General features: G+C 39.5%; 1 protein-coding gene and 1 pseudogene across 1 annotated transcript; one reads left to right on the top strand and one right to left on the bottom strand.

Annotated features, from left to right (window-relative positions):
- The first annotated feature begins 25545 nt into the window (after positions 1 to 25545).
- Positions 25546 to 26428, top strand: DPPA5 (developmental pluripotency associated 5). Its single transcript, XM_058566148.1, is given in 4 exon segments — positions 25546 to 25662; positions 25727 to 25901; positions 26371 to 26403; positions 26406 to 26428. Coding segments are annotated over 4 exon segments (348 nt in total).
- A 22930-nt stretch (positions 26429 to 49358) lies between these two features.
- On the bottom strand, positions 49359 to 49613 carry LOC131420295 (small ribosomal subunit protein eS27-like; annotated as a pseudogene).
- Positions 49614 to 72089: the final 22476 nt, after the last annotated feature.

Here is a 72089-nt window from a genome sequence, read left to right as displayed (position 1 = left end):
ACATGATCTGAACAGACATTTTTCCAAAGAAGATATACAGATGGCCAATAGACTCATGAAAAAAATGTTCAGCATCACTATTTAATAGGGAAATGCAAATCAAAACTACAATGAGATACCACTTAATGTGTGTCAGATGGATATTATTAAAAAGATAAGAAATAACAAGTGTTGGAGAGGATGTGGAGAAAAGGGAACACTTGGACACTGCTGGTGGGAATGTAAACTGGTGCAGCCATTATGAAAAACAGTATGGAGATTCTGCAAAAAATTAAAAATAGAACTACCATATGATCCAGCTATTCCACTTCAAGGTATTTATCCAAAGAACACAAAAACACTAATCTCAAAAGATAGATGCGCTAAGTTTCTTTTTTTAAAAATAATACTTTATATTCATAAAGAATTTTACATAATGTCATTACACTTAAATGCTTTTTTGTGTGTGTGTGTGTGAGGAAGATCAGCCCTGAGCTAACATCCATGCTAATCCTCCTCTTTTTGCTGAGGAAGACCGGCTCTGTGCTAACATCTATTGCCAATCCTCCTCCTTTATTTTTTCACCCCGCAAAGCCCCAGTAGATAGTGGTATGTCATAGTTGCACATCCGTCTAGTTGCTGTATGTGGGACATGGCCTCAGCATGGCTAGAGACGCAGTGCATCAGTGCGCGCCCGGGATCCAAACCCGGGCCGCCAGTAGCGGAGCGCGCGCACTTAACCGCTAAGCCACAGGGTCAGCCCCTACGCTTAAATGCTTTTATTTGAAGTTCAACCTCCCTTCTTTTCTTGCTTCTCTCCAACCTCGAACCAAGGATGTTTACTCTAGCTTACCATTTTCTTCTTTCCCAAAATCATCTCAGACATGTCTGTGTGCGTGTCTGTGTGCGTGTGTGTGTGTGTAGATATTTTTGTCTAAGTTTCAGAATATTCAAAGACTCCTAAATGTTCCAGTGGCTTGATACCTGCCACTCAGTAATCTTTCTTGTAAAGGAGGGACTCTGATGTTCTGGTCATGTGGGTACTACTTGGAGGGGGAAAAAAAATTGAGTCTTAGTTCTACTCTGATGTAGCCTCAATTGAAACTTTGAGTCTGCAGTGACTTTGAGTCTTAAATTTTTCAAGTTCACTCCACCTAGGTTTTCTTTGCCTCTTCTAAAAATAGTTAATAGCCTATTGTAAATTCACCTTTGTACCTTTATTTTGCTTATTATAAATGCTTATTTAAAATTGTAGTGATCATCTATTAGTGGTGACCAAAGAGTCTATGATAGACATACCACTCCGCTGGTCTTTAAAGTGACATTTCCTTGATTTTTTTTTTTTTTGAGGAAGATTGGCCCTGAGCTAACATCTGTTGCTGATATTCCTCTTTTTTTCTTTTTTCTCCCCAAAGCCCCAGTACATTGTTGTGCATCATAGTTGTAGAGTTGTAGTTCTTCTATATGGGACACAGCATGGCTTGATGATAGGTGAGTAGGTCCACACCCAGGATCTGAACCAGCGAACCCTGGGCCACTGAAGCCTGGGCCACTGAAGCAGAACACACAAATCTAACCGCTGCACTACCTAGCCAGCACCCCCTCCCTTGAATTTTTAAAGTGAAAGTTTTTATAACCCTAAGATTAATGTGTGCTATTGCTTTTTAATCCTAGCACCCTGCTCTTAACAGTTTGCTTCCTTCTTCCAGTGATGGCACAGGCATTCCAGCCACTAGGAAAACGTGAGAGAGGCGCTAATTATCACTACATTGGCAATCATACTACAACATGTAAATAGATCAAATTAACACGTTGTACATCTTAAATTTACACAATGTTATATATCAAATATATTTCAATTAAGAAAAAGTGACAAAGAGGGCTCAACTGCCACCAGTGCCAGGGCCCCGATGCTGCAGTTACTAAGGGAAGAGCTACCAGTGCTGCTTATGTCTCACTCGTATCCAACCTCACTGAAGGTCCGAGACCGGGACAAGACTTGAGGACGACAGCAGGGTAGTCCTGGCTCTTTCTCCCAGTTTCCCCCTGGTCGCCATCTGTTGCTGCTTGCAGCACCACAGTACGCCCAGCAGTGAGGCTGGGTGGGAACCAAGTGTTCACGTCCACCTCACCTTGAGTAGAAACATTGCAGGCTTGGAGCAGTTTCCCAATGAGGATGAAATTGATGGGCCAGAGAGCTCTCACCTGGTGGATCCAGATGTGCGCGGTTAAAAAGCACAAGGGAAGCACCTGCCCCTGGCGGGAAAATGGTGGCCTTGGATCAGCTAGAAATCCAAGAGATCTCACCTCCCTCTGGGGAGAAATCAGCCTAGAGTAGATATTGGCTGCTAACGGAATACCTCTCCCTCCCCTTCTACCAGCCAATTAACAAGGAAATTCGATTCTTTAAGGAAATTCAATTCTTTATTAGAACTCTTTATATTTGTGTTTGCAGACATTTAACATGGAGCGGGGGACCAAGAACAGCTCACACCGTTCTTTCCCCCGGTTCTGCAGCAGGAGCCCACCTGGGAGAACAGGACTCCAGATAGCGGCTTCCACTTGAACTTTGCCTCTCTCCCGCCCCCGGACTCGAAATGCCTTCATCAGCGAGTAACCTGGCCCTGGGTGGCCTCGTGGCGGTGGGGGCGAGGCAGGGGGGACACTGGGTCACCACCTCCTAACAGCCTCCTGGGCAGGGCCCTTCTTTGAGCCTGGAAGAAGAAGGTGAGGAGATACTCTTTCCCCATACTCTTTCCACAAATGGAGTCATCCATACGGGCTGCGGGGGTGGGGAACCGGAATCTGAGAGCACCAGGTCAATTTGGCCTTCTAGATCCCTTGCAAAAAGGAAACCCTCTCTTCAGCGGACTAAGGATGAGACCGCTGCCCAGGCACAGGCAGGTAGCATTGGGATCCCTCCCAAGGAACCAGGGCCTGCTCCGGGGCACCCCCTCACTCTTCCGCGCCCCGGACTTTGTGCCTGGAGTTGGCGGTAATAGCCAAGTTCATGATCATCTTGGATACATCCTTCTGGTAATCAGGCCGACCAAATATCAGGATCTCAGCCTTGCCTTCCGGGTCCCACTGATTAACTTGAAGCAGGGTCTGCGACACACACTGAAGTGCAGGATGTGCTCTCCGCCGGGGCATGTGCAGGACACAAAGAGGCCTCCAGGGGTGCGGCTTGGGAGGAGAAGGCGGCGGGAAGAGGTGGGGGGGAGGGGCCTGGGCTGGAGCCAGGGCCACAGGACAGCTTGCCCAGGTACGTGGCCAGCCTGGGGGATGGGTAGGAAGGAGGCCACACTGGCTGCCCTCCTCGGGCCCACTCACCAAAGATCGCTTCCGCCAGCCAGGCCTCGAGTTGAACTGTTTTCGGACTCTTTAGGTACTGGGAGTGGAACCAGTAGGGCCGCTTGGTGAGGTTCCTGGGCACCTTGAATAGCGTCCCTTCTCGCCCCTCCAGCTTCACGAGCGTCGGAAACCACTTGAGAGTGGACGAGCTGCGGCGGGCCTCGCAGGGAGCCGGGGGGGGGGGGGGGGGGGGGGGGGGGGTGAACAGCTGCAAACGCAAAGACCGCCGTTGGAACCGGCTGCGGCAGCAGCGTCCTGGCCTGGCCCGTATTTCAAGGGCTTTAGGCAAGCCCCTCCCCATCCGCGCCCTTCCCATTGGATTCCAGGCCTCTCCTCGCAAACCGGACAGCCTAGACTTCTTCCTCAGATCGCGCAGGTGCACTGGGGCGAGCACTTGGGAAGCTCTCCCAGCACCCTTGCGTTTGGACCCGCCCTTTTCCCAGCACGCTGGGAAGGAGGAGCAGACCTCCTGACTTGAGGCTGCCATCTGGGAAGCTGGGGCAGCCTTAAGTATTGACTCAGGGAGGTAGGGAAGATCCAACATTAGGACAATATCTTTCAGAGGAGTGAACTGATATTTGCAAAGACTAAGGTGCTTTTCAGACAGTTCTAATGGGACCAGTTTGACATTTCTGAGGGCTTGGAATAACATTTTTTTCCTCCCCAAACCCCACTGTATGGTTGTATAGCCTAGTTGTAAGTTCCAGTTCTTCTGTGTGAGTTGCCACCACAGCATGGCAACTGACAGATGAGTGTTGTGGCTCGCCCACCTGGAAATGAACTCAGGCAGCTTAAGCAATAGGAGCTCAGAACTTTAACCACTAGGCCATCAGGGCTGGCTGTGGAATAACTTCTTAATGGAAAATCTAAATACATAGAAAGAGCAAAAATTGGGGCACATTTGTAGTTGGACTGGTGGAAGCTAGAATTTTGGTGATGTGGGAGAAGAGGGAGAATCGCCCTCTGCCCTTTCCCTTAAGGTTCTTCTGGCTGGCCAAATAATTAACAAGACAGGTTAGCAGGAGAAAGTAATACCAAGTTTAATAACATGTATACATGGGAGAAACCAGGGACACTGCGTTTCTCAACACAATAGCAGAAATTCTCGTCTTAAATACCATCTTCATCTAAAGACAAAGGAAGATCTTGGGGGGTTGGGGGTGTCAGTTACAGGAGATTACTACTAAAGCACTGTAAACAAGGGTAAGGTTATTATGCAGATTTAAGACCTCATCTTCCACACTGATAAGTTTCTAGAAATGAGGTCATCCCCCCTCTTCCCAAGACAGAGAGGGAGATACCTTTACAAATGGAGATTTCCCTTATAAATGTAAATGTTTGTCTGGCAACTCCTTGCAGGGCCATCCAGAGAATGTGGCCAGAGAGACAGAATTTCTGATAAGGTGGGCTTGTTGGTGCCTTTCCTATTGTAACATCTATTTTACGTTATATTACAGCCATCAGATGGAAGATCTGTCCCAGGAAGGAGCCACTATGTCAAATTCTTTAGGCAGTTAGTGAGGGAGGTCAAATGTCCGTCAGAGAATACAATCAAGGTAAAGAGATATATTCCAGGCTGGCCAAATCTTGATCTCCCATAGTGATCAACACGATGTAGTTTATACAGAAGTTGAAATATAATGATGTACACCTGAAATTTATATAATATAAATCGATGTTACCTCAGTTTCAAAAAAATCAGAAACCAAAAAGGAAAAAGAAAAAACTCAAGGAGTGGGGCTGGCCCAGTGGTGCAGCAGTTAAGCACGTGGTGCTCCGCTTAGGTGGCCTGGGATTCACAGGTTCGGATCCTGGACATGCACAGCCACATGGCTTGTCAAGCCATGCTGTGGTGGTATCCCATATGAAGTAGAAGAAGATGGGCATGGATGTTAGCCCAGGGCCAGTCTTCCTCAGCAAGAAAGAGGAGGATTGGCATCGGATGTTAGCTCAGGGCTGATCTTTCTCACACAAAAAATATATAAAAAGGAAAAAGAAAACCTCAAAGAGTAAAAAAGATATTCAGGGCCTAAAGTAAGTTCTCCACTTGCTCCTGAACCCTGACCGCTAAGTTCCCTCCCCAGAGGTCACCACATTTCCAGCTTCTTCCTTAACCTGTCAGAGACAGTTGAGCACACCCAATAGCAGATCTGTGTGCTCTGGACACCAGAGGGGGAATCCTTTGAAACATTTTGATGCCTTAATTCCCTAAATCACATGATTATATTTCCACTTCTTGATTTTTCTATCTAGGTTAGAACATTACCTATTAACTGCTACTCAGGAAGATGAAGCTATATAGCTCTCACATCAGTAGTTGGGGTGTTGTGCTCAGACTCAGCATCAAGAGAACCCCAGAATTCAGTCAGACTCCTCCTTGTGTCCTCCATGGGAGCTCTAGGCCAGAGAAATTTGCAGATGTCTGAGAGGGTCAAAAGTCTTGAGATCTAAGCAGAATATGAATTAAGAGCCAAAGAAGGGCAAAATCCATTCAAAGGGTCTCAAGATGGAGTTACAAGCTTCTGTGGGTAGGCAGAACAATTAGGTGAGTGTATTACTGAAACCCAAAGATCTGGACTCATGACTGCCCCCTCTGGAGGTTATGGAGTCATTAATATAGCAACTATAAATTGAAATTTGAGGTCCCATCAGTATCACCAACAAGAATTCAATCCAAGAAGCATCCCCATGAAACTCTCTAGTTGGAACTCTGTTTCTTATACCAAAATGATATAGGATGATATTATTATTCCTACTTGGCATAAGAGGATACCTGTAGTTCTGTGCATGTTATTGTCATCTATGTGTGTGTGTAGATGTCTTTTACTTCCTTGAAGCTTCAGAATTGGGTATAGAAAAATTTAAGAGAATTAAAGCCATAGTATTAGTAATTGTGTTTAAAAAGAATCTGTCACTTCCATAAAATCCTAGATTATGCAAACTAATCTATGTGATAGAGAGCAGAGACTGATTGCCTGGGGGTGGGGATGGAGGGAGGAAGGGATTGGAAAGAGGCATTAGGAAAATCTTGGGGATGCTGGAAATGTGCATTATCTTGATTACAGTGATGGTTTTGCTGGATGTGTTTATATATCAAAACTGCTCAAATTGTACACATTTTAATATAAGCAGTTTATTTTACTTTAATTATTCTTCAAAGTGGTTAAAAAAGAAAGGAATACCATATACACGGTATTTCATGTTCCTGCAATATTTTAGATAATTTAACATGTTAGAGAGACAGTTTTGTAACTCCAATTTAAAATATATGATTAAGTAATGGATTTAGATGTGTAGCTTTAAGATGAAATCTTAGTTTATATTCAGTATTGGATCGCTGAAGACAACTTCAAGTTCAACACATTAGTAAGTTTCATTTATTTGATTTATAGGAATTGTTTAGTAATTGAGAAGTTCTTATTTGTTATTTGAGACTATTAAAGTACTTTTCAATGCTCTTTGCCATATATGAAGATGTTTAATTAAATTTGTCACTGGGACCTTGTGTCATTCAGAGGTCATTAAACGTAATTGTTAAAACTTTCTAGGTTTATGAATGGGATAGTAAGGTTTGAAAGTAAAACTTGAAAGCTAAGGAAGGAATAAAAGTTTGGTTTTTATATTTTTAGGAAATAAAATAGTAATTTTCAAAGAAGCCGCTAAACATTATTTTGGGTGCACAGAAATCACTCCCAGGGCTCCAAAAAGAAAAAATACACAAACATCTTTCACCCTCCTCCCCCAGCTTACGTACTGATGGTGCTCAGGGCAAGCTGCCCCAGGAAGCACCACTCTGGTATGCAGATTATTTCGAGCTGAAGACAATAAGGACTCAGAGAACTCAGGAAAAATATTTGAGTTTCCCCTCCCAAACTGCCTAAAGAATTTAAAACAAAAGATGTGTTTTAGGAAGGAGTTATTATCATGACTGCTATAAAAGATAATTTAGGATAGAGGTTACAATAAAAAAGGCACCAACAAGCCCATCTTATCGGGAGTTCTGTCTCTCTGGCCACATTATTTGGATGGCCCTGTGAGGAGTTGTCAGACAATCATTTACAAGGGAAGTCTCCATTTGTAAAGGTATCTCCCTCTCTGTATTGGGAAAAGGGGGGTGAGCTCATTTCTAGTAACTTATCAATGTGGAAGGTGAGGCCTTGGGGCTGCATAATAAACCTTACTCTTGTTTACTGTGCTTTAGTGGTAATCTCCTGTAACTGACTCCCCCCACCCCCAAAATCCTCCTTTGTCATTGGCTGAAAATAATATTTAAGACGAAAATTTCTGCTATTGTGTTGAGAAACGCAGTGTCCCTGCTTTCTCCCATGTATACATGTTATTAAACTTGGTATTATTTTCTCCTGCTAACCTGTCTTGTTGATTATTTGGCCAGCCAGAAGAACCTTAAGGGAAAGGGCGGAGGGAGATTCTCCCTCTTCCCCTGACAGTACACTCATCAGACCTGGTATCCTCCCAATTCAGTAATATAATTTTGTTAGATCAGTATTCAAGTTAATACTATCATGACCTTCTAAACAATATTCATAACTGCATATAGTTTACCATGGTTTCTTGCACGAAGTTTTGTTTTTCTTGATGTTATTACTTTTTTATTTAAATGCTTCTTTTTCCTTTTGAAATGCTTTTTTTTTCCAGATATTCCTCCTTTATCTCCAAACTCGCCCCAACTGAGTTTCTCCTGAGTACTTTTGAGCACAGCAGGCACTTCATCATTGCATCTTGACAGCATTGCTCCTGCAGTCTTCCCTGCTCCACTCTAAGCTGGTTGCTCTCAAGCCCATCATTCCTGGACCCCCTATGGATTACTACAGCCTTTTCTGGTGTCAGACCCTGGGCTTTCTGGACCCCATGACTTCCTTTCTTTCTTGTTTTGTTTAGATTTTATAGTAGTAGCAATAGCATTCAGGCAAATATTTTTAAATTGATACATAATCAACTTCAAGATGATCCTTGTGTTTCCTACTGTAATGTACCTTTTCCACTTTGTTTCTGATTAGCTTCCAGATCAGGTTCTCAAGGTCCCAGATGGCAGCTTGCTCGGGACTCCAGGGGTGAGAAGCTGTGACCTAGGACGAGGGGAGTGGTGGAGAGATGGCCTTCTTCAGGACCCAGTCCAGGAGGGCTGGGCCATATCTGCCTCATACTTGCTGTGGTCAGGGAAGCAGGAAGAGCAGCTCAGCACCCTCCTCCCCTCCCAACTCCTACCCCAACGCACACACCCACCACAAAGGACCCAACGGGGGCCATGACTAGGTGAGGCCTCGGGACAGGATCACCACCTTCTCTCCCAATCACTTACTCTCATCTAGGTGACTGCAGCAGCCTCCTATCTGCCCTCGTCCCGCTTCAGTCTCTTCTCAGACACACGGGCCAGAATAATTCCATTAAAGGTAAATTAACTCATGCCACTAAAACTCTGAATGGCTTCCTATTTCTCTCTGAGTAAAAGCTGAAAGTTTTACAGTGGGACCCTCCCCTTCTTTTATCTGTCCCATATCTTCTTGGTTTCCTCCTCACCTCTCTCTAATCTCAGTGGCCTTGTTATCGAACCAAGTGTGCTCGCCTCCTGGTGAGTTAAATAAGACTACACCAGTGGAAGTTTTCTCACAAATAAAGTGTATTTGCAGCAAATAGGAGGCCATGAGGAGTCATTTCCAAAGTCATGGCATCCTAACAAAGGAAAGCAGGAACTTTTATTTGGTTGGGGAATGAACATTCAAAAGGGAGATGTGAGTATTCGCTTGCACAGGCTCAGTTGGAGAACTTGCTTCCACATAATGAGGCCTAAGCTCCTCCTGGAGAGATCTTTGCATTAAAAATAAGGCAAAGGTCATGGGCGTAGCTCTTGTGGTGAGGCTTGGTCAGTTTCAGGATGGCTGGTGGTTACATCTCCTCAACACACAAAAGGAAAAGAAACAACTTGGAAGAACAGTTAATTGCTTCCAAACCCACCTTTGAATTTCTCCAGACACCTAGTTGGTGATCGCCTCACTGCTGTTCCTTAGACAATTCCCGTATGCTTTAGATTCAAGGCCTTTGCACTTGCTGTTCCCTCTTCCTTCATGACTCTGTACCTGGATCCCCTTCCAGTCCCCAGGCCACAACTGATCTCTGAATTATTACCTGATGCTCAGTGGGACCTTCCATGGGCTCCCAATTTAAAGTCACAGTTTCATCCTCCTTCCTTGCTTTCATTTTCTCCAAATTACATCCTTATGTAATCAACTATGTTGATTTAACTCATTGATCTTCCTTATGTGTCTGTTTCCACTATCAACACCATTACCACCCCTAAACTATGAGCACAGGAATTTTTAACTTTGGAAAGTAATGTGTTCTCTTTATTGTAATTCTGATGAGGTCAACGTGATGGGAGACAACAGAGAGGTATTTAAACTCTGTAGCTATTAGCACCCCAAATCAGAAAGTGTGTTAGCTTGCCCACAGGGCACTTCTCTATGACTGTGACTGTTTGGGGGCTTGAGATAGAAGCAAGGAGTCTGACCTGAGCACCCAATGGTTGTCATAAAATTCAAGTTGTATTTTTTTTTTTCAATTTTTTATCGATGTCATAATGTCACCGACTAGGTGCCTTCCGAGAAACTCAAAGGTGAGTTTGGAAGCAATTAACTGTTTTTCCAAGTTGTTTCTTTTCCTTTTGTGTGTTAAGGAGATGTAACCACCAGCCATCCTGAAACTGACCAAGCCTCACCACAAGAGCTACGCCCATGACCTTTGCCTTATTTTTAATGCAAAGATCTCTCCAGGAGGAGCTTAGGTCTCATTATGTGGAAGCATGTTCTCCAACTGAGCCCAGTGCAAGCGAATACTCACCTCTCCCTTTTGTTTATTTTGTATGTGTGTGTGTGTGTGTGTGTGTGTGTGTGTGTGTGTGAGGAAGCTCAGCCCTGAGCTAAAATCCACACCAATCCTCCTCTTTTTGCTGAGGAAGACCGGCCCTGAGCTAACATCTATTGCCAATCCTCCTCCTTTTTTTTCCTTTTTTCTCCCCAAAGCCCCAGTAGATAGTTGTATGTCATAGTTGCACATCCTTCTATTTGCTGTATGTGGGACACTGCCTCAACATGGCCGGACAAGTGGTGCGATGGTGCGTGCCCGAGATCCAAACCCAGGCCGCCTCTCCCTTTTGAATATTCATTCCCCAACCAAATAAAAGTTCATGCTTTCCTTTGTTCCGGAATGCCACGATTTTGGAAATGATTCCTCATGGCCTCCTATTTGCTGCAAATACACTTTACTTTGTGAGACAAATTCCACTACTGTAGAGTCTTATTTAACTCACCAGGAGGTGAACCCACTTGTTTTGGTATCAATAATAGTTTATGACATGGTGAAATTTTAGTTGTACATTATTGTTTACGAGTCACAGTATAAATTCATCCCTTTCCCCCTTAATTTTCACCCTCCAACCCCCTTGCCCCTGGTAACCACCAAACAGTTCTCTCTGTCCACCTGTTAGTTTATCTTCCACTTATGAGTGAAACCATGCAGTGTTTGTCTTTCTCTCTCTGGCTTATTTCACTTAACATAATATCCTCCAGGTCCATCCATGTTGTTGGAAATGGGACAATTTTGTCTTTTATTATGGCTGAGTAGTATTCCATTGTATATATATACCACATCATCTTTATCCAATCATCAGTCAAGGGACACTTGGGTTGCTTCCATTTCTTGGCTATAGTGACTAATGCTACAATGAGCATTGGAGTGCATAAGCCTCTTTGGATTGTTGATTTCAGGTTCGTTGGATAGATATCCAGTAGTGGGATAGGAGGGTCGTATGGTATTTCTATTTTTAATTTTTTGAGGAATCTCCATACTATTTTCCATAGAGGCTGCGCTAGTTTGCATTCCCATCAGCAATGAATTAGGATTCCCATTTCTCTGCAACCTCTCCAACAGTTGTTGTTTTTTGTCTTGGTGATTATAGCCATTCCAACGGGTGTAAGGTGATATCTTAGTATAGTTTTGATTTGCGTTTCCCTGATTGATGATGTTGAATGTCCTTTCACGTGCCTATGGGCCATATGTATATCTTCCTTGGAAAGGTGTCTGTTCCTATCCTCTGCCCATTTTTTTTATCAGGTCTTTTTTTGTTGTTCAGTTGTGTGAGTTCTTTATATATTATGGAGATTAACCCCTTGTTGGATATATGATTTGAAAATATTTTCTCCCAACTGGTGGGTTGTCTTTTCATTTTGATCCTGGTTTCATTTGCCTTGTAGAAGCTCTTTAATCTGATGAAGTCCCACTTGTTTATTTTTTCTTTCATTTCCCTTTTCTGAGTAGACATGGAATTCGAAAAGATCCCTTTATGACCAATGACAAATAGTGTACTGCCTATATTTTCTTCCAGGAGTTTTATAGTTTCAGGTCTCACCTTCAGGTCTCTGATACATTTTGTGTTAATTTTTGTGTATGGCAAAATAACATGGTCTACTTTGATTCTTTTGCAAGTGGCTATCCAGTTTTCCCAGCACTATTTATTGAAGAGACTTTCTTTTCTCTCCTTTCTCAAGGATTAGCTGTCCATAGATGTGTGGTTTTATTTCTAGGCTTTCGGTTCTGTTCCATTGATTTATGTGTCTGTTTTTGTGCCAGTACCATGCTGTTTTGATTACTATAGCTTTGTAGTATGTTGTGAAGTCAGGGATTGTGAAGCCTGCAGCTTTGTTCTTTTTCCTCAGGATTGCTTTAGCTATTCGGGGCCTTTTGTTGCCCCATATGAGTCTTAGTATTCTTTGTTCTATTTCAGTGAAGAATGTCATTGGGATTCTGATTGGGATTGTGTTGAATCTGTAGATTGCTTTAGGTAGTGTGGACATTTTAACTATGTTTATTCTTCCAAACCATGTGCATGGGATGTTTTTCCATTTCTTTATGTCTCCATTGATTTCTTTCAATAATGTCTTATAATTTTCATTGTATAGGTCTTTGACCTCCTTGGTTAAATTTATTCCTAGATATTTTATTCTTTTTGTTGCACTTGTAGATGGGATTGTCTTTTTGAGTTCTCTCTCTGTTAGTTCGTTATTAGCATATAGAAACGCAACTGATTTTTGTAAGTTGATTTTGTACCCTGCAACTTTCCTGTAGTTGTTGATTATTTCTAATAGTTTTCCAATGGATTATTTAGGGTTTTCCATATACAGAATCATGTCATCTGCAAACAGCAAGAGTTTCATTTCTTCGTTGCCTGTTTGGATTCCTTTTATTCCTTTTTCTGGCCTAATTGCTCTGGCTAGAACTTCCAGTACTATGTTGAATAACAGTGGTGAGTTCGGGCAACCTTGTCTTGTTCCTGTTCTCAGAGGAATGGCTTTCAGTTGTTTTCTGTTGAGTATGACGTTGGCTGTGGGTTTGTCATATATGGCCTCTATTATGTTGAGGTACTTTCCTTCTATACCCATTTTGTTGAAAGTTATCATAAATGGATGTTGGATCTCATCAAATGCTTGCTCTGCATCTGTTGAGATGATCGTGTGCTTTTTATTCCTCATTTTGTTAATGCGGTGTATCTCATTGATTTGCAGATGTTGAACCATCCCTGCATCCCTAGTATAAATCCCACTTGATCATGGTGTATGATCTTTTTAATGTATTGCTGTATTTGGTTTGCCAATATTTTGTTGAGGATTTTTGCATCTATGTTCATCAGCAATATTGGCCTATAGTTTTCCTTATTTGTATTATCCTTGTCTGGCTTTGGTATCAGGGCGATATTGGCCTTGTAGAATGTGTTAGAAAGTGTTCCATTTTCCTCTATTTTTTGGAATAGTTTGAGAAGGATAGGTATTAAATCTTCTTTGAATGTTTGGTAAAATTATCCAGAGAAGCCATTTGGTCCTGGGCTTTTGTTTTTGGGGAGGTTTTTGATTACGTTTCAATCTCTTTACTTGTGATTGGTCTATACAGATTCTCTATTTCTTCTCGGTTCAGTTTTGGGAGGCTGTGTGAGTCTAAGAATTTATCCATTTCTTCTAGATTGTCCAATTTGTTGGCATATAGTTTTGCATAGTATTCTCTTGTAATCCTTTGTATTTCTGTGGTATCCGTTGTAATTTCTCCTCTTTCATTTCTAATTTTATTGATTTCAGCCTTCTCTGTTTTTCTTAGTGGGTCTGGGTAAGGGTCTGTCAATTTTGTTGATCTTCTCAAAGAACTAGCTCTTTGTTTCATTTATCTTTTCTATAGTTTTTTTTGTTTGTTTGTTTGTTTCAATTTCATTTATTTCTGCTCTAATTATTACTATTTCCCTCCTTCTGCTGACTTTAGGCTTAGTTTGTTCTTCTTTCTCTAATTCTGTTAGGTGTAGTTTAAGGTTGCTTATTTGGGATTTTTCTTGTTTGTTAAGGTGGGCCTGTATTGCTATGAGTTTCCCTCTCAGGGCCACTTGTGCTGCATCCCACATGAGTTGGTATGGTGTATTTTCATTTTCATTTGTCTCCGGATATGTTTTGATTTCTCCTTTAATTTAATCAATGACCCATTGATTGGTTAGTAGCATATTGTTTAGTCTCCACATCTTTGTCATTTTCCCAGTTTTTTTCATGTGATTGATTTCTAGTTTCATAGCATTATGGTCAGAAAAGATGCTTGTTATGATTTCAATCTTAAATTTATGAAGGCTTCCATGTGCACTTGAGAAGAATGTGTAATCTGCTATGTTTGGATGGAGTGCTCTATATGTATCTATTAATTTAATCTCATCTAGTTTTTCATTTAAGTCTACTATTTCCATATTAACTTTATGTCTGGATGATCTATCCATTGATGTAAGTGGGGTGTTAAGACCCCCTACTATTATTGTGTTGTTGTTAATATCTCCTTTTAGGTTTCTTAATAGTTGCTTTATGTACCTTGGTGCTCCTGTGTTGGATGTATATATATTCATTAGTGATATATCTTCTTGGTGGTGTGTCCCTTTTATCATTATATATTGCCCCTCTTTGTCTCTCATTACCTATTTTATCTTGAGGTCTACTTTGTCTGATGTAAGTATGGCAACATCTTCTTTCTTTTGTTTGCCATTAGCTTGGAGTGTTGTCTTCCATCCCTTCACTCTGAGCCTGTGTTTGTATTTAGAGCTGAGATGTGTTTCCTGGAGGCAGCATATTGTTGGGTCTTGTTTTTTAATCCATCCTGCCACTTTGTGTTTTTTGATTGGAGAATTCAGTCTATTTACATTTAGGGTGATTATTGATATAGGAAGGCTTAAAGTTGCTATTTTATCACTCATTTTCCACTTTTTTTGCATTCCCTTGTTTCTTGTCCCATATGTTTTGGACTATCCGTTCAGTTTGGTAGTTCTGTATGGTGATTCTCTTAGTTTTCTCTTTATTTATCGTGTGTGAATCTCTTCTGTTTAGTGGTTACCATGAGGTTTGTATAAAAATCTCGTGCATGAAATATACCATTTCCTGATGGCCTCTTATTACCTTAGACTAAGTCGACTCAATCCCCACCCTCTTCCCCTACTAAGTTATTGTTGTCACAACTTATTCAATCTTGTGTTGTGAGTTTGTGTTTAAAGTGATGGGGTTATATTTATTTTTGGTGTTTTTCCTTCCCTTAATATTTGATTTTATAATTAAGTGTTTGCTGACCCAGTCTGATAGAGAGCTGTAATTTTTCTGGTTTTGTCCACCTATTTTTCTCCTTGCTCAAAGCTTTGTATCCCCTTTCTCTTTTTTTCTCTTTTTTTTCAGGCGTAAGGGCCTTCTTGAGCATTTGTTGTAGTGGGGGTCTTGTGGCAATGAACTCTCATAGCTTTTGTTTATCTGGGAAAGTTATTATTTCTCCATCATATCTGGAGGACATTTTCACTGGATAGAGTATTCTTGGCCAAAAGTTTTTGTCTTTCAGGATTTTGAATATATCATTCTGCTCTCTCCTAGCCTATAAAGTTTCTGTCAAGAAATCAGCTGAGAGCCTGATAGGAAATCCTTTGTAAGTTATTTTTCTTTTGTCTAGCTGCCCTTAATATTTTTTCTTTGTCACTGACTTTTGCCAGCTTTACTATTATATGCCTTGGAGAGGGTCTTTTCATGTTGATATATTTAGGAGTTCTATTGACTTGATTCACTGCTATTTCCAGCTCCTGCCCCAAGTTTGGAACATTTTTAGCTATTATTTCTTTGAACAAGCTCTCTGCTCCTTTTTCCCTCTCTTCTCCCTCTGGAGTACCTATAATACTTATGTTGCATTTCCTAATTGAGTTGGATATATCTCGGAGAATTTCTTCCTTTCTTTTTAATCTTAGTTCTCTCTCCTCCTCTATCTGCAGCCTTTCTACATTTCTATCCTCCATATTGTAATTCTTTCCTCCATATTGTCAGCTCTGTTCTTTAGGGATTCCAGATTTTTATTTATCTCCTCCATTGTGTTTTTCATATCCAATATTTCTGATTGGTTTTTCTTTATATTTTCAATCTCTTTTGTGAAGAAATTTCTGATTCCATTGAATTGTCTATCTGTATTTTCTTGTAATTCATTGAACTTTTTTATAATAGCTGTTTTGAATTCTCTGTCATTTAGGTTATAGATTTCTGTGCCTTCCAGATTGATTTCTGGGTGCTTGTCATTTTCCTTCTGTTCTGGAGATTTAATATATTTTTGCATAATGCCTGACGGTGTTGGCTTATTTTTACTCATACTGAAAATTTCTGGTCATGGCTTCCACCTTCTGCCACTGGATTGGGGTCAAGAGCTATGTGTTCTGAGTCAACTATGATCTGTAGGGGCTCTGGCTGATCAACTGAGTTGAAGTACTGCTGAGCTGAAGTATGGCCAGGCTGAAGCAGCTGGGGCTGGAGCATGGCTGGGCCAGAGTGGTGGCAGCCGGAATGGCAGGGGCCATCACAGTGGTGTGGGCTGGAGTGGCAGGGGCTGGAGCAGTGGGGGCCAGTGCATGGCCTGGCCATAATGGCAGGGCCCAGAGCATCAAGGGTTGGAGTGATGGGAGCCAGTGCATGGCCAGGCCAGGGCAGCAGGAGGAATTTTTTTTTACTTCTGCGTCCCCTGCACCAAAACCATGCTTGAAACATAGAATGGGCTCCATAAATATTTATTGAATGAAAGAATGGGCAAAGTGTAGAGTACACTCACTCAGTGTGGCATCCACAAGCCATGTATGCAAGTAAAATGGTGCCTTGGCCAACTATTGAAGGGGAGAAACATTTCACCTCTTTGGTTTGCAAATGTCCATGACCTTTAAGCCAGTGGGGAAATCAGGTTTCCTTGAAATTAAATCCAGCCCTGCCCAATCCCAGACCCTCAATTTGCTGTTATTGTCTGACTCATCTCAGCATGGATCATACATCTCCAATTGATTCAAACAAAATTTCAAGAAAACACAAAACTTTCCCTTAGTTCTTCACAATCATACTCTACACAGAACTGTGAAGAGGCGTTTTTTGTGTATGTGTGAGGAAGATCAGCCCTGAGCTAACATCCATGCTAATCCTCCTCTTTTTGCTGAGGAAGACCCGCTCTGAGCTAACATCTATTGCCAATGCTCCTCCTTTTTTTTCCTCAAAGCCCCAGTAGATAGTTGTATGTCATAGCTGCACATCCTTCTAGTTGTTGTATGTGGGATGCGGCCTCAGCATGGCCGGAGAAGCAGTGCGTTGGTGCGTGCCCGGGATCCAAACCCGGGCCGCCAGTAGCAGAGTACTCGCACTTAGCCGCTAAGCCATGGGGCCAGCCCTGAAGAGGCATTTTTAACTCAATAATATATTCTGTGTATTTTTTGTTTTTAAATATATTTAACTCTGCCTCATTCTTTTAAAGATTGCCTATCCATATATCCATTAAAGAATACTTGCATGTGCTCTAAATTTTCACTATTTTAATGATTCTGAGAACACTGCAGAACACATGTACCTGGACCTTTTTCAAGTAACAAAGATTCCTAGAGACAGAATTGTGTGTACAATGGGATCCACCTTTATTATGCTGTGCTGGATTCTGTAAAGTGAACAAACATTCTGTTGTAGTTGTAGAACACTATTTAATATGATACTTAACACGATGCTATATATAATGTAAATGTCAAAAACTGTACATGATTCATCTATGTGTATGTTTATAAAAATTCTGGAATAAATCAAACTTAGCTATTAGATTATTTCTGATGGTAAAACTACAATAGGAATAGGAAATAGAGTTTTTCTCTTTCACTCTACCTCAATTTAGCATTGTTTTAACTTACTTCCATCAAGCTGTTATCAATTTTAATATTTTTAAAACTAGTTTTAAAAGAGGCATGGCAAAATAAACAGAATCATAGTTTTTTAAAAATCCATTTGTGTATAAGTAAAAAGTCAAGTTCCTGTCCTGCCACTTATTACCCTAAGATAGTCATGGATAAGAATTTTAGTTGACTTCTCCCACACATGCTCTGCTCATTTATAATCATACATGCTTACCTCTGGGTATACTTGCATGTACACAAATGGCAACTGAACTTGGGCCCAGGAACCAGATCTGGAAGGGAGACGGGTTTGTGAATAATTTCAGAGGTGGAACTGACAACACTTGGGACTGATGTCTAGAATAGATAAAAGAGACTTGTTGGAAATGTTTTGAATGAGTGCTAAAAGTGTAGGTTTTAGAAAACAAAATAGGAGAAGGAGCCTTAGGGGTGATAAGGAGGTAATGAGTCCACTTTGGGACATGTAGAGTTTTAAAAGCCTCAAGGATGTGAAGATGGAAAAGTGTAATGGGCTATTGGTGAAGCACTCGTGATTTTGGAAATGTAGGTTTGGGAAATGTAATGTGGGTAGGTAGTTTAACTCAGAATTGTGGACAAAACTACCTAAAGAAAATGGCAGAGGGTAATAAAGGGAAAGGGGTGAAGGATGGACTCAGGAGAACCAACATTTAAGGTACAGACAGAGAAGGGAAGAAGGACAGAGAATGGGAGGCAAGGAAAATCATAAAGTCAGGGGAGTAAAGAAGAAGCAGAAGAAAATAAGTGCAAATGTACAAGCAGGATAAGAAATGTAAAAAAGAGTGTTGGATTAGATACTTAGGAGGTTATAAGAAATCATCTACAGCAATACTGTCCAACTGAAATGTAATGCAAGACACATGATTTCAAATTTTCTCATATCCACAGTAGAAATAAACATGTGAAATAAATTTTAATAATATATTTTATTTAGCTTAACAAAGCCAAAATATTGTCATTTTAACATGTAATCAATGTAAATTATTAACGAGATATTTTACTTTATTGTGGTATTAAAGTCATCAAAATATTATGTGTATTTTATACTTACAGCACATCTCAATTCAGATTAGATACATTTCAAGTCCTTAATATCCACTCATGACTAATGGCTACTATATTGTACAGGGCAGGTCTAGAAAGTGAATTCTCTTGAAATGTAGAGACAGGTGTCATAGAATAAAGTGTTTAGGAATAAGTGAAGTGGACAGAAGTAGGAATATGAGTTTCTTTTCCAAGGAGTTGGAGTGACAGGAAGGATGGAGATTGGGCTGCAGCTGGAATGGGAGATGAGGAGTTGAAAGCTGATATTTCAGGATGAAACATCTTTCCTGGCTGAAGTAAGAAGTCATGAGAGAAGGAAAGATTATTGAAGCATCATTCTGAAGAAGGAGCAGAAGGCAATGGTGTCATCTCTGGTATAGGTTTTGGCTTTGGATGAAGCAAAAACTAATGTTCTTTTCAGGAGGTAGAAGAGACCAGCAGGAGGAAGGAAGTTGAGGAAATGCCTATGTATTTTTCAGGTCTCAGATTTCACCTCACTACGGATGTCTCCAAAGATACCCTTTGTAATGGTTAGTTTTATGTGTCAACTTGGCTAGTCTATAGTATCCAGTTAATCAAATACTAATGCAATGGTTGCAGTTGGGGGTATTTTGTAGATGTAATTAACATCTACAGTCTACTGACTTTAAGTAAATGAGTTTATCCTCAATAAGGTGGATGAGCATCATCCAATCAGTTGGAGGGTCTTAAGAGGAAAACAGGTTTCCCTGGAGAAGAAGGAATTCTGTCACATCCACTCCTGCCCTAGCATTTCAACCATTTGTAAGTGTACAGTTCAGTGGCATTAAATGCATTCACAATGTTCTGTAACCATCACCACTCAAAACTTTTTTACCAGCCTTCCCCACAAATTTCAGACTTGCCAGCTACAAAATCTCATAAGCCAATTCCTTGAAATAAATTTCTTTATATGTATATGTATAGGTATGTGTGTATGTATATGTGTGTGTATGTGTGTTTGTGTGCTTCTGGTTCTGTTTCTCTAGAGAACCCTGACTGATACACTCCTTGACTAGACTGATGACCTTCTTTTGTTCTCCTACAACACCTCATGCTTACTCCATCCTAGTACTTGTGACACCATATTGCAATTGCGTGTTTTGTTTTTCTTTCTCTCTTGAGGACAGAGATTGTCTTTCAGGAGTGTACCCAGCATCTAGCAAAATGCCTATCATATTGTAGGCAACTTCTGACTTTTTGATGAGTGAATGAATGGTTTAAATTTCTTTTATAAGGGAGGTGGTTTTTAGGCTGAGAGTGAAGCCACTGGCATGAGCTGAGGATAATTTAGAGGAAGCTAGGGCTTTTTTCCTTACAAAGGACCCAGTCCTGTCAAAGCCTTGAATTCTCCTGAGAGAATCTTTTTTTTTAATGGGAAATACATGGTTTCATGTTGGTCTGTGGAAACTGGAGGATGGTAATGGAGTTCATTACAATCATCAGTGGTTGTTCTGGAGGAAAAAAAACAGCAATGATCAGGCATTTCCAGATAACACCTGGTACAGTGGAAAGAAGAAGAAGGGTTCTGAGTGAGACAAACTTAAGGCTCCGAGTTTTAAAACTCATTATAAAGCAATAGTCATTTCTATAATGGCCCATATTTAGAATACCAGACAGCTGAATTTTGTAGTTCTGTTGATAAAAAACTAGAAATTCTAAGCTATGGGAAAAATCAGAGAACTTAGAAAAAGTTCACTTATATGCAAGAATCTTCCCATAAGTGATAAAGTAAACAGCATTAAACAATCAGCAAGTTAGATAATATTTAATAAATGGAATGAGGTGGTAACTAATGATGAAAAATAAAATTTACATTGACTTCCATTTTAAAGCATAAGTCAAACATTCTTGATCAATTCAAATAAATATAAGAAGATTGGTGAAAGTTATACAGCCTTTATTGAGTCCCTGATCTTGTCCAAGGATGCACAGTTTGGGAAAGGTGATAGAAATAGGATATAAAAGTCCATCAGATGTGTAATCCTATATCAAGAACACACAGCAGGTGCTATAAAAGTGACTAACGGGTAAGAGTAATTTTGGTTAGTTATATATCTTACTCAAACCCAATTTTCAGGAATTCTTTTCTTAAGAGTATTTTTTTATTACATCTTTTCTTCTATTTTAGATCTTCCTACTCCTGCTTTGGTATGTCCTCTCATGGTCTAGATTCAAAAACACCAAAGTCCACTGTAAAGAAAGATTTATCATCATCCATACATCCCACTTTATTTATTTTTTTATTTTATTTTTTTAATTGAGGTCACATTGGTTTATAACATTATATACATTTCAGGTGTACATCGTTATACTTCAACTTCTGTATAGACTGCATCATGTTCACCACCAAGAGTCTAGTTTCCACCTGTCACCATATATATGTGCCCCTTTACCCCCTTTTGCCCTCCCCCCACCCCTTTCCCTCTGGTCACCACCAATCTGTTCTCCATATCTATGGCATACATCCCACTTTAAACAAGACAAGTTGCATGGAGCTGTAGCGTAATTATCAACATAGATGCATCTGGCTCCAGGGTCCACATACTATGTTATAGGCCTGAAAAGTAACTGATTACAATTAGTTCTTTTAGGAAAGTGACATCAGCATCAGGTGGAGTGAGCTCTTCCCTTAGTCTCTCCCCCCTAAGTTACAACCAGACATTCATTAACCAACAGAGGACTCCCTACAAAGCACAACAGGGCACCTGAGAGATCCACAAGCCATACGTCTGAAGGTGGGGGTACTGGGTGCCCAGGAAGCAGTGGGAGGAGATGAGCAGATCCCCTCTCCCTCCCCAGTGGAGATGATCTAGGTCACGGGTCCTCAGGAAGCAGCTGGCATGCAACTGTAAGAGGAGGTGGGGGAAGAGGCAAGCCTGTGTAAAAAGCTTTCACTTTTGGAGTTGCAGCCCAGCAACAGGAATGCTCCACACTGAGTTGTGTGGCTCAGCCACCACATGGGCACCCCCACCAACTGCAGCAGCCCAGGTGAACCGACCAGGATGCAGATCAGGCCTGGGCACACATGAAAGATAGTGCCCTTCCCTTCCCACCTAGCACACCAGCTCAGCCAGTCCCTGGCCAAGGCAGCAGATCTACACCAGAGTGCCTGCTCCTGTGTGTGTGACCCACTAGTATCTGCAACCAGTGGGCAAAAGCAAACAAGCCCTATTGTCACTATTTCCAGCACATGAGGTGGCTTCAGAAAACACAGGTCCTGGCCCCCAGTGGTGGCAGGCGGAATCTGTGACCTGAAACTACCACTAAGTGCCAGCAAATGATCACTTCATCAAACACCATGAAGAACTATATTAACAGTCCAGAACAGAAGGAAAATGACAAGTCTCCAGAAAACGATCCTGAACTCACAGAAATTTACAATCTAAATGAGAGAGAATTCAAAATAGTTGCCATAAAGAAACTCAATGAATTATGAGAAAACTCAGAAAGACAGTTCTATAAGCTCAGAATAAAATTAATGGACAAGAGGAATTCTTCACAAAAGAGATTGAAACTCTAAAAAAAAGCAAAAAGAAATTCTGGAGATGAAGAACAGAAAGAATGAGATAAAAAAGAATCTAGAAAGCTTAAAAAACAAAGCTGACATTATGGAGGACAGAGTTATTAATTTAGAGGACAGAAATATAGAAATGCTTCAGGTGGAGGAGAGAGAACTAAGGCTTTAGAAAAATGAATAAATTATTCATGAAATATCTAACCCAATTAGGAAATACAACGTAAGGATTATAGGTATTCCAAAGGGAGAAGGAAGAGAGAAAGGAACAGAGAGCTTGTTCAAAGAAATAACAGCTGAGAACTTCCCAAACCTGGGGAAGAAACTGGACATACAAGTATATGAAGCCAATAGAACTCCTAATTACATCAATGCAAAATGACCTTCTCCAAGGCATATAATAATAAAAATGGCAAAAGCCAGTGACAAAGAAAAAATATTAAGGGCATTAAGGGCAGCAAGGCAGAAGAGAATAATCTACAGAGGAACCCCTATCAGGCTTTCAGCAGATTTCTCAGCAGAAACCTTACAGGCTAGGAGACATTGGAATGATATATTCAAAATACTGAGAGACAAAAACTTTCAGCCAAGAATACTCTATCCAGCAAAACTATCCTTCAGATACAATAGAGAAATAAAAGCTTTCTCAGATAAACAAAAGCTGAGAGAGTTTATCACCACTAAACCTGCCTTACAAGACATTATGAAGGGAGCCCTCCTACCTGAAACAAAAAGGCAAAGGTATACAAAGCTTGGAACAAAGATAAATAGAAAAAATCAGAAAACTGCAGCTCTCTATCAGAATAGGTTAGCAAACACTTAATTGTAACATAAAAGATAAAGGGAAATAAAGCACCAAAAATAACTATAAACACTTAATTTTAATCACAAACTCACAACACAAAACAGAATAATTTGTGACAACAATAACTTAGAAAGGGAAGAGGAAAGGGATGGAAACTGCTTAGGCTAATGGAGATGAGAGTCTATCAGAAAATGGACTATCTCATCTACAAGATCTTTTGTACAAACTTCATGGTAACCATTAAACAAAAAATTAGAACAGAAACACAAATCATAAATAAAAAGAAAACTGAGAAAACCATCATGGATAACCACCAAACTGAAATGGCAGTCAGAAACACAAGGGAAAATAAACAATAGAAATATCGAACAACTAGAAAGCAAGACATAAAATGGCAGTATCAATCCCTCATATATTAATAATCACTCTAAATGTAAGTGGATTGAATTCTCCAATAAAAAGACACAGAGTGGCTGGATAGACTAAAAAAAAGACCCAACAATATGCTGCCTCCATGAAACACATCTCAGCTCTAAAGAAAAACACAGGTTCAGAGTGAAGGTATGGAAGATGATACCCAAAACAAATGGGAAGCAAAAGAAAGCAGGTGTTGCCATACTTATATTAGACAAAGCAGACTTCAAGATAAAAAAGGCAGTGAGAAACCAAGAGGGGCAGTACATAATGATAAAAGGGACATTCCACCAAGAGAACATAACACTCATGAATATATATGCACCTAATACAGGAACACCAAAGTATACAAAGCACCTACTAACAGACCTAAAGGGAGAAATTGACAGCAACATAATAATAGTAGGGGACCACAACACCCCACTTACTTCAATGGATAGACCATCCAGGCAGAAAGTTAATAAGGAAATAGTGGACTTAAATGATAAACTAGACAAGATGGACTTAATAGATATATATAGAACACTCCATCCAAAAGCAGCAGAGTACACATTCTCCTCAAGTGCACATGGAATATTCTCAAAGAATGACTATATGTTGGGAAACAAGGCAAGCCTCAATAAATTTAAGAAGATTGAAATCATATCAAGCATCTTTTCTGACCACAATGCTATGAAACTAGAAATGAACTATAAGACAAAAGCTGGGAAAGTCACAAATATGTGGAGACTAAACAACATGCTACTGAACAACCATTGGATCAATGAAGAAATCAAAGGAGAAATCAAAAAATACCTGGAGACAAATGAAAATGAAAATACATCATACCAACTTCTATGGGTGCAGCAAAAGTGGTACTAAGAGGGAGATTTATAGCAATACAGGCCCACCTCAACAAGAAAAATCTCAGATAAGTAATCTTAAACTACACCTAATACAACTAGAAAAAGAAGAACAAACAAAGCCGGAAGTCAGCAGAAGGAGGGAAAGAAAAATTAGAGCACGACATTGGCAAACCAGTAGTCCATTCATCCCATTATTGGTGATGCTAATATCGGTCTTTGGTTAAGGCGGCATCTGCTCTCCAAGTCTCTGTCGTGAAGAATGTTTTCTTCTTTGTAATTCATAATCCGTGGGCTAGGACTTCTAGATTTCTGAACATCCAGTTCATTAATAACCTTTCATTTGGTAGTTTCAGCCATTGATCATTATCTAAATTGATTACACTCGTGGTTGAAAAGAACCCAGTTTTTGATTTTGAAGAAGTGTGCCTTAAGAAATTGTCAAAATAGCCAGTTGAGGGGATATTAGATGGTATCAGAACATGGTCTTGGAAAAAGCCAACTTCTTCTCCATCTATGAAGCCATAAAACATTAAAATCACACCCTCATCAGTGAATCTAGTGCATCAATTGAGTCAATATGTTTTTTAAATGTTTATTTAGAGCCCAAAGCCTGAATGGCTAGGCAAGGCACACATGAGCTTCCAAGTTGTGGCAGATTCAAAATTTCCAGATTCAGGGACTTCCAGGAACATGAACCATGGAGGCACTTTAGAGGCCCCATCACGTCCCTTGAAGACAATGAATTTCCAAATCCAAATTTTCCTCTTGTTAAATGGCACGAATCAATTCTGAGTCCCCCAAAGTTGCAGAGGTCACCAGTGAAGTGAAGCCCCCGTGTCCAGCCCATTTAGACCAAGGAGAAACGCACCCTCCTTTGGAACATGAGAAGCAGGAACTCAATTTGGCAGCTCCCAGGTGGTCCTTGTGCCCTCAAACCTGTACTCCCACTTTTCGGGGTTCAGGGCCAACCACTCCTTCCTAGGGAAGTGTCCACATCCCTAGGATGCCCTCATCCCACGCACTCCCACAGCCAATGGATTCTGGGAGTCAATGCAGGTAGAAACCCTTGCACTCTCGGAGACAACTGGGCCCACCAGCGCTGGGGAGAGAAGAGAGCGATGGAGACGGCCCCGCGTGAGGCTAAGCCCCCACGCGGGCGTGGGAGCGCCATGAGCGTGGGATCGGGCTGCTGGCCTGGGCGCACCTGCCCGCGAGCGGACTCTGGGCACCCGCGCTGGACGTCTCTGCTAGGCCGAGTGGGGGTCAGAGCGTGTGCAGTTTCAAAACCCTCAAGATGGGGACGCTGCCAGAACGGAAAGACATCCCACTGTGGGTGAAAGTTCCCTAAAACTTGAAAGATCCCGAGGTGTTCCAGGTCCAGACGCGTGTGCTAGACCCAGGCCTGGCGCGGGTGCCTGACCTGGCATCTCGGCTTCCGTGGCCACAGCGCTCATCTCCTTCCCCAGACAGACCAGGATGGATCTTGAATCCCATACATAGAGCGAGTGAGTAAAACCATGCTCGAGCTGAAGGTTCTGGAACCCTCCGACCTCACCGAGGTTGTAGTTTAGGGCTCTTCCTTGTACAAGCTCCGGACCACGTGGATGCTCCAGTCCATGGCCAACTGGCACTGCCAGCAGCAGGAGCGAAGTGAGGGGCTGGGTGAGGAGGTGCCCAGATCAGACCACGTGGGCGGCCTTGCTCCCTTTCCTCCAGCCCGTCTTCTCACCACTCCCTTCCTAGCACCTCCCTGCAACCCCACCCGTACCTCGGGCATCACCAGAGGGGCCTCGGTGCCAGGGCTGTCCCTGAGGCTCTTTTGGTACTGCCCTCCATTGGTCCCAGGGACCCTGGAGTTATACTACAAGGAGCGGGGGCCTGGAGTTGGCCTCATAGAGCAAGGTTATTTGGGATCTAAACCTGGCTCCTCTTCCCCCACTGCCAGCTTCTTGGAGAATGTTGGAATGGGCCCAGTGGCACCAGTTCTGAGGTTTCCGAGAATCTCAGGCCCAGAACGCGGGGCTGGGAGGTCCCAGAAATGAACACTGACAGAGGCTGAGAATCGTTCAGGCTCTTCCCTTCTCCCCTCACTCACACCTGCTGTTGCCTTCTGCTGCAGGGATGTTCAAACTTGAGGAAGCCATGAATGCCCTCAACTAGGCCCTTGGATGAAGTGAAGCCAGTTTGCATCCAGCTCACCTGGGACCAGGATATAGAGAGTAGGCTGTGGCCAGAGCTGGAGTGGGTCTGGCCTCATTTAAACTCTGCTCCAGCCTGACAAGAAAAAACCAGCTTGATTTAGGTCTATGCCCTTCCCTCTGAGTCCTGATGTGACTTTTTTCCCCCAAGGTTGCTAATTAAAGAATAAAATTTTAAATAAATAGTTCTTTGACCTGTGGTTGAAGTATTGGTGATAACATCACAGCTGAGGTGGCCCTTGAGCTTAACCCGTAATTGAAACCCCCAAAGCTAGAAAGAGGTCCAAGAGCACACTTGGCTAGGATGAAAAAAATGGTCTGGGAGCCAAGCTCTGAAATGCAGCTCTGAACAAAAACTAGTCAATCTATAGGAGATGTGATAGTGTCTGGAACTGACCTGGACTCTTTCAAAAATAATAACCTATAGTAGGTCGTACAACAGGTAGAAAATAAAAAGCAAATATTCTCCAAAAAATATATAGAAGCACCAGTACCTTCTCAGTATAGCAGTTTTAGATCTTTGTGAACTGTAGCAGTTATATCCTTTTAAACTTAATAGAAGACTGCTAACTGGCTTCTCATCAGCATTTAGTCTGCTGCAGAATGTTAAGTTGAACCTTGAAGAAAATTCAGCCTTACAGATAGGTATATGGAAAAGGAGAACCTCACAGACTCTTGAAAGGGTCTCTTTGATTCTCCACCACACTTACAGAATTGCTGCACTAGGCCCCCAAAGGGTAAGTGGAACTGGGGGTAGATGAGGGCACTACCATAGGCGGGGCTCACTCCTGATGGTTGAGGGTCCATAGGAATGGGGACTACAGTTTCCCCTGGTAGAGACTAGTTTTGTAGTTCACAAACCAGAATGAATCCCACTTAGGGAGCTTTCAGGCCCTAAGACCTTAGCCAAGTTGTTTGACCCCCTCAGTCTCTAAATCAAAGATGATAGCATCTGTCCCCATATGAAGTTGTGAGGTTTAGCTGTTAATATATGTAGGGTACTTAGAACAGGCATCACACATAGTAACTAATGTTGACTATTTCTTGGAGAGATTGACCAATAATGGGAGAGAAAACTAACGAGCCGTTTTCTGTGAAAGACAAATGTGGCGTGGCCATCAGACAACTGCTCTCCCCCTCACTATCAGTAAGGGAAAGCACCATTTTGGCTCAAGGGGTCAGGCCAAAGCCTGGGAGCCATCTTTGATGCCTCACCACACACATGGAAGCTATGAGCAAGCCTAGTCAATTTGACCTTCATAAAAATACCCAGAAGCTGAGCCCTTCCCACACCTGCACCTAATCCAGCACCTCCCCCATCCTGCCTTGCCAGGACTACTGAAAGAGACTTTTAACAGTTCCCAGTGGTTTTTGTTTCAGGTATTTCACAGTCTGTTCTTTAGCCAGGCTTAAATTTTTTTTTTTTTAATGAATGCCTTTATTTATTTATTTATTTATTTAGTGAGGAAGATCAGCCCTGAGCCAACATCCCTGCCAATCCTCCTCTTTTTGCCGACGAAGATTGGCCCCGGGCTAACATCTGTGCCCATCTTCCTCTACTTTATGTGGGATGCCGCCTCAGCATGGCCTAACAAGTGATGCGTCGGTGCAGGCCCAGGATCCAGGCCCCAGCCGCCAGCAGCAGAGCACGCGCACTTAACCGCTACGCCATGGGGCCGGCCCCTAGCCAGGCTTAATTTTTAAAATGTTAATCTTATGGCCCATCTTCCAAAAGGGACCCCAAAATTTCTCCGTAGTTTTTTGTCCAACAACCCAAACTCCTTACTTGACCTATGTGGTCTGTGTAATCTGACCTCTGCCTTCATCTGTGCTCTAGTTTATTATATTTTGCTGTGCCTCAAAACAAATCACCTGTTACCGCTTCAGGGCCTTTATTTTTGCTCTTCTGCCTGGAACACTTCTCAAATTTTCAAATGGTTCTGCCCCCTTCTCTCACATGGCCCACATTCACCTCTAGAAAGGTCCTCTCCTCCACAGTCTCTGCTTAACCTACTTGATTTTTCTTCATGGCATTTACAAACCTGACCAACAGTGTTAGCTGCTCATTTTCCTCTTCTCCCCCACTAGCATGTAAACTCCAGCAAAGCAGGATTTTTTATAAAAAAAATAGGCAATATGTAGTGTAGACTGGTTAAGGATAATTTTCCAAGACACCCAGCTAGACTGCTTGGGTTTGAATCTTAGCTCAGCCACTTGTTAGCTATGGAATCATGAGCATGTTAGCCTTTGTGCTTCAGTTCCCCATCTGTAATATGAGTATAATAAAATCTAACTCACAGGGTTGTAGTGAGAATTAAATGAGTTAAGATGATGTTCTAAGACTATGTGAAGTCTTAGAATCATATCTGACAAAATGGGCATTCAATAAATATTTCTTGAATGCATGAATGACTGCTCTTAATCCACTGCAGGACTGGAGCTAGATTGCTCCCCTCCCAGGGCTTATGGAGGAGGGACTACAGCCTCCAGCCCTGTCCTATATGGTTTTCATTATTGAAGACTCAATGAAGGAAGCCATGGAAGTCCTTTGTAAATGGTGTAGTTTTCCTGCCTCCTGAAAGTGTGTGATTCATGTGCTGTTTTCTGGGGTCTTTAGACACCATACAGCCTTTAGGTCACTGGAGACAAAGGTGCATTTTGGCATGCTGTTGAAGTTCATTTGGAGTGGAGAGCAAGAGACCAGGCAAGTACCCCATTGGCATTTTGACACTCTCACCTCCAGCCTTGAGAATAGCACCAGCACTTTGGTCTGAAAGTCACTGACCACTCAGCTTGTAAATGAAGATAATTGAGGCCATCTTGTTACACTAAATGGCCCCAGCTCCTCCTCTGTGTGACTACTCGCTGCTCTGCATGTACTCCAAACAATTCACATGCTCTCCTGATTTATGGTCTCTGCTTACACGTGTAGTCCTCAATAGCTTGATAAATTAAAAACTTTGTTCTATGAGTTTCTCTCCAGGAACAGGCTGACCACAGGTGGAAAACACACCTATAAGGTATCCATCACAGCTGACAGAAGAATGGAACAATGTGATGCCTGGAGCCCATCATGCCTGGAGACCAACATCTCTGTAGATTGATTTTGTACCCTGCAACTTTGCTGTAGTTGTTGATTGTTTCTAACAGTTTTCCAACAGATTCTTTAGGGTTTTCTATATATACAATCATGTCATCTGCAAATAGTGAGAGTTTCACTTCTTCGTTACCTATTTGGATTCCTTTTATTCCTTTTTCTTGCCTAATTGCTCTGGCCAAAACCTCCAGTACTATGTTGAACAGGAGTGGTGAGAGTGGGCAGCCCTGCCTCGTTCCTGTTCTCAGAGGAATGGCTTTCAGTCTTTCCCCGTTGAGTATGATGGTAGCTGTGGGTTTGTCATATATGGCCTTTATTATGTTGAGGTACTTTCCTTCTATTCCCATTTTATTGAGAGTTTTTATCATAAATGGATGTTGTATCTTGTCAAATGCCTTCTCTGCGTCTATTGAGACGATCATGTGGTTTTTATTCTTTGTTTTGTTGATGTGATGTATCACGTTGATTGATTTGCGGATGTTGAACCATCCCTGCGTCTCTGGTATAAATCCCACTTGATCATGGTGTATGATCTTTTTAATATATTGTTGTATTCGGTTTGCCAATATTTTGTTGAGGATTTTTGCATCAATGTTCATCAGCGATATTGGCCTGTAATTTTCTTTCTTTGTATTGTCTTTGTCTGGTTTCGGTATCAGGGTGATGTTGGCCTCGTAGAATGATTCAGGAAGTGTTCCATCTTCCTCTATTTTTTGGAATAGTTTGAGGAGGATGGGTATTAAATCTTCTTTGAATGTTTGGTAAAATTCACTGGAGAAGCCATCTGGTCCTGGACTTTTATTTTTTGGGAGGTTTTTGATTACTATTTCAATCTCTTTACTTGTGATTGGTCTATTCAGATTCTCCATTTCTTCTTGGTTCAATTTTGGGAGGTTGTATAAGTCTAAGAATTTATCCATTTCTTCTAGATTGTCCAATTTGTTGGCATATAATTTCTCATAGTATTCTCTTATAATCCTCTGTATTTCCATGGTATCCGTTGTAATTTCTCCTCTTTCATTTCTAATTTTATTTACTTGAGCCTTTTCTCTTTTTTTCTTAGTTAGCCTGGCTAAGGGTTTGTCTATTTTGTTTATCTTCTCGAAGAACCAACTCTTTGTTTCATTAATCCTTTCTACTGTTTTTTTGGTCTCAATATCATTTATTTCTGCTCTGATTTTTATTATTTCTCTCCTTCTGCTGGCTTTGGGCTTTGTTTGTTCTTCTTTTTCTAGTTCTGTTAGGTGTAATTTAAGGTTGCCTATTAGGGCTTTTTCTTGTTTGTTAAGGTGGGCTTGTATCGCTATGAGTTTCCCTCTCAGGACCGCTTTTGCTGCGTCCCATATGGTTTGATATGGCATGTTATCATTTTCGTTTGTTTCCAGATAGTTTTTGATTTCTCCTTTAATTTCATCAATGATCCATTGGTTGTTCAGTAGCATGTTGTTTAATCTCCACATTTTTGTCACTTTCCCAGTTTTTTTTTCCTGGTTCATTTCCAGTTTCATAGCCTTATGGTCTGAAAAGATGCTTGTTATGATTTCAATCCTCTTAAATTTATTGAGGCTTGCTTTGTTTCCCAACATATGGTCTATCCTAGAGAATGTTCCATGCGTGCTTGAGAAGAATGTGTAGTCAGCTGTTTTTGGGTGGAGTGCTCTGTATATGTCTACTAGGTCCATCTCGTCCAGTTTTTCATTTAAGTCTAATATTTCTTTATTAACTTTTTGTCTGGATGATCTATCCATTGCTGTAAGTGGGGTGTTAAGATCCCCTACTATTATTGTGTTGTTGTTGATTTCTCCTTTTAGGTTTGTTAATAGTTGTTTTATGTACATTGGTGCTCCTATGTTGGGTGCATATATATTTATAAGTGATATGTCTTCTTGATGGAGTGTCCCTTTTATCATTATATATTTCCCTTCTTTGTCTTTCTTAACCTGTTTTATCTTGAAGTCTACTTTGTCTGATATGAGTATGGCAACACCTGCTTTCTTTTGTTTGCCATTAGCTTGGAGTATTGTCTTCCATCCTTTCACTCTGAGCCTGTGCTTGTCTTTAGTGCTAAGATGTGTTTCCTGAAGGCAGCATATTGTTGGGTCTTGCTTTTTAATCCATCCTGCCACTCTGTATCTTTTGATTGGAGAGTTCAATCCATTAACATTTAGGGTAATTATTGAAATATGAGGGTTGAATGTTGCTGATTTGTCACTTATTTTCTGGTTCTTTTGCATTTCCTTTGTTTCTTGTCCCATTTGTTTTGGACTGCCAATTCAGTTTGGTTGTTCTGTCTTATGATTCTTCTAGTTTTCTCTTTGTTTATCATATGTGGTTTTAATTTGATTATTTGTTTAGTGGTTACCTTGAGGTTTGGGCAAAAAATCTTCTGTATGAGATAGTCCATTATCTGATAGCCTCCTATTTCCTTATACTAAGTCAATTCAGTCACTTTCCTCTTCCCCTTCTAAGTTGCTCTTGTTATACCTTATTCTATCTTGTGTTGTGGCTGTGTGTTTACAGTGATGAGGTTAAATTTATTTTTGGTGAATTTCTTCCTTTGATCTTTGAGTTTAGTATTTAAGTGGTTGCTAACCTATTCCGGTAAAGATCTACTATTTCTCTGATTTTGTCTGCCTACTTTTCTCCTTACTCCAAGCTTTGTGTTCCCTTTCTCTTCTTGTTTTCAGGCCTGAGGGCCTTCTTGAGTATTTCTTGTAGTGGCGGTCTCGTGGCCATGAACTCCCTTAGCTTTTGTTTATCTGGGAGAGTTACTATTTCTCCATCATATTTGAAGGATATTTTTGCTGGATAGAGTATTCTTGGCTGAAAGTTTTTGTCTTTTAGTATTTTGAATATATCATTCCAGTCTCTTCTAGCCTGAAAAGTTTCTGTTGAGAAATCCGCTGAGAGCCTGATGGGAGTTCCTTTGTACGTTATTTTTTGTTTTTGTCTAGCTGCCCTTAATATTGTTTCTTTGTCGTTGACCCTGGCTAGCCTTACCACTAGGTGTCGTGGTGAAGGCCTTTGTCTGTTAATATATATAGGGGTCCTGTTGGCTTCGCTTACTGGTATTTCCTGCTCCTTCCCCAGATTTGGGAAATTTTCAGCTATTATTTCCTTGAATAGGCTCTCTGTTCCTCTTTCCCTCTCCTCTCCCTCAGGAATACCTATAATTCTTATGTTACATTTTCTAATAGAGTCCGATATTTCTCGGAGTCTTTCTTCATTTCTTTTTAGTCTTAGTTCTCTCTCTTCTTCCATCTGGAGTATATCTGTATTCCTATCCTCTAAAGTACTAATTCTTTCCTCCATATTGTCAGCTCTGTTCTTTAAAGATTCCAGATTCTCCTTTATCTCCTCCATTGTGTTCTTCATCTCCATCAGCCCTGATAGGTTTTTCTTTATGATTTCAATCTCTTTTGTGAAGAAACTCCTAATCTCATTGAATTGTTTGTCTGTGTTGTCTCGTATTTCGTTGAGTGTTTTTATGATAGCTATTTTGAAATCTCTGTCATTTAGTTTATGGATTTCTGTGTCTTCGGGGTTGATTTCTGGTTGCTTGTCATTTTGTTTCTGGTCTGGTGATTTCATATATTTTTGCATTGTGGTTCCTGTGTTGGTTTTGGTTTTCCTCATCCTGGAAGTCTCTGGTTGCACTTTCCACCTGCCGCCACTGTGTGGTGGTGAAGGGCTGTGTAGTCTAAGCCCCCTGCGCTCTGCCCCAGTTTTTCTGCTGCGATCCGCAGTTTTGTTTTGTTTCTTTTCCCCACTGCGATCCACGGGTCCAGTCCAATTTATTCAGGTCTGCCTCGGACCGCTAGATCTGGTCGAGCTGCAGACTCCGGGTTGTGGGGAGGGGGGAGCTCTCTCTTTTGCCCTCTGGGTCCCTGACGTGGGAGGCTTCTCGTTTGCCCCTCTTTATCCGCTCTCTGGGTTGCTCAGATGTTGATGGTAGCCCTGTGGCTCCTCTGAGCCCTCTGTGTGGGAGTTTCCCACTGGCTGAGAGCGCCCGAAGAGCTGCAGTTTCCCGCCGAGGGCCGCCCCTCCCCCCTCTCTGGGAGCCGCGCGGACCGGATCGCTGATCTGATGGGGAGGGAGCGGAGTTCTCCTTACCTCTCCCCACTTCCTCCGGGGGCCCAGCACGTTCCGCTCTCAGATGTGCGGCAGTGTGGATCCCTCCGCTCCAGCTTTTGACTGTCTGGGATTCCGTTGTTTGTCTGTGGCTGTTACTTTTGTTGTATTTTGTGGGGGAAGAATTCACGGGAAAGCTCACTCCGCCATGATGCTGACGTCACTCTCTGGAGACCAACATCTCTGAACCCCCTCCTTACTGCCCATCTTCCCTGTATAACTGCCTCAAGATTCTGTAATCTTTGAAGATGGTTTTTTGAGGCATTAGTCTACCATCTTCCTGGTTATGCCAGCTAATTTAATTAAAACTTCATTTCTTGGTCCCCAGTTTGTTGTGATTAATTGGTTCTGATCACAGCAAGAAGAGCGAGCCCATTGTTTAGTAACACGCTCAGCTCCTGCCCAACTGCACCTCTGATTTTGAAGAACCAGACAGAGGTAAATGAATTGCTTCCTATTTGGAGTATCAGGAGGGAAACTTGGTTCAGCTCCATGTGGTAAGAGGCGATGATTATTGACAAAGGTTGGTCTGCTTTGCAGATTTGTTCCTCCCAGGCAAGGCGATCTTATGACCTCCAGTGGGATAATCATTGGTTGCCAGGACTAGAGGCAATACAAGGGCCCAAGACGCCACAGATGGGGGAGGGGCCCATGTTGGGATGAGGTGAACTATGAGCAGGGGGCATCTCAGTTTCCAGGGAAGAAACTGCCTGTGGATCCTGGTCACCTCATTGTGGTCCCCTCTGGCTTTGGGCATATTTTTAAAGGAAGGGCATTGGGCAGGATGTTTCTGGAGACCTGACAACAGTTGCCATATAATAATACAGAACAGTAGACTAACTGGAGAATACTGATTGTTGCTATATTGGAATAAACAGCATTTTCTTAAATAGCACACAGTGATATTTTTCACTTGCATTTTAAATAGGTACTACATTCATATGGATCAAAATTCCAAAAGGATAGAAAGTTTCCTATCCCATTTCATATACACCCATTTCCTACTCTGCAACAATAAAAAGGTTTATTTTCTTGTGTACTCTTCCAGAGATTTTTTATTAATGCAAATACAATGATAAATATAGATTTCCCTCCTTCCTTACAATCAAGCATTATTCCATTTAATTAGTTCCCTACCTGAAGGATTTGGGGTTATTCCCAATCTTTTGCTTTTACAAAGGTGTGGTGAATACCTGAAGGTCATTGTTTTGCAGGTTTGCAAGTATATCTGTAGGCTAAATTCCCAGAGGGAGAATTGCTGGTCCAAAGAGGAAAAGGATATATAATTTTGCTAGATTTTACTGACAAGATTTTCACATATTGAGGTGTATGGGGTAACTATTTGAGTTCAAAACTGATTCAGCTTGAAGTAAGAAGCCTGACTTATGGACTATCAAACATACATCGTACATCTGCTTAACCATTAAAGAATACACTCTCTTAAGATAAGAATGCATACTCCCCCTCCTATGCCCTATTGGTAACACCCTATTGGTAATGCCCAGGTTAATCCCTTTCCTGACATCACGGTCACATTGACCTGTGAATTTGACATTGAATACCTTTTTGAAATTTTGAAGAAAGTGTATCCCAGGTGTGTTTAATGTGTGTTCTTTGTTCTAAAGAGATATAAGACTATACTGAAAGCCATGCTTCTCTGGAATGCTTTCTAAGACTTTCCTGGGTTATAATCCTCACTCTGGCTCAAGTAAACTCACCTCATTTCTCTTATCTATAAAATAGTCATTGGTTATTTTGCATCGACATTTCTTGGTGTAGCTGGCAGGATTTCAGAGAAACCCACTGGAGACCACCTGGAATCTATACTGAACAGGTATTTGGGCCCATTGAGTCCACTTGGATCAGTGAATTCTTTAGGTGACCCTGGTGAGTTCTCCTGAAACCCAGACCTCCTTATTTTAAGTTGACTGTCCAGAGTTTATTTGAGCTGTTTCAAACCTTAAGACTAGGTGTCTTAAAAGGGTACCAGTACATACTCTAGGTCAGAGGGACCTAGGGGGGGAATTCATAGGAAACAGAAACCTAGGGGGAATTTCCTAGGCCAGGGGAGCCAGGGAATTTTGGAGTGAATGGGGCAGGCTGACCTTTTCAATTTGGATTTAAATTGGAAAGCATTGTTTTTATAACATCTGAACAAACTGCTTGATAGAAAAGTGAGAGTCTGAACTTATTCAGCTCCAAAGAGAAGGAACACCAGCTCCTCCCAGCTGAAAGTTGTTCTCAGGCAACTGAGAACCTAGTGGGAGTGTCTGAGGTTGAGACTCAAGATATGCAGCAGTCCCAGAGGGAACTCCACTATCATTCACGTTAATTAATTAACAGTTCATCTGGGGAAGTGCCTATGAGCATTGGTCACCCATGTGCTCTGAGCCCCCATGGTGGTCTTAGATGGCCAGCAGGAGAAACTGAGGCACGTAAGGGAGTGTTTACCACCTTTCTTTAGGGTGTAACACTTACAAGCAGCACACTTCTGACCCACTACACAGTCCCTAGAAATTGTTCAGACTTTATAGCAAAACAAAACTAAAAGAAAAGTGGAAAATCAAGCCAGCCTCCCCTCTGAACTCCAGAGACTTGTGCAAGTGCTAAAAAAGAGGCCTAAGACTAAAGAAAAAAAATGAGAAAAGAAGATGCAAACTGCTAATTTTAAACGGAGGCTATAAATCTTTGTTGCATCTGTCTGTTGTTTATGTGTGTGTCTATACGTATGTTGCATGTGTGTGATATTTTACCTCTGGATGGTATGGCTAAAATTAAGAGCTCTGTGTAATTGGCTTAAAGTAAGCACTAACAAAAATTATTTCTAAATGCAACTAACCCAAATGTCTTTCAAGTTAACATGATATGAAATTAATCTTTGGTAAATAAAAGCTTGTTTGTTTGTTTGACTAAAATAAGCATGTCCTCAGTTATCAGGATTGGCTATGATGCAGATCTGCAGCTGATGCTATATTTATTACAAAATTGGTTAACAAAAATAATAACAAAGTGATGGATAATTTTATCTAATGTGTCATGAAGTCTTGTAGGCAATCTAAATAATTATCGGGAACCAGTAACTAAATAGATGTGAAAAAGAGCGTTGCATGATCTTTTAACCATAATTATGTGTTATGGTGTATGTACTTAAAATAGCTTCCAAAATCTCTTTGGTAGCATGAAACTTTGAAGTTTTGCTAGGTTAAATTAAATGATAAAAATTCATTAAGTATCTTGGGCCGGCCCCGTGGCTTAGCAGTTAAGTGCGTGTGCTCCGCTACTGACGGCCCTGGTTGGGATCCGGGCATGCACCGATGCACCGCTTATCCGGCCATGCTGAGGCTGCGTCCCACATACAGCAACTAGAAGGATGTGCAACAATGACATACAACTATCTACTGGGGCTTTGGGGAAAAAAAAGAGGATTGGCAATAGAGGTTAGCTCAGAGCCGGTCTTCCTCAGCAAAAAAAAGAGGAGGATTAGCATGGATGTGAGCTCAGGGCTGATCTTCTTCACAATAAAAAAAAACAGTATCTAGATCACTTCCAAATAAGATAAGATATTATACATTGATTGATAAATATAGGTTTATCTACTTTTGGCTTATTACAGAAACTAAAAGGTGTTTTGGATCTATTGGTAAACATGTCTTGTGTTTTATTAAAAGATTGTACTACGAAGTAACCTATCTAAAAAAAATAATTATAAAAGATATTTATAAATTTTCCAAGCCATGAAATGCTAGTGTAAAAGAAATTTTATAATTTCTTACTTGATTTTTTACTTAGAAATTAAGGTTTCTAAAGGTTAAAAATTCTAATGTTATTAAAGCAACTAAAAATTAATAAGGGAAACATCTTTGTATTCAAGGAAACTGAGATGTATGTTTTCAGTAAAGAAGGTAAAAAAAAAGGAAATATTTTTTGTTTGATTAAGAAAGATAAATTTGTCCTAAAGTACTAGAAAAGAAGAAAGAAAGGCATGAGACAAATTCTGAATATAAAAAGAAAGTTATAGGATGTTTGAAGAGGAACCCTGAGGAAAGAGTTTTGTACATGGTCAAGTTGGCTAAGATTAAAATGAATCTAATTAAGTAAATAAGTTTTAATGTCAAAAGTAAGCTGGTGCAAAATTAAAATTTGGTTTTTTTCTCTCTCTCTTAAAAGGATAATTTTCTGGAACTTAGGTTATAAAAGATTTTTCTTTACCTTTGAGTAAGTCTACCTAAAAGACAGAAAAACTCTGTTAAAATAATTTCCTGTGTTAAAAATACTGAGGTCTCTCTATTAAGGTTTTGTGGGGTTTTTTTGACTGTTTTAATGCTCTGTTTGCCCTTGACTATTTCTGTTGTCATTTTTTTTTGAATGGATAACTAAGCATTGTTTCACTGTGATCGATCAGTAGCCCCTTGATCTTGTCTGACCAAATGTTTTAAAACCTATTGATATTTTTGACAAGCTCCCCAAAATTCATATCTTAAATTGTCTTTCTTTTGACTTTTTTCTTTGAGAATTTTCAAAGGGCCCTGGGACTTCTCAAAGAAATTTATTCTCTCTTCCTATAAAGAGGGAGATACTAAACTAATTAGGCTTGTTTGGCATGGTAAATTGCATGGGAAGCATTGTCAAGGAAATGATAAATCTTCTTAGGTTATATTGCATAGGTAAATATTATTCACTATTTTAACCCTGCTACCTTGCTTCCAACATCACAAGAGAAAAAGACCATGACTGCATTCTATTTAATTTGGTTTACAGATGGGTCTTACATAAATAACAAGACATTATCAAGCCGGATGTGCTGTCCAGTGTCGGGGGAAGAGGGAGAATCTCCCTCTGCCCTTTCCCTTAAGGTTCTTCTGGCTGGCCAAATAATCAACAAGACAGGTTAGCAGAAGAAAATAATACCAAGTTTAATAACATGTATACATGGGAGAAAGCAGGGACACTGCGTTTCTCAACACAATAGCAGAAATTCTCGTCTTAAATATCTTTTTCAGCCAATGACAAAGGAAGATTTTGGCAGTGGGGGGAGTCAGTTACAAGAGATTACCGCTAAAACACAGTAAACAAGAGTAAGGTTTATTATGTAGCTCAAGGCCTCACCTTCCACATTGATAAGTCACTAGAAATGAGCTCATCCCCCTCTCTTCTCCAAACAGAGAGGGAGATACCTTTACAAATGGAGATTTTCCTTATAAATGTAAATGATTGTCTGGCAACTCTTCACAGGGTCATCCAGAGAATGTGGCCAGAGAGACAGAACTTCTGATAAGAGGGGCTTGTTGGTGCCTTTCCTATTGTAACATTTACCCTACATTATCTTTACAGCCATCATGATAGATCTGTTCCAGAAAGGAGCAACCATGTCAAATTCTTTAGGCAGTTAGTGGGGGAGGTCAAATGTCCTTCAGAGAAAACAACCAAGGTAAAGAGATAGATTTCAGGGTGGCCAAATCTTGATCTCCCACACCAGCCTCAAGAGTGCCTGCTACTTTCTCTTAACTCTGCTAACCCAGTAAAAGACTTCCTTCTACTGGCTCAAGAAATTGCCATGGAAGGAGAGAATCAAACATGGCAATCAAAAGGGAGACTTTTTAACACCCCCTCACAGATGTGGTTTGGGCCCAATAAGAAACCCACAGTACCTATTGGACCACAGCTGCCACTGCTCCAGGAGATACACCAATTAACCCATTGGGCACCTGAAAAGGTCATTTTGTGGGGAAAGCAATATTTTTGGAAACTCTCTCCCACAGTAGCCCATACAGCCTATACTTATTGTGTTATATGCCCAAAATCTAATCTAGGGAAACTATTTCATGAATCACAAGGCCACTTTACCCTTCCTACGGGACGCTTTGAGGTATGGCCATTGGACTTTGTCCAAATGTCACCATCTCAAGGATATAAATATATCTTGTAATGATCTGTGTTCTTACATTGGGTTGAGGCATTTCTTTACAAAAGAGCAATGGCTTTAGATAAAGTATTATTGGAGAGAATAATTCCTGTTTGGGGAATTCCTACCAAGTTACATAGTGCGGGGAACTCATTTCACCAGACAAATAATTAAATCTATTTGTAATATTCGGCCAATAATGCAGCATTTCCACTGCGCTTACCATCCCCAATCCTCAGGATTGTTGGAAAGAACTAATGGCACGATCAAAAGTCAATTGGCAAAGCTTTCAGAAGCATTTAATCTCTCATGGCCAAAAGCTCTTCCACTAGTGCTCCTCAGTCTTACATCTACAGCCTTTGGTAAACATCAGCTGTCTCCTTTCAAGATAATAACTGGACTTAGAGAAAGAAATATATGAACCAACTTTGCTTAAAGGAAATATCTTAATTATTGTCAAGGTCTCATTGAGACAGTTAAAGAAAAAAATATATGAAAAGTTGGTAGCTGATTCTTTTCACAGGGAGCTCCGAGACCTTAAGGATCATGGACCTGAAGAATTTGTTTATCAGAAGAGGCATCAAAAAAAAGACTCTTTGCAGCCCTGTTGGAAAGGACCATACCAGGTACTTTTAACCAATTCATGTGCTGCAGAATCAAAAAGCATGGACTGATGAAATCACATTTCTTATTTTAAAAAGAAGCTTTTCTACCTGAGTGGGTTTCAGTTCCTATTTCTGAAACCTGACTTCAACTGGCCAATGCAAATATCTCCAAACCAGGATGAGAAGAAGATAGTATCTGTTGTAGATAACTGTCCCAAGACTCTGGACCAGGCCTGTATTCCCAACCTTGTATCTCCTCATTTAAACCTTTGTTATGCTTAAACTGTATACCTATTTTATAATTGTTCCATTTAAGCTTTTCAGAATACTATCATACTTAAGGAAAGTGATTGATTTGGAACAGACTGGTCTCGAAGGCCAGGCATTTATCACGTGGCTCCTAATGGAACTCAATGGTTATGTGGAACAAATCCCCGGCCTTGGTTACTGCCTGGATGGCTAAAACACTGCACTCTGAGCTTCCCTTGGATGCAGGGAAGGAGTCACTGAGCTAACATGTGTTGCCAATCTCTCTTTAAGGCCAGATGGGCTCATTCAGTGTTCCACTGGTATGACCACCGAGCAGCTAACTATATTTGTTCCTTCTTTGGGGCTAGAGGATGTCATATCCCCTACAGAAGCCCTTAAAAATTGTCAAGCAGGAATAGCCCTTTTAAATACTAAAATTTCTTTAATAAGGAAGGCTGTCCTTCAAAATACAATGGCCTTAGGCATTCTTATGGCATCCCAAGATGGTACATATATATCATTCAAACGGAATGATGTGTTTTTATACCTGATGAGTCTTCCAATGCATCATCTCTGAATGCCTTGAGCGATCCTATACCTGATCTTGATTTGTTTAGTTGGCTCCCTTCCAATATTGCCTTCCATTTGCGACCCAGTTGTAATTCCTATTTCTATTACTCCTTGGAATTCTTGAATTAGTCATAATAATCAAACTAATTACTTTTTTCTTTACTCAGTGTTGTAAGATTGGCACGCTAGCTAGAGTAACAGTTGCTCGGCAGGTGAGATGGTCAATCAATCTTACAACCCCAGACAAATCTCCTTTGCTTATTAAGGCTATGCCTAAGAATTCATTTTTAAGCTAATCATTTCAAGTATTGGATTACCTGTTCTATAATTGTTATAAACAATGTAACTACAGGAAGTCATGTAAAAGCACATGTGCAATGTTTGTGGGATAATCTAAAAATAATTGACAAATTACATAACCTATGAAGCACTTCCCTTAATAGAGGTTAATATATAACTCTATGCTTGTCCACTGTATCTGACTATTTCCCCCCAACCTGGATAACTGGGCAAATTGATGAAATAAAAGCCTAGCACTGGGCCGGCCCCGTGACATAGTGGTTAAATGCATGCGCTCCACTGCTGGCAGACCGGGTTCGGATCCCGGGCGCGCACCAACGCACCGCTTGTCCGGCCATGCTGAGGCCGCGTCCCACATACAGCAACTGGAAGGATGTGCAGCTAGGTCATACAACTATCTACTGGGGCTTTGGGGGAAAAAAATAAAATAAATAAAATTAAAAAAAGAAAAAGCCGGGCCGGCCCCGTGGCTTAGCGGTTAAGTGCATGCGCTCCGATGCAGGCGGCCCGGGTTCGGATCCCGGGCGCGCACAGACGCACTGCTTCTCCAGCCATGCTGAGGCCGTGTCCCACATACAGCAGCTAGAAGAATGTGCAACTATGACATACAACTATCTGCTGGGGCTTTGGGGGAAAAATAAATAAATAAATAAAATTATAAAAAAAAAAAAAGAAAAAACCTAGCACTGAGAGACATGATGGACCCAGGGCAGGCAGCAACCACCCTGGCACCGAGGGACAATATTTTGATCAGCAATTCTTTCTAGTGAAAGATTATCAATCAAAAGGGGAAATGACAAGAGATTTTCACATAATGAGGTGTATGGGATGAACTATTCGGGTTCAAAACTGATTCGGCTTGAACTAAAAAGCCTGACTTATGGCCTATCAAACATACATTGTACATCTGCTTAACCATTAAAGAATGCACTCTCTTAAGATAAGGATGCATACTCCTCCTCCTATGCCCTATTGGTAACACCCTATTGGTAATGCCCAGATTAGTCCCTTTCCTGACATCATGGTCACATTAACCTGCTAATTTGCCATTGAATACCTCTTTGAAACTTTGATGAAAGTGTATCTTGGGTGTGTTTAATGTATGTTCTTTGTTCTAAAAAGATATAGGACTGTACTGAAAACCATGCTTCTCTGGAACGCTTTGTAAGGCCTTCCTGGATTATAATCCTCACTCTGGCTCAAGTAAACTCACCTTAGTTCTCTTATCTATAGAATGGTCATTGGTCATTTTGTGTCAACATTACCAACTTGCCTTCCAAAGGAATTGAAATAATTTTACCTGCAGCAGCAATATATGAGATTGCCTGTTTCCCTGCAACCTCACCCAGAGACAATTAGTGAACTTTTGTTTTGCTTATCTGTTAGGTGAACAGTCTCCCTGTCTTCAGTACTTCTAGTTTGAGTCTGCTTTATGAACTAACAGTTGTGGCACCCTCAAATTACCCTCAGCTAGTGCACCCTACAAAGATTCAGTTGGCAATAAATGTGTGTGGGAATGTCAACAGGAGAGTCGTGAGCCCTAGTTATACAGTGTGAACGAAGCGCTTAAAAACTGTCATTGTCCTTTAAGTCTAGAAATTCTGTCCTAAGGGCAGGCCTTCTAAACGTAGAAAACAGCTTTAGGTTAATCTGTGTCATAGTAGCAAAATTTTGAAATTTAAGAATATGCAATAAATTCCATGCATGCCCTAGACTGAAGATTTTTCAGCCCTAAAAAAACCAAAACAACACAAAACTTGGAGAAAATTCATAGGAAAAGTTTTGGAAGTAATAGCCTAAAGGTTAAAAAAAAGATTGTCTTGGAGTGATTGCCTTCTCTCTTTTTTTTTTTTTTTTTTGAGTTTGAAGCTCTTGACAAGTTTTTCACCAAGGGTGAGGGCACAGACTATGGGAAGAAAAATAAGCTTGCATCTCATGGAGATGAGGGGTCTGCCCTAAGGAAAGTCAGGCTTTAGGGCTGAAGAGATTTGAAGAAAAGGTAAAACCAGGGCATAGTCCAGGAAAGCCTGGATTGCTCACAAAACAGAGCTGATAAGCAAAAGTGAAATCCAATTTAGGAAATTCTTTGGCCCAAACATGGCTAACAACAGCCAGTGCTGATTGAGAACCTCATGCCTACCCCACTGGGAGCTCCACCTGGCTCTTGCATTGTTAACTCACTTAATTGTCACAATATTATCATTCCCACTTTACAGATGAGGAAATCAAAGCTCCTCAATCACACACCCCCTTCCCATAATTCATATGCTTTTCACATTTAAATATGTATGTAGTTTTTTGAGGGCTGTACAAAATAATTTTACTCTGCAAGTAGGCTCTAGTATGACTAGAGCAAGGAAGGGGGACACTCCTAGTGGGTGTAGATGCTCCTGGCCCAGCCCTGCCGGGATTGCTTAAGTTGATCTCACTCCCTCCACTTGTGGGCTCATGGGGAGGCACTGCCAAGACTCCCAGGACCAAGGGTGTCAAAGGGAATTGGGCCTCCCCAGCCATGGTCTCTGGGTGGGCTGGATCAAGCCTCCCAGCTTCTGCAGACAGGCAGGCCTGGCCCTCCAGGAGCTTCCAGTCTGGACAAGGAGTCACAGGGCCTAAGAGTCCATGAAGTTAAGATGCTGCTAAGAGTTTTGAGGAGCTTGAGCAGCTTAGGAAGCTGCGATGGGGACTGGAGCTGGGCGGGGAGGTGAAGGGAGGCTCCCTGAGGAAGTCACCCCTGGGTGAGAGGAGAGTGCCTGGCAACAGAGAGCCTGGCCAGGCAGACGGGATGCACAGCTGGGCAGAGATCTTGGGAACTGACAGTAGAGCTGACTGGCTGGGGCCAGTGGAAAGGTTAGCAGATCAGGGCAAGGCCAGTAAGGGAGAGAGGCAGGTCTCCCAGGGCCTCACAGACTATGTTAAGAGCAGGGGAAGCCACTCGGGTTTAAGCAGGTGGTGAGCAGCATTAAAAAGCAAAATTCCAACCAAGTAAATTTGCAGGTCTAATTGGCTTTATTCAATAATTTATGAATTGGACAGCACCCCATCTAGTAAACAGAAAGGTGTTCCAGATGTTGTACAAAATGGAAAGCTTCTATAGGCAGAAACTAAGCATAACAAGAAAGTTATTAGCAAAACAAGGATTGTCTCAGGCAATCTGTCTGTTACCTTCCCTTAGTGGAAAGCAAGGGATCTTAACAGACAGATTATCTCACTAGTGCTGACCAGGAAATTCCAGCCTGAGTGGTTTAAAATTCCACTCCTGGTAGAGGCTGAAACTGCAATTAGGTTAGGTGTTAAGTCTTGGTGGGGCTTAACATAAGTGACTTCATTTGGGGCTTGTTTCTTTTTAACAGTACAGTGATGTTTTGCACCTCATGATGACATTTGGTCAATGGCTGACTGCATATATGATAGTGATCCCATAAGATTAATACCATATAGCCTTGGTGTGTAGTAGGCTATACCATCTAGGTTTGTTTAAGTACACTCTATGATGTTTGCACAATGACAAACCTGCCTAATGGCACATTTCTCAGAATGTAACCTTGTCATTAAGTGATGCATAACTGTAGTCTAAAAAGCTTCTAGTCCCTCAGAACCACTCAGGGTAGTTTAGTCCTGGTCTCCCCTCCAATTACATTTTCAGTTTAGATCCTCCATCTTCTCTAATCCCTCTGCCCTGACTCCCCACTGCTGCTATCAATTCATTTAATCCAGAAACATCTGTTTAGTGCTTTGCTCCCTCCCCAGGAACTCTGTTCTAGGGAGAAAACAAAAATGAAGATGTGGCTAGGGATCATTTTCAGGATTTCAGGGAATATTTTCAGAAAACAAGTGTCTGGAATGTTATTTACAAGGAAGAAATTTGAAACATTAAATTGTATGGTAACTAATCAGTGGTAAGAATATTTTTTTGAGACGGGTTATCTGTTTGGTATGTAGAATTTGAGAGTTAGAGTTTGTTCAGAGAGAGGTGGCTCTGCCAGGCCCTGTAGCCATGTTGTAATCTCTGCAGCAGTGATGGAAGCACAAGGTTATCCTAACTTCACTCCAGCAGTCAAAAGCTGGACCTAATTTCATGGGATTTTGCTCTTCTTCTAACTTGAACAGAAAGCATGGTTATTATTGTTGCACCGGGGGTGTATAAGATTTAACTTTATTGAGCTGCCAAGTTAAAAAATGTTCAATTGTACTGCTAAAAAAGAAAAATAAGAAAATGTTCAACCCACAAGGACTGCTAACCTAAACTTCTGTCACAGGCATGGGATTTTAACAGAGACAAGAAAGGCAAAGACACAGGGGAAGCCAGAGTGGAGTTAACCAGGGCTTGGGGTCTGTAGAATGGGAGGGAACTAAAGAGGGGAAGAGATGGGCAATTCCTCTCTCTCTTTTTGAGGCTCTAGAAAGTTTGAGGGGAAATGTTCCAGGCTTATCTTTTTGTGAAAGATGGAGGATAATCAAGTGCTGGGGTCAAGGGCCACCTCCTGTGTCTAGGATGGTGGTTTTGTGGGTGGCACAGGCCAGCAGAGTGGGTGGACATCTAGTAGTAAGAAGATGTGGGTTGATCAGGATGGCTCTCCTCCCCAACCACATAACCTGACTTCCCAAAATGCATGATTACTTTGGATTACTTGACATTTCCCCAGGTTTCTGTTTTACAATACAAATTGTGATGCTTCTCCACATTGGGTGATATATTTTGTAACACTGAAGAAAAGTCTAGATTGATTTAACCATTTTACTTCTATTCAACAGAATTATAATACTGTATAACACATATAATGAAAATTATATGTATCAAAAATTATATGTATTGTTATGAAAAGAAGTGTAAGATATTTCAAGGAAAGGTAAGTTTCAGAATACTAGAGGACAATCACATTTTCATATATAGTTTACTCATTGGAACTATGTAGGAAGGAATATACACCAACTGCTAAGAGTAAACTATAGGATGGTTTCTAATAACTGACTCACCATTCAGTTAAAAGGCAAAGGTAGATCTGTACTGTATATTTTGAAGCAAAATAAATATAGATTCTTTACAGCATAAAAGCTGAAAAGTTCATGGGGCCGGCCCGTGGTGCAAGCAGTTAAGTGCGCGCACTCCACTGCGGCAGCCCGGGGTTCGCCAGTTGGGATCCCGGGCACTCACTGACACACCGCTTGTCAAACCATGCTGTGGCGGCATCCCGTATAAAGTAGAGGAAGATGAGCATGGATATTAGCCCAGGGCCAGTCTTCCTCAGCAAAAGAAGAGGAGGATTGGCAGATGTTAGCTCAGGGCTGATCTTCCTCACCAAAAAAAAAAAAAGCTGAAAAGTTCTGTTCTTTAAAAACAATCAAAATGGGCTGGGGTGAGGGAATATCACAATATCAGGACCAACAAATGGCTAACATATAAACAGTTAAATAGTTCTCATAAATCATAAGTAACTCCTAATAAAACAATCAACAAAGAACAATAGGTAATTCACAAATGAAGAAACCCAAATGACTCACGTGCTTATGAAAGTAAGTATTCAACCTCACTCTTACTTAAAAACTCAAACTGACACAATTAAATACAATTTTTCACATGTGAAGTTGATGAACATTGTTTTATAAAGATAAGGCCATTTTGGGAAAAGTTTCCTTGACATTATGTATTTTAACACCACAATTCACAATAACTTCTAGGAACTGTCTTATAGAAGTATTAACATGTTACTACACAAGGATATTCTTTGCAGTATTATTTGTAATGGCTCAGATACTTTGGTTTTGAACCTTTCTCCTGGAACTGCTACAGCTAAGGCTGTATACTTATGGCCACATTGTTCTGTGGGTCCCATTTCTGGTCTCTGAAGTGGCTCTTTGCTTGGATACTTTGATGGCTAATTAGTGCTGGGTGTGAAAGAAAAAATATGAGATTTATAGATCTTAGGGCTAGTGGAAAGGACTAGAAGCCATGGGAAATTTTTTGAGGTAGTCATTGTTTATTTTATTTTCACTCCAAAGGGAAACTAGTCTTTTGACTTCAGATACAGTTTTTGTGGAAATTAATAAACAGAAACCTCATTAAATTGGAGTCAAGAGGCCAAAAGGAGGAGCTCTCATACCCTAGTTGATAGCGAGTCCAACAGGAAAAATAAAGACTTCCTCTTCTTGGGGGCACGCTCTGCTGCTGGCGGCCCGCGTTTGGATCCCGGGCCCGCACCGATGCACCACTTGTCAGGCCATGCTGTGGTGGTATCCCATATAAAGTGGAGGAAGATGGGCACAGATGTTAGCTCAGGGCCAGTCTTCCTCACAAAAAAAAAAAAAAAAAGACTTCCTCTTCTTGACCTGCCAATAGGAGACTGTCACAGCTCAGCCAGTGAAAAGCCACTACACCTCAAACTCTCAACTCCTCCAGTGGACTCGTTGTTTACAATAGCCCTCCCAACCTCCTCTTCTCATCTGCAGCAGAGTTTCTCCTCCCATGTTGCTGGGGGAACTTGCACATGGATCGCAATGGTTGCAGACCTCAAATTGCAATTCTTTGCTGATCTCAAATAAATTCATTTTGCTGGAGGAATAACTGGCTGCCTATTTGCTTAAGGTCAACATTAATCTTTTAGTAAGTCACCACTTATCTCTAGAGTAATGTAAATGTGATTAAATGGTAATGTCCTTCATACAAAAACCTCTGTATTTCTTGGGAGAGGGGAATTAGCTGTTTTATTTAACTGAAAGCAAGCTTAATAATTCTGAATGATTTTCTTCAATAGTAAACAATTATACTTATTTTTAGATAATGTAAGAAGGAATGATTTGGGTGGGGTGGGAGAAGACATCTGTCTAAAATCTAGAAATCTTGTCATTAAAATAACATGAATTTGGCTTACTCTGTCATATCCTAGAATCCAAAAGAAGTTCCACTGCTTAGAAGTTTGTGAAAGCAGATTCTGGCTTAATGTGGAAAATAAGTTTCTAACAGAGCTGTTTAACAAATGTAATGGTATGTGCAGGATGTAAAAAGAGATACAGTGTACTCGCATTTTTAAATGGGTTTAGTTTAAAGGCCACGGGGCAAAAACATGTGAGTACAAAATCACCCATGATGACTCATAGCTAGATGTTTCTGGAAATGTCGAACATGACATAAGTTAATTTGCTTGCATTTAGTGCTTAGGTTTGGAATGATCTATACCTTCCACACTCAGCCCAGTGGGATATTGGCACTTTGGGGACCTGGAGGGGATCCTCACATACTAATCTTTGAATAAGTTAAGTTTGCATACAGTGCAACTCCAGTGTGTGTGTGTGTGTGTGTGTGTGTATGTGTGTGTGTGTGTATGAAACATTCTTATTCTTGGCAGGACACACAAGAAATCTTATTATATTTGCAGATCGGATGGAGGTCTAGCATAGGAAGGTGTTCTCCCCTTCTGTTTTTTATTTTTTTATTGAGGTAACATTGGTTTATAACATTATATAAATTTCAGTTGTACATCATTGTGTTTTGACATCTGTACAGACTACATTGTGTTAACCATCAAAATTCTGTAACCATCCATCCAATCATCATTGTACACATGTGCCTCTTTATCACTTTCATCCTCCTCCCACTGCCTTTCCTCTCTGGTAACCATCAATCTGTTCTATCTATGTGTTTGTCTGTCTGTTAATCTTTCACATATGAGTGAAATTATACGGTATTTGTCTTTCTTATTTCCTTAGCATAATACCCTCAAGGTCCATTCATGTTGTCGCAAATGGAGAGATGTTATCTTTTTTAGAGCTGAGTAGTATTCCACTGTGTGTGTGTGTGTGTGTGTGTGTGTGTGTGTACCACTTCTTCTTTATCCGTTTAACCCATTGATGGGCACTTAGGTTGTTTCCAAGTCATGATTATTGTGAATAATACTGCAATGAACATAGAAGTGCATATATCTTTTCAAATTACTGTCTTCGTGTTCTTTAGATAAATACCGAGAAGTGGAATAGCTGGATCACATAGTAGTTCTATTTTTTTTATATATCCAAAATGTGTTTCTTGGGATGGTTTCCCACTCACTTTGATTCAGGATTCTTTTAGTTCCGCTTCTGTCTGAGGGAGCATCCTTCTGGAAGCCTTGCTTTTCCTCCCATAGGCTGGCAGAGTATAGTGGACCAGCCAACACACGAAACTACCATTTATGCATGGCTAAAAACAGTGGTGATTTTATAGCAACCTAAGCATTTCACATCACTGACGTAGGAACTGGGGCTCTGCACCAGGTGCTTCTTCTTGTGTTTTCTCTTCTCCTCTTCTGGAGAGAGATAAAGGAGATCCTTTGTGAGAGGCATGTTCTCATGGGGAGGTCATCACTGCCAGAAAGGTTTGTAGTCCTATTTTTAATTTTTTGAGAAATCTCCATACTGTTTTCCATAGTGGATGCACCAATATGTATTCCCACAAGCAGTGTACATGGATTTCCTTTTCTTCACATCCTCTCCAACACTCGTTATGTATGTCTTTTTTTTTTTTTTTGATGTTTTAATGGTTTTTAACATTGTGAAGTTTGGGGTTGTACATTTTTGTTTGTCCATCATCATATATATGTCTCCCTTCACCCCTTGTTCCCACCCCCTACCCCCATTGCCCCTGGTAACCACAGTACAGTTTTCTCTGTCCATGTGTTGGTTTATATTCCACATATGAGTGAGATCAAGCAGTGTTTTTCTTTCTCTTTCTGACTTATTTCACTTAACATGATACGCTCTAGGCCCATCCATGTTGTTGCAAATGGGAGGATTTTGTTTTTTTTATGGCTGAATAGTATTCCGTTGTATACATATACCACATCATCTTGATCCAATAGTCAGTCGAGGGACACTTAGGTTGCTTCCACTTCCTGGCTGTGGTGAATAATGCTGCAATGAACACAGGGGTGCATAAGCCTCTTTGGATTGTTGATTTCAGGTTCGTTGGATAGAGTCCCAGTAGTGGGATGGCTGGGTGATAGGGCATCTCTATTTTTAATTCTTTGAGGAATTTCCATACCGTTTTCCATAGAGGCTGCACCAGTTTGCATTTCCACCAGCTGTGTATGAGGGTTCCTGTTTCTCCACATCCTCTCCAACACTTGTTGTTTTTTGTCTTGGTGATTATAGCCATTCTAACGGGTGTGAGGTGAAATCTTAGTGTTGTTTTGATTTGCATTTCCCTGATGATTAGTGAGGTTGGACATCTTTTCATGTGCCTGTTGGCCATCTGTATATCTTCTTTGGAGAAGTGTCTGTTCATTTCCTCTGCCCATTTTTTGATCGGGTTGTTTGATTTTTGTTGTTCAGTTGTGTGAGTTCTTTATACATTATGGAGACCAACCCCTTGTCAGATGTATGTTTTGCAAATATTCTCTCCCAGCTGGTGGGTTGTCTGTTCATCTTGATTCTGGTTTCGTTTGTCTTGTAGAAACTCTTTAATCTGATAAAGTCCCACTTGTTTATTTTTTCTTTAGTTTCCCTAGTCTGGGTAGGCATGTCATCCGAAAAGATTCCTTTATGACCAATGTCAAATAGTGTGTTCCCTATATTTTCTGCTGTGAGTTTTATAGTTTCAGGTCTCACCTTCAGGTCTTTGATCCATTTTGAGTTAATTTTTGTGAATGGCGATAGCAGATGGTCCACTATCATTCTTTTGCATGTGGCTGTCCAGTTTTCCCAACACCATTTATTGAAGAGACTTTCCTTTCTCCATTGTATGTTCTTAGCACCTTTGTTGAAAATTAGCTGTCCATATTTGTGTGATTTTACTTCTGGGCTTTCAATTCTGTTCCATTGATCTGTGTGTCTGTTTTTGTACCAGTACCATGCTGTTTTGATTACTATTGCTTTGAAGTCAGGGATTGTGATGCCTCCTGCTTTGTTCTTTTTTCTTAGGATTGCTTTAGCTATTCAGGGTCTTTTGTTGCCCCATATAAATTTTAGTATTCTTTTTTCAATTTCTGTGAAGAATGTCATTGGGATTCTGATTGGGATTGCATTGAATCTGTAGATTGCTTTAGGTAATATAGACAGTTTAACTATGTTTATTCTTCCAATCCACGTGCATGGGATATCTTTCCATTTCTTTATGTCATCATGGATTTCTTTCAATAATGTCTTGTAGTTCTCATTGTATAGGTCCTTCACCTCCTTGGTAAATTTATTCCTGGGTATTTTATTCTTTTTGATGCAATTGTAAATAGTATTATCTTTTTGAGCTCTCTTTCTGTTAGTTCATTATTAGCATAAAGAAATGCAACTGATTTTTTAGATTGATTTTGTACCCTGCAAATTTGCTGCAGTTGTTGATTATTTCTAATAGTTTTCCAACAGATTCTTTAGGGTTTTCTATATATAAAATCATGTCATCTGCAAATAGTGAGAGTTTCACTTCTTCATTACCTGTTTGGATTCCTTTTATTCCTTTTTCTTGCGTAATTGCTCTGGCCAAAACCTCCAGTACTATGTTGAACAGGAGTGGTGAGAGTGGGCAGCCCTGCCTCGTTCCTGTTCTCAGAGGAATGGCTTTCAGTCTTTCCCCATTGAGTATGATGTTGGCTGTGGGTTTGTCATAAATAGCCTTTATTATGTTGAGTTACTTTCCTTCTATTCCCATTTTGTTGAGAGTTTTTATTGTAAATGTATGTTGCATCTTGTCAAATGCCTTCTCTGCATCTATTGAGATGACCATGTGATTTTTATTCTTTGTTTTGTTGATGTGATGTATCACGTTGATTGATTTGCAGATGTTGAACCATCCCTGCATCCCTGCTATAAATCCCACTTGATCATGGCGTATGATCTTTTTAATGTATTGTTGTATTCAGTTTGCCAATATTTTGTTGAGGATTTTTGCATCTATGTTCATCAGCAATATTGGCCTGTAATTTTCCTTCTTTGTATTGTCTTTGTCTTTGGTATCAGGGTGATGTTGGCCTCGTAGAATGATTTAGGAAGTGTTCCATCTTCCTCTATTTTTTGAAATAGTTTGAGAAGGATGGGTATTAAATCTTCTTTGAATGTTTGGTAAAATTCACCAGAGAAGCCATCTGGTCCTGGACTTTTATTTTTTAGGAGGTTTTGGATTATTTCAATCTCTTTACTTGTGATTGGTCTATTCAGATTCTCCATTTCTTCTTGGTTCAGTTTTGGGAGGTTGTATGAGTCTAAGAATTTATCCATTTCTTCTAGATTGTCCAATTTGTTGGCATATAATTTCTCATAGTATTCTCTTATAATCCTCTGTATTTCCGTGGTATCTGTTGTAATTTCTCCTCTTTCATTTAATGTCTCCTTTTAGGTTTGTTAATAGTTGCTTTATGTACATTGGTACTCCTATGTTGGGTGCATATATATTTATAAGTGATATGTCTTCTTGGTGAGGTGTCCCTTTTATCATTATATATTTCCCTTCTTTGTCTTTCTCAGCCTGTTTTATCTTGAAGTCTACTTTGTCTGGTATGAGTATGGCAACACATGCTTTCTTTTGTTTGCCATTAGCTTGGAGTATTGTCTTCCATCCTTTCACTCTGAGCCTGTGCTTGTCTTTAGTGCTAAGATGTGTTTCCTGGAGGCAGCGTATTGTTGGGTCTTGCTTTTTAATCCATCCTGCCACTCTGTATCTTTTGATGGGAGAGTTCAATCCATTTACATTTAGGGTAATTATTGATAGATGAGGGCTTACTGTTGCTGTTTTGTCACTTATTTTCTGGTTCTTTTGCGTTTCCTTTGTTTCTTGTCCCATTTGTTTCAGACTGCCAATTGAGTTTGGTTGTTCTGTTTTATGACTCTTCTAGTTTTCTCTTTGTTTATCATATGTGGTTTTGTGTTGATTATTTGTTTAGTGGTTACCTTGAGGTTTGTGTAAAAAATCTTGTGTATGAGATATTCCATTATCTGATGGCCTCCTATTTCCTTATACTAAGTCAATTCAATCACTTTCCTCTTCCCCTTCTAAGTCATTCTTGTTATACCTTATTCTATCTTGTTTTGTGGCTGTGTGTTTACAGTGATGAGGTTAGATTTATTTTTGGTGAATTCCTTCCTTTGATCTTTGATTTTAGTATTTAAGTGGTTGCTAACCCATTCCAGTAAAGATCTACTATTTTTCTGAGTTTATCTACCTATTTTTCTCCTTGCTCCAAGCTTTGTATTCCCTTTCTCTTCTTTTTTTCAGGCCTGAAGGCCTTCTTGAGTATTTCTTGTAGTGGGGGGGTCTCGTGGCCATGAACTTCCTTAGCTTTTGTTTATCTGGGAGAGTTACTATTTCTCCATCATATTTGAAGGATATTTTTGCTGGATAGAGTATTCTTAGCTGAAAGTTCTTGTTTTTCAGTATTTTGAATATATCATTCCAGTCTCTCCTAGCCTGAAAAGTTTCTGTTGAGAAATCCGCTGAGAGCCTGCTGGGAGTTCCATTGTATGTTATCTTTTGTTTTTGTCTAGCTGCACTTAATATTGTTTCTTTGTCATTGACTTTAGCTAGCCTTACCACTAGATGTCGTGGAGTGGGCCTTTGCCTGTTGACATATTTAGGTGACCTGTTGGCTTTGCTTACTGGTATTTCCTGCTCCTTCCCCAGATTTGGGAAATTTTCAGCTATTATTTCCTTGAATAGGCTCTCTGTTCCTCTTTCCCTCCCTTCTCCCTCAGGAATACCTATAATTCTTATGTTACATTTCCTAATAGAGTCAGATATTTCTTGGAGACTTTCTTCATTTCTTTTTAGTCTTAGTTCTCTCTCCTCTTCCATCTGGAGCATATCTGTATTCCTATCCTCTAAAATGCTAATTCTTTCCTCCATATTGTCAGCTCTGTTCTTTAAAGATTCCAGATTCTCCTTTATCTCCTCCATTGTGTTCTTCATCTCCATCAGCACTGACTGGTTTTTCTTTAGGATTTCAATCTCTTTTGTGAAGAAACTCCTAATCTTATTGAATTGTTTGTGCTGTCTTGTATTTCATTGAGTTTTTTTTATGATAGCTATTTTGAAATCTCTGTCATTTAGATTATGGATATCTGTGTCTTCAGTGTTGGTTTCTGGGTGCTTGTCATTTTCCTTCTGGTCTGGTGATTTCATATATCTTTGCATTGTGGTTCCTGTGTTGGCTTTGTTTTTCCTCATCCTGGAAATCTCTGGTTGCAATTTCCACCCGTCGCCACTGTGTGGTGGTAAAGGCCTGTGTAATCTAAGCCCCCTGCACTCTGCCGTGGTTTTTCTGCTATGATCCTCAGTTTTTCCGCTGCGATCCCCCGGCTGGAACGATTGATCTGGTCTGCCACAGATCGTTCGGTCTGGTCTGGTCGGTTGAGCTGCAGGGTCCGGTTTGCGGGGAGGGGGGGCTCTCTCTTTTGCCCGCTGGGTCCCTGGCATGGGGGGCTTCTCGTTCACCCCTCGTTATCTGCTCTCTGGGGTGCTCAGATGCTAATGGTAGCCCTATGGCTCCTCTGAGTCCTCTGTTCGGGAGTTTCCCACTGGCTGAGAGAGCCAGAAGAGCTACGGTTTCCCCACCAAGGGCCGCCCCTCCCTCCTCTCTGGGAGCCACACGGACCCGGATTGCTGATCTGATGGGGAGGGAGAGAAGTTCTCCTTACCTCTCCCCACTTCCTCTGGGGGCCCAGCACGTTCCACTCTCAGATGTGCAGCAGTGTGGATCTTTCCTATCTAGCTTTTCACTGTCTGGGATTCCATTATTGGTCTGTGACTGTTCGTTTAGTTGTATCTTATCGGGGGAAGAGTTCACGGGAAAGCTCACTCCTCCATGATGCTAACATGACCTTCCTGTATGTCTTTTTAATAATAGCCATTCCAACGGGTGTGAGGTGATATCTCACTGTGGTTTTGATTTGCATTTCCCTACAAATTAGTGACTTGAACATCTTTTCATGTGCCTATTGGCCATCTGTATGTCTTTGGAAAAATGTCTGTTCAGATTCTCTGCCCATTTTCTGATAAGGTTGTTTGATTTTTTGTTGTTGAGTTCTATGAGTTCTTTATATATTTTTGATATTAACCCTTTATCAGATACATCATTTGCAAATATCTTCTCCCAATTGATCAGATGTCTTTTCATTAGTTGATGGTTTTCTTTGCTGTGCAGAAGCTTTTTAGTTTTATGGAGTCCATTTGTTTATTTTTTTCCTTTATTTTCCTTGCCTGAGTAGACATGGTATTCAAAAAGACACTGCTAAGACTGATGCCAAAGAGTGTACTGCCTATATTTTCTTCTAAGAATTTTATGTTTTCAGGTCTTACATTCAAGTCTTTAATCCATTTTGAGTTAATTTTTATGTATGGTGTAAGATAATGATCTACTTTCATTTTTTTCATGTGGCTGTTCAGTTTTCCAAACACCAATTATTGAAGAGATTTTCCATTCTCCATTTTATGTTCTTGGCCCCTTTGTCAAAAACTATCTGTCCATAAATATGTGGGTTTATTTCTGGGCTCTTGATTCTGTTCCATTGATCTGTGTGTCTTTTCTTCTGCCAGCACCATGCTGTTTTGATTACTATAGCTTCAAAATATACTTTGAAATCAGAGAGTGTGATTCCTCCAAGTTCTTTTTTTTTTTTTTCCAGAAATGCTTTGCTTATTTGAGGGTTTTTTTGTTGTTGTTCCATATAAATTTTAGGACTCTTTTTTCTATTTCCATGAAAAATGTCATTGGGACTTCAATACACTTCACTACAAGCACTAAAGAATGGTTCTCACTTTCATTCACTGAAATAACACTGTGCTAAGTGCATCTCGAAAATGATTTGTTAGAGACATCTTTATTAGAAGAGTTTTTAAGACTTAACTACAAACTTTACAGGATGAGTATCACTTCCATTCATGGAAATACTATTCTGCTGAACACATCTTGCATGTAGCTTGTTAGCAACATCTTTAATAAATGTGTTCCCAATAACTTCACTACTGTATACAAAGAAGTTATCTCTTCCATTCACTGTAAAACACTATACTAAATGCATCTTGGCAGTAGCTTCTTAGAATATCTTCATAAATGTTTTCCATCAAATCACTATATATATTACAGAACGTGTATTACTATCAATCACTGAAATAATTCTGTGCACAACATATCTTGCATGTAGCTTGTTAGAAATATCTTTACAATTTGTGTCCTTAAACACTTCACTAGATGCATTACAAAATGTGTATCACTTCCATCATTGAATTAACACTGTGCTGATTGCATCTTGCAAATAGCTTCTATTGTCTATAGACATATAGATGTCTATAGACATCTTTATAAGTGTCTTTAATCACCACACTGCAAGCATTACAGAATGGGTATTACTTCCAATCCCTGATATAACACTTTGCTAAATCTCTCTTGCAAGTATCTTGTTAGAAACATTTTTACTAAATGTGTTCTTAGTAATTTCACTACCTGCATTATAAAGTGGTTATTGCTCCCATTCACTGAAAAAACTTTGTGCTGAGCAGTCTTACATGTAGATTGTTAGAAATATCTTTATAATGGTATCTTTACTACAAGCATTAGAGAAAGTGAGTCACTTCCATTCACTGAAATAACACAGTGTAGTATGCATCTTGAAGTAGATTTTTAGAAATATCTTTACAACTTCACTACAAGCATTACAAAATGGGTATCTCTTTCATTCACTGAAATAACCCTGTGCTTAATACATCTTGCAAGTAGCTTTTAGAAACATCTTTATTATATATGTTTTTACTAACTTAACTACATGCACTACAGAGTGTGCATTATTTCCATTCACTGTAAAAATACCTCTTGAATGCATTTTCAAGTAGCTTGTTAGAAACCTCTTTATTAGAGTTGTTTATTCTTCACTACAAGCAATAAAGAATGGTTATCACTTTCCTTCACTGAAACAACACTAACATATTTGCAAGTTTCTTGAGAGAAATATATTCAATAAAAGTGTTCTTAATAACTTCACTACATGCATTACAGAGTGGCTATTACTGCCTTTCACTGAATACCACTGTGCTGAATGCATCTAGCAAGAAGCTTGTTGGGACCATCTTTATTAAATGTGTTCTTAATCACTTCACTACCTGCATTACCAAGTGGTATCCTTTCCATTCATCGAAAAAAAATAGTGCTTTACTTGTCTTGCAAGTGGTTTTTTAGAAACATCTTTATAAGAAATGTTCTTAAACACCTTACTACAAATATTATAGAACCTGAGTCACTTCCATTCACTGAAATAACACTGTGCATTATGCATCTTGCAAGAAGCTCTTAGAAACATCTTTATAAGAAATGTTTATAAACACTTTTCTACATGCATTTCAAAACGATTGCCACTTTTATTTACTGAAATAACACTGTGATGAATGCATCTTACAAGTAGCTTGTTAGAAACATCTATATTAAATGTATTTTTTTATAACTTCACTGCATGGAACACAGAGTGGCTATCATTTCCATTGACCAAAAAAACCACTATATTGACTAGGTCTAGCAAGTAGCTTGTTAGAAATATTTTGCAAAAAATTGTTTTTAAACACTTTACTACAAAGATTACAAAATGGGTATCACTTTCATTCAATAAAAAAACACGGTGTGAACACATGTTGCAAGTAGCTTATTACAAACATCTTTACAAGAAGTGTTTTTTTAACACAACAACAAGCCTTACCAAATGAGTATCACTTCAATTCATTGAAATAACACTGTGCTAAACATACGTTGCACGTAGCTTGTTAGAAACCTCTTTAATAAATGTGTTCTTAGTAATTTTAGTACGTGCATCATAATCATTGTAATACTTCCATTCACTGAAATAACAATGTACTGAACATACCTCATACTTAGTTTGTTAGAATCATCTTTACAAAAATTGTTTTTAAACCCTTCAGTAAAAGCATTAGAAAATGGATATCACTTACATTAACTGAAATTACCCTGCTGAAAGCATCTTGTAAGTATATCGTTAGAAATATCTTTATTAAATATGTTCTTAATAGCTTCACTGCATGCTTAACAGAGTGGCTATTACTTCCATTCACTGAATACATCCTTGCTGAATACATCTTGCTGGTAGCTTATTAGAAACATATTTATTCAATGTATTCTTCATCAGTTCTCTACATGCATTACAAAGTGGCTATCAATTTCATTCATTGAAAAAACACTGTGTTGAACATATCTTGCAAGTAGTTCTTCAGAAATATCTCTATAAGAAGTGTCCTTAAACACTTCAACACAAGCATTACAGAATGGGAATTATTTACAACAACTAAAATAACACTTTGCAGAATGCATATTGCCAGAAACTTGTTAGAAACATGTATATAAGAAGTGTTTATAAACACTTCACTACAAACATTACAAAATGTTTATCACTTTCATTCACTGAAATACTATTGGGATGAAAGCATATTGCAAGTAGCCTGTTTTAAAATATTGATTAAATGTGTTTGTAATAACTTCCTACTTGCACTACAGAGTGGGTATCACTTTCATTCACTGAAAACACATGCATCTTACAAGTAGCTTCTTGGAAAAAACTTTATAAGAAGCGACTTCATACAATTCACTATAAGCATTCAGAATGCATGCCATTACAATTCACTGAAATAACACTGTCCTGAATGTATCTTGCAAGCAGAATTTAGAAACATCTTTATTGACTGTGTTCTGAAACACTTCACCACATGTATTGCAAAGTGAGAATCACTTCCATTCACTGAAAATACACTGTGCTGACTGGGTCTTGCAAATACCTTGTTATAAACTTCTTTATAAGGAGTGTCTTTAAACACTTCACTTATGATTACAGCATGGGAATCACTTCCATATACTGAATGACACTGTGCTGAGTGCATTTTGCAAGAAGCTTATTAGAAACATCTTTATTAAATGTTTTAGTAGTAATTTCTCTACCAGCATTTCAGAATGGGTATCTCTTACATTCACTGAAAAAAAACAGTGGTGAACATGTTTTGCAAGTAACTTTTTAAAAACATCTTTATAAGTGTTTTTAAAAACTTCACTATAATCATTAGAGAATGTGTATCACTTCCATTCACTGAAATAACACTGTGCTGGACACTTCTTGCAAGTTAATTGTTAAAAACATCTTTACAGGGAGTGTTTTTAAACACTTAATCGCAAGCATTACAGAAGGTTTATCACTTCCATTTAATAAAATAACACTGTGCTGAACACGTCTTGCAAGTAACTTCTTAGAAACATCTTTATTAAATGTGTTGTTAATAACTTTACTACAAGCATTACAGAGTATCACTTCCACTCACTACAATAACACTGTGTTGAATGCACCTTGCAAATAGATTGTTAGAAACAGCTCTAAAAGATGTGTCCTTAAATATTTCACTGCAATCATACAGAATGAGTATCACTTTCTTTCTTGGAACTATCTCTGTGCTGAACCTGTCTTGCCAGAAGCCTGTTTGAAACATCTTTATAAAAATGTCCTTAAACACTTCACTACAACCATTACAGAAATGGTAATACTTCCATTCACTGAGAAAACACATCGTTCAATTCTCCTTGTGAATAGCTTGTTATAAACATCTTTATAAGAAGTTTTTCTAAACACTTCACTACATGCATTACATAATGTGTATCACTTCCACTCGTGAAAAAATATTGTGCTGAAAGTATCTTGTTAGTAGCTTGTTATAAATATCTTATGAAAGGTTTCTTAAACACTTAATTATAAATATTACAGAATGAATATCACTTCCACTCACTGAAATATTCTATTCTGAATGCATCTTGCAAATAATTTGTTAAAAATATCTTTATTAAATGTGTTCTTATTCATTTCACTACATGCATTAAATATTAAGTATCAATTAAATTCATTGAAGTAATATTGTGCTGAACACATTTTGCAAGTAGTCTGTTAGAAGCATCATTGTAAAAAGTATCTTTAACACTTAAAACAAGCATTAGCAGAATGCACGTCACCTTCTTTCACTAAAGTGAACTCTGCTGAATGCATCTAGCAAGTACTTGTTAGAAATATCTTTATAAGAATTGTCCTTAAACTGTTAACTTCATCATTACAAAGTGGGGTATTGTTTACATTCATTGAAATAACACTATGCTGAATGCGTCTTGCAATTAGCCTGTTAGAAGCATCTTTATAAAAAGTATCTTTAAACTCTTCACTACATGTGTTACTTAGTTGGTATCACTTCGATTCTCTGAAATATCACAGTTTTGAATGCATTGTGCAAGTAGCTTTTTAGAGACATCTTTATTATTCATATTTTTAATAACTTCCCTACATGCATTACATAATAGGTATCAATTGAATTCACTGAAATAGCACTGTACTGAATATATCTTGCAAGTAACTTATTAAAAACATCTGTAAAAAATGTGGCTTTTTATAGCCAACACATGGAAGCAACCCAAGTGTCCATCAACAGAAGATTGGTTAAAGAAGAGGTGGTGCATATATATACAATGGAATATTACTCAGCCATAAAAGAAGACAAAAGCATCCCATTTGCAACAACATGGATGGACCTGGAGGGTATTATGTTAAGTGAAATAAGCTAGACAGAGAAAGACAAACACTGCATGACCTCTCTCATATGTGGAATATAAAAATGTGTCTTTTATAACTTCTACATGCATTACAGAGTGGTTATTACTTCCATTCACTGAAATAACACTGTGCTGAATGCATCTTTCTGATAGCCTGTTATTAAATATTTTTATTAAATATGTTCTTAAACACTTCACTACATGCATTACAGATTGGATATCATAAACATTCATTGAAATAACACCATGCTGAAACTTCTTGCAAGTAGCCTGTTTGAAACATTTTATAACAAGTGTCTTTAGTTACCTCACTACAAGCACTAGAGAATAGGTATCACTTTTATTCACTGAAATAACACTGTGCTCAATGCATCTTGCAAGAAAATTGTTAGAAACATCTTTAGTAAATGTGTTCTTAAACACTTCACTACCTGAATTACAGAGTAGGTGTTACTTTCATTCACTGAGATAACACTGTGCAAAATGCATCTTGCAAGTAGCTCTTTAGAAACACCTTTAATAAATGTATTCTTAAACACTTAACTACATGTTTTACAGAGTATAGTACAGTGAGTATCAGCTACACCACCAAAATAACACTATTTTGAATGCATCCTGCAAGTAGCTGGTTAGAAATATCTTTATTAAGTGTTTTTTATAACTTCTCTACGTGCATTACAGAGTGCTATTACTTACATTCAATTAAATAACACAGTGTTGAATGTATCTTGCATGTAGCTTTTAAAAACATTTTATTTATTTATTTTTATTTATTTATTTATTTTTCCCCCAAAACCCCAGTAGATAGTTGTATGTCATAGCTGCACATCCTTCTAGTTGCTGTATGTGGGATGCGGCCTCAGCATGGCTGGAGAAGTGGTGCATCGGTGCACGCCCGGGATCCGAACCCCGGCCACCAGCTGCAGAGCATGCACACTTAACCACTAAGCCACGGGGCCGGCCCTTTTAAAAACATTTTAAAAATTAGTGTCCTTAATCACTTCACTACAAGCATTACAGAAAGGGTATCTGTTCCATTTACTGAAATAATACTGTCCTAAACGTATCTTGCAAGGAGCTTGTTAGAAACTTCTTTATAAAAAGTGTCTTTAAACACTTCCCTACAACTGCTACAGAATGGGTATCACTTTCATTCACTGAGAAAATATTGTGCTCAATGCATCTTGCAAGAATCTCTTTAGAAACAATTAAAAACAACTCTTAAACAGTTTGCTTCATGCATTATAAAACATGTATCACTTTTATACACAGAAAAAACTCTGTAATAAATGTAGCTTGCAATTAGCTTCTTAAAAACATAGAAATACAGCTCTTTTTTAACACTTCACTACATATATTACAGAATGGATATCACTTCTATGCATTAAACAAAAACTGTAGTGACAGCAACGTGAAAGTAGTTTCTCAGAAACACTTAAATACAACTATTCTTTTTATTTTATTTGCTGAGGAAGATTCACCCTGAACTAACATCTGTTGCCAATCTTCTTTTTGTATGTGAGCTTCCACCAGAGCATGGCCACTGACATAAGTGGTTTAGGTCTGCACCCAGGAACTGAACCTGGGCTGCCAAAGCAGAGCATGCTGCACATAACCACTAGGGCACCAGCACTGGCCCATATAACTATTCTTAAACACTTCACTACATATATTACCAAATGAGTATCACTTCCATTCACTGAAAGAACACTGTGCTAAACACAGTTTTCAAGTTGCTTGTTACAAGCATCTTTATTACAAGTGCTGGTGAACACTTCACTGTAAGGATTACAGAATATCTATCACATCCATTCACTTAAGGAATGCTGTGCTGAATGCCACTTGCAAGTGGCTTGTTAGAAATAGTTTTCTTACATGTCTTCTTAAAGATTTTACTATATGCATTAAAGATTGCATATTATTTCATTCACGGAAAGAACACTGGTGAACATAGTTTGCAAGTAGCTTGTTAGTAACATTTTTATTATAAATCTTGCTAAACACTTTACTACATGCACTAACAAATGTGTACCTTTTCCATTCAGTTAAGAATACTGTGCTGAATGCAAACCTCATGGTACCACAAAACCAAAAATCACAGAAGAGTGACAAAACACAAAAAAGAGCAAACTGAGAAACACATCACAGAAAAGCACCAAACTGAACGGCAAGCAGAAATATAAGGAAAAAGAAACAATAGAAATATAGAACAACCAGAAAACAAAAAATAAAGTGGCAGTATTAAGTGCTCATATATCAATAACCACTCTAAATGTAAATGGATTGAATTAACCAATCAAAAGACACAGAGTGACTGGGTGGATTAAAAGACAAGACCCAACAATATGCTCCCTCTAGGAGACTCACCTCAGCTCTAAAGACAAACAAAGGCTCAGAGTGAAGGGATGGAAAATGATACTCAAAGCAAATGGCAAGGAAAATAAAATGGGTGTAGCCATACTTACATCAGGCAAAATAGACTTCCATCTCCACCCAAAAAATACAAGAGGCAAAGATGGACATTGTATCATGATAAAAGAAACATTCCACCAAGACATAACATTTATTAATATATATGCACCTAACATAGGAGCACCAAAGTACATAAAGTAACTATTAACAGACCCAGAAGGAGAAATTGATGGCAACACAATAACAGTAGGAGACCTCAGCACTCCACTTAGATCAACGAATAGATCATCAAAACAGGAAGTCAACAAGGAAACAGTGGCCTTAAATGAAACACCAGACCAGATGGACTTAATAGGTACATATAGAACATTCCATCCAAAAGCAGTGGAATACACATTCTTCTCAAGTGTGCATAGAACATTCTAAAAAATAGACCACATTTTGGGAAACAAAACAAGTCTCAATAAATTTAAGAAGATTGAAATCATATCAAGCATCCTTTCCAAACTCAATGCTAGGAAACTAGAAATCAACTACAAGAAGAAAGCTGAAAAAGTCACAGATATTTGGAGACAAAACAAAATGATCTGAACAGCTATCGAATCAATGTAGAAATCAAAGGAGAAATCAAAGAATACCTGGAGACAAATGAAAATGAAAATACAACATACCAAAACTTATGGGATGCAGCAAAAGCAGTACAAGAGGGAATATAGAGCAATACAGGCCTTCTTCAAAAAAAAAGAAAAAAATCTCAAATAAACAATCTAACACTACACCTAAAAGAACTAGAAAAAGAAGAACAAACAAAGACCAAAGTCAGTAGAAGAAGGAAATAGAAATGAGTGGAAATAAATGAAATAGAGACTAAAAAGACAATAGAAAGGATCAATGAAACTAAGAGATGGTTCTTTGAAAAGATAAACAAAATTGACAGACCTTTAGCCAAACTTACTAAGAAAAAAAGATAGAGGGCTAAAATAAAGTCAGAAATGAAAGAGAAGAAATTACAGATCCCACAGAAACACAAAGGACTATAAGAGAATACTATGAAAAAATATATGCCAACAAATTGGATAAACTAGAAGAAATGGACAAATTCTTAGAATCATACAAACTCCCAAAACTAAATCAAGAAGAAATAGAGAATCTGAATAGACCAAACACAAGAAATTGAAACAGTAATCAAAAATCTCCCAAAAAAACAAGTCCAGAACCAGATGGCTTCCCCAGTGAATTCTACTAAACACTCAAAGAAGATTTAATATCTATCTTTCTCAAACTCTTCCAAAAAATTGAAGAGGACTGGATGCTTCATAACTCTTTTATGCGATGCCATTACCCTGATACCAAAATCAGATGAGGACAACACATAAAAGAAAAATTTAGGCCAATATCACTGATGAGTATAGATGTAAAAATCTTCAACAAAATATTAGCAAATCTAATACAACAATACACTAAAAGGGTTATATACCATGATCAAGTGGGATTTATTCCAGGGATACAGGGATAGCTCAACATCTGCAAGTCAATCAATGTGATACACCACATTAACAAAATGAAGAATAAAAATCACGTGGTCATCTCAATAGATATAGAGAAGACTCAACATGCATTTATGATTAAAAAAAAACCTCTCAATAAAATGGATACAGAAGGAAAGTACCTCAACATGACAAAGGCCATATATGACAAGCCCACAGCCAATATCATACTCAATGTGGTGAAAAACTGGAAGCTATTCCTCTAAGAACGTGAATAAAGACACTGATGCCCCCTCTTGCCATGCTTATTCAACATAGTATTGGAAGTCCTAGCCAGAATAATTCGGCAAGAAAAAGAAATAAAAGATACCCACATTGGAAAGGAAGAAGTAAAACTGTCACTATTTGTGGATGGCATGATTCTATATTTAGAAAACCTAAAGAATCCACCAAAAAAAAACTATTGGAAATAATTAATGAATACAGTAAATTTGCAGGGTACAAAATCAACACACAAAGATCAGTCGCATTTCTATACACTAACAATGAACTAGCAGAAAGAGAACTTAAGAATACAGCCGCATTTACAATTGCAACAAAAAGAATAAAATATCTAGGAATAAATTTAACCAAGGATGTAAAAGACCTGTAAACTGAAATGTTATAAATGGAAGTGATATCCATTCTGTAATGGATGTAGTGAAGTGTTAGAAACAAAATTTTTTTTTAATTTTATTTATTTATTTCTTTTCCCCCTAAGCCCCAGTAGATAGTTGTATGTCATAGCTGCACATCCTTCTAGTTGCTGTATGTGGGATGCGGCCTCCGCATGGCCGGAGAAGCAGTGTGTCAGTGTGCGCCCAGGATCCAAACCCGGGCCACCAGCAGCAGAGCACGCGCACTCAACCACTAAGCCACGGGGCTGGCCCAGAAACAAGTTTTATAAAGATGTTTCTAGAAGAATACTTGCAAGATAAGTTCAGCCTAGTGTTATTTCAATCAATGGAAATTATACCCATTCTGTAATGCGTGTAGTGAAGTGTTTAAAAACACTTCTTATATGGGAGATTCTAATAAGCTATTTGAAAGATGCGTTCAGCACTGTGAATTTTCAATGCATGGAAGTGATACCCATTCTGTAACACTTGCACTGAAATGTTTAGATGTTTCTAACATGCTTCTTGCAAGATGAGTTCAGCTATTGTTTTTTCAGTGATACTCATTCTGCAATGCATGTACAGCAGTATTTAAGAATACATTTAATAAAGAAATTTCTAAAAAGCTAATTGCAAGACGCATTCAGCACAGTGATATTTCAGTGAATGAAAGTGTTGCCACCTCTGTAATGCATATAGTGAAGTTACTAAAAATTCATTCAGATATTTCTAACAAGCTACTTGCAAGATGTGTTCAACACAGTGTTAGTTAAGTGAATGGAAGTGATACTTTCTCTACAATATATGTAGTAAATTTATTTAGAGGGGCTGGCCCCATGGCGTAGTGGTTAGGTGTGCACACTCCATTGCTGGTGGCCCAGATTCAGATCCCAGGCATGCACTGACACAGTGCTTGTCACACCATGCTGTGGTGGCATCCCACATAAAGTGGAGGAAGATGGGCACGGATGTTAGCTCAGGGCCGGTCCTCCTCAGCAAAAAGAGGAGGATTGGCATGGATGTTAGCTCAAGGATGTTCTTCCTCAGACACACAAACACACTAAATAAATTAATTAAATTTATTTAGAAAACATTTTAAAAGATGTTTCTAACAAGCTATATGAAAGATACATTTAACAATGTTATTTCAGTGGATAGAAGTGATAACCAATTTGTAATGCATGAAGTATTTTAAAACATTTCTAATAAAGATGTTTCTAAAAGCTACTTGCAAGATACATTCAGCACTGTGTTATTTTATTGAAAGGAAATTATACTGTTTATTCATTTAGTGAATTCTTTAAGAAAATGCTCCAGGGACCGGCCCAGTGGTGCAGCGCTTAAGTGCACTCAATCCACTTCAGTGGCCCAGGGTTTGTAGGTTCAGATCCTGGGTGCACACCGATGCACCACTTGTATTAAGCCATGTTGTGGCGGCATCCCATATAAAGTGGAGGAAGATGGGCATGGATGTTAGCCCAGGGCAAATCTTCCTCAGCAAAAAAGAAGAGGATTGGCATCGGATGTTAGCTCAGGGCTAGTCCTCCTCACAAAAAAAGAAGAAAGAAAGAAAGAAAATGCTCCAATAGTGTTTCTAAAAAGCTACTTGCAAGAAGTGTTCAGTGCAGTGGTATTTCTGTGAATGGAAGTAATACCCACTCTGTATTTTATGTAGTGAAGTTATTAAGATGCATTTAATAAAGATGTTTCTAACAAGTTACAGGCAAGATGTGTTTAGCAGACTGTCATTCTGGTGAATTGAAGTGATATCAACTCTGCAATGCCTGTAGTGAAATGTTTAAAATACATTTAATTAATATGTTTCTAACAACCAAATTGAAGATGCATTCACCACAGTGTTATTTCAATAAACGTAAGTGATACCCACTGTGTAATCCATGCAATAAAGTGTTTAAAAACACTTATTATGAATATTTCTCTAACAAGCAACTATCAAAATGCATCAGCACAGTGTTACTTTAGTAAATGGAACTGATACACATTCTGTAATGCTTCTAGTGAAATGTTTTTCAAGACATTTTTCTTTCTTTTTTTTTTTTGGTAAAGGAGATTGGTGTGAGCTAACATTCATTGCCAATCTTCCTCTTTTTGCTGAGAAAGATTGGCCCTGAGCTAACATCTGTGCCCATTTCCTCTATTTTGTATATGGGACTCCACCACAGCGTGGTTATGTGGGCAGTACATGGGTCTATGCTCAGGATCCAAACCTGCAAACCTTGGGCTGCCAAAGTGGAGTGCATGAACTTAACCACTATGCCATTGGGCCGGCCTCTCAAGACACTTTTTCAAGAATGTTTCTAGCAGGCTATTTGCAAGATGCATTCAACACAGAGTCATTTTAGTGAATGGAAGAGATGCCCACTCTGTACCATATGTAGTGAAGTGTTTAAAACACATTTAATAAAGATGTTTCTAACAAGATTCTTGAAGGATGCATTCAGTGTAGTGTTATTTTTGTGAAAGGAAGTGATACACACTCTATATTGCATGTAGTGAATTTATTAAAAACTCACTTTTTTCTTTTTATTTATTTATTTATTATTACTTTTGTGTGTGTGAGGAAGATCAGCCCTGAGCTAACATCCATGTCAATCCTCCTCTTTTTGCCAAAGAAGACTGGACCTGAGCTAACATCCATGCCCATCTTCCTCCACTTGATGTGGGACGCCGCCACAGCATGGCCTGACAAGCAGCATGTCAGTGCATGCCCAAGATCTGAACCCAGGCCGCCAGCAGCAGAGCGCACGCACTTAACCGCTACACCACGGGGCCATCCCCTAAAAACTCACTTTTTACAGATATTTCTAGCAAGCTACTTGAAAGACACATTCAGCACAGTGTTTTTTCAGTGAATGGAAGTGATACCCACAATGTAATGTTTGCAATAAAGTGTTTAAGAATATATTTAATTAACATGGTTCTAACAAGTTACTTGCAAGATGCATTCAGCACAGTGTTATTTCAGTGTATAGAAGTAATACCCACTCTGTAAAGCCTGTAGTAAATTTATTAAGAACAAATTTAGTAAAGATTATCCTAACAAGCCAATTTCAAGATCCATTCAGTACAGTGTTATTTCACTAAATGGAAGTGATACCCTCACTGTAGTGCAGGTAGTGACGTGTTTAAGAACATATTTAATTAAGATATTTCTAAAAATGTACTTACAAGGTGTGTTCAGCAGTTTTATCTCAGTGAATGGAAGTGATACCCTCTCTGTAATGCATATAGTGAATTTAAAGAGACTTTTTTAAAGTGTTTCTATCAGGATACTGGCAAGATGCATTCAGCACAGTGTTACTTCAATGAATCTAAGTGATTACCACTCTGTAATGCACGTAGTGAAGTTATTAAGAACACATTTAATAAAGATGTTTCTAACAAGTTATTTCCAAGATGTATTCAACACAGTGTTGTTTCAGTGAATGGAAGTAAATCCCATTCTGTAATGCATGTAGTGAAGTATTAAAAATCACATTTTATAAAAAGGTTTCTAACAAACTATTTGCAAGATTCATTTAACACAGTGTTATTTCAGTGAATAGAAGTGATGCCCATTCTGTAATGTTTGTATTGAATTGTTTAAGGACACTTATAAAGATGTTTCTAACAGCTACTTGTAAGATATCCTCAGCACAGTGTTATTTCAGTGAATGGAAGGAAATCCCATTCTGCAGTGCATGTAGTGAAGTGTTTAAAGACACATTTTATAAAGAGATTTCTAAAAAGCTATTTGCAAGATGCATTTAACACAGTGTTATTTCAGTGAGTGGAAGTGATACAACCAGTCTAATAAATGTAGGAAGCATTTAAGACCATAATAAAGATTTTTCTTACAATCTACTTGCAAGATGCATTCATCACAGTGTTACTTCAGTGAAGGAAGTGTTATTTCAATGCTTGTAGTAATGTGTTTAAGGACATTCCTTACAAAGATGCTTCTAACAGACTTCTTGCAAGTAACATTCAGCACAGTGTCTTTTTTGTGAATGAAAGTGATACAACTCTGTAATGCATGTAGCAAAGTTATTAAGAACACATTTAACAAAGATGTTTCTAACAAGTTATTTGCAAGATGTCTTCAGCACAATATTTGAAATAATATTTCATTGGCAATAGATGTTGGCTCAGAGCCAGTCTTCCTCAGCAAAAAGAGAGAGGATTGGCACAGATGTTAGCTCAGGTCTGATCTTCCTCACAAAAAATAATAATAATAATAATAATAATATTTTGGTGAATAGAGATGATACCACCCATCTAATAAATGTAGGAAGTGTTTAAAAACATACTTAATAAGGATGTTTCTAACAATATACTTGCAAGATGCATTCAGCACAGTGTTATTTTAGTGACTGGATTTCTTAACCATTCTTTAATGCTTGTAGTGAAGTGTTTACGGACACTTCTTATAAAGATATTCCTAACAGGCTACTTGCAAGGTGTGTTCATCACAGTTTTCTTTGCTGATGACTTCCCTTCCTTGTCTTGCATATCTTACCATGAAAGCCTTCCCTGTGGTGTATTCCCTTGAGTATCCCTCTGCTGGCCAGATGAGATACTTCCCAACTCATGAATCATTTAATAAAGCCAATTAGATCTTCAAATTTACTCAGTTGAATTTTGGTTTTGGACAGATTGGTGGCAGCAACAGGTCTGAAGCAAACTTCTGAGGACATTCAGTGATGAGAAACACAGGCATTGGGCCTATGAACCCATTGAGTCCATTGTTTTTCTCACCATTTCCTGTGGTCTGTGGTAAGTTCCTCTCGATTCTAGCTCTATCCTCTCTTTGGGAAGCTCCCAATCTAATTGGTTTTCCTTTACAAGGCCTTCCTTTTAGACAGAAATTCCCAGGATGTAGTAACTTCTCTTGGTTACTGCCAATTTTTGAATATAAAATCCCGCACTTCATTCTGTCCCCAGATTCTCTTTGGAATCTGCCCCTAGATTCCATGCTGGGAACTGTTGGTAGCAGCAGCAGTTCTCCATTTTGTTTGGAATCAGTCTGCAGTCTCCATTCCTTGGGTCTTGCTCATTCAATCCTTATCTTCAGTCCATAGCTCCACAGGAATTTTTGGCAGTGCACACAGTGTCTTCTTTTGGCTGGAATAGAGCAACATCTCTTGGTTACTGCTGATGTATTAAGGTGCCAGGACGTGGTAACATCTCCTGGTTGTTGCCCAGGTTTGTTTGTGCACAGGTTTGTTTGTCTTGTTTTGTGTGGATAAAGACTAGCTAAAGAAATGGGATCTTTGGGCTGGCCCCGTGGCTTAGTGATTAAGTGCAAGAGCTCAGCTACTGGCAGCCCGGGTTCGGATCCCCGGCGTGCACCGACACACCGCTTCTCCAGCCATGCTGAGGCCACGTCCCACATACAGCAACTAGAAGGCTGTACAACTATGACATACAACTATCTACTGGGGCTTTGGGGGAGGAAGGAGGAGGATTGGCAATAGATGTTAGCTCAGAGCCGGTCTTCCTCAGCAAAAAGAGGAGGATTAACATGGATGTTAGCTCAGGGCTGATCTTCCTCACCAAAAGAAAAAAAAAAAGAAATGGGATCTTTATATATAAAGAATTGAGCATGCCAGCTTCTGGTGTACCTGCTTCTTTAATGTTTAACAACTATAGTTTGGAAGCTACATAAATCTAGAAAGATGGAAAGGTTTTACTAAAAACAACCTAGAATTACAATGGCCATTATAGGGAACATTCCAATTAGATAAAATCAACACTAGAGAGCAAGGGATCCCACATTGGACAGATGGAATGGAATGACTACTTTAATTAGTATGCAGGAGCTTATAAAATGCTTCAGGATTCCAAAATAGCTTTATTAAAAGACTTGTTACAAAAGGCTAATGAAAAATTAAAGAGACAAAAGGTGACAAGATGAAAGAGAAAAGGTGATAAGATAGATGTGAGTATAGACCTGATCATGGACATGACTTCTACTGCCCCTCCTTATTCTTTTTCACCAGAGTACTTATGATAAACTAGTCTTCTGTTTGAACTATCTTTCTATTTTGAGGAGACAATTAATGGTAATTGAACAATTACCATTTAAAATAAAACTGCATGGGAATGCAGATGAGCCCCCTCTGGTGTCCTTTACCCATTGGTGAAAGACTGAACTAAGAACTATAGTCAAAGAATTTCCTACATCTAGGGAGGTCACAGCATGCCTGAACTCATGACTATAGCTGAGCATTTTTAAAGAACCCTGGAGCAAGATCACAAACAGAAATTCACCAAGCTAACAGCTGCACAGCTAAAACAGCTCCAAGGCCAGAGACCCAATATAACATCTGGGCCTCCCACATTGCACTACCATAGGGCTCCATTTTTTTTTTTTATTGATGTTTTAATGGTTTCTAACATTGTGAAATTTTGGGTTGTACATTTTTGTTTGTCCATCACCACATATATGACTCCCTTCACCCCTTGTGCCCACCCCCCACCCCCACTGCCCTGGTAAACACAGTCCAGTTTTCTCTGTCCATGTGTTGGTTTATATTCCACATATGAGTGAGATCATACAGTGTTTGTCTTTCTCTTTCTGGCTTATTTCACTTAACATAATACGCTCCAGGCCCATCAATGTTGTTGCAAATGGGACGATTTTGTCTTTTTTAATGGCTGAGTAGATTCCATTGTATATATATACCACATTTTCTTAATCCAATCGTCAGT

This window comes from Diceros bicornis, chromosome 23 (genome assembly GCF_020826845.1).
Source record: "Diceros bicornis minor isolate mBicDic1 chromosome 23, mDicBic1.mat.cur, whole genome shotgun sequence".
Classification (NCBI taxonomy): Eukaryota; Metazoa; Chordata; class Mammalia; order Perissodactyla; family Rhinocerotidae; genus Diceros; species Diceros bicornis.
Note: the sequence above shows the minus strand (reverse complement) of the source record. Positions and strands in the feature narration are given on the sequence as shown.